Source organism: Oryctolagus cuniculus, chromosome 7, assembly GCF_051225735.1.
Source record: "Oryctolagus cuniculus isolate XC-2025 breed Fujian yellow rabbit chromosome 7, ASM5122573v1, whole genome shotgun sequence".
In the NCBI taxonomy this organism is placed as follows: Eukaryota; Metazoa; Chordata; class Mammalia; order Lagomorpha; family Leporidae; genus Oryctolagus; species Oryctolagus cuniculus.
In genome coordinates, this window is record NC_142873.1 from 71,399,353 (window position 1) to 71,471,441 (window position 72,089).

The window sequence follows — 72,089 nt, forward strand, 5'->3', positions numbered from 1 at the left end:
AGGGGTGACACAGGCAGAAGTGTCTGAGAATGTGTTGGGGAAGAAAGGGCGGGATGTGTAGGGAGGCCGTATTTCCTCCACAGGAAAAGAGACTAGAGAAGAGGTGTAGTTAGTGGACGAGGGAGAACAAAAAGTCAAAACTAAAATGAAAACCAAAGAAAATTATTTTTAGTGGGAGTAAACCTGTCTAATACCATTCTGTTTAAAATGACCACTTTGCCGGACTGCTTCATTAGCCTCCTATTTTACCTTTTTGTCATCCATTTCTCCCTCCTTCAGTTTGTTCTGCAACCTATTTCTGAATCATCTTCCTAAGATATTTTACTGACAATACGGCCTTCATGATCAAAAACTTTCAATGACTCATTTTTGTCCTGAGAGGAAAATCCAAGCACTTCAGTTTTGGGTTTCAAGTCTTTAGAAGCCAAATAACAAAATTTGTTCTGGGAATTATTTTTTCACCTGTATATGACATCAACATACAGGAATTTATAGATTATCTCTGCAGCCCAGTGGAAAATATTTTAAATAATTTGAAAATAGCATTTTGCTATATGAATCAACCATTTATCATATTCTGTCATCATCTACATATCTATCTCTCTCTGTTGGTAATAATAATTAGTACTTTGGGTGGTTATGAATATAGGAAGTGATTTTTTTAGATTATAGTGTTATATCAATTCATTGATATAATTATAGTGTTATATCAATTCATCATCAATTCACACAAATTTGATCGAATCACACTAAACACATAGATTTGACTGAATCATACTAGATACATAAATCTAACATACAAAAAAATCACACTTTCAGTACTTATTAAGCCCAAGATGAATCCTGGCAACATTAAGACATCAGAATATCTTTGAATCCTGTTATGCATTTTTAGGAGTTTTAATGAATAATTGGTCTAATTTAATATCATAATAATGTCATAATCTTCAAGTTTTCTTGAGCAAACTCCTGATAACATCTGCTCAGAGACTGGTTAATTATAAAACAATTAGGTTCTAATGAAGCTTTTGCTTCCTTATGCTGTTTACCAGCACAATTTCAACATCCTTCTATTGATACAAAATGTGTGGAAACATTATTTTTCCTTTTTTAAAAAATCTTGATTCTGGGAGACCTGGTAAAATGTTTAAGGAGATTTCTTCACAGTGAGCAGGGGAAGTCTTTTATTCTCTCTCGGTTTTGATGGTGCGCAAATTAACTCGCTTCCTCTACTGAACTGGGAATTTAGAAAACGGAACCTACTGGAAATATGAACATTCCTGTTCTTCCTGATTCTTAGGTTTCATTAAAAAAACTTTGTCCATTACATAACTTTTACTAAGAAGAGAATGGAGGCAGTGTTTACAGAGGATGTTTGTTAATATAGAACTGAAAAACAGCATAAAATCTCTAACCACTTACATAATGAACAATGAAAACGGTAAAATCTAGGGCTGAGTTCCAACTCTGCCATTTCAAGACAAGTAGCAGTATTTGATGAGCATCTACTATGTGTCTGACATTATGTTAGTCCTTCTCCCATATTTCATTTAGTTTAATTTCCAGTGCAATTATTTGGCTTCACATTTTTTCTCAAATTATTAGAAATTAGGAAATTGAGACTGAGGGAATATTTGTACTAACATTTTATTTTATGATTTTACATTGGTAACTCTTTCTTTTAAGATTTATTTATTTGAAAGGCAGAGTTACAGAGAGGCAGAAGCAGAGAGAGGATGAGAAAGGTCTTCGATCTGCTGGTTCACTCCTCAAATGGCTGCAATGGCTGGAGCTGGGCAGATCCGACACGAGGAGCCAGGAGCTTCCGCCAGGTCTCCCACCCGGGTACAGGGCCCAAGGACCCGGGCATCCTCCCCTGCTTTCCGAGGCCATAGCAGAGAGCTGTATCAGAAGTGGAGCAGCTGGGACTTGAACCGATGCCCATATGGGATGCCGGCATTGCAGGTGATGGCTTCACTTGCTATGCCACAGCGCCAGCCCTGGTAACATTTTATTTTCTAGACTATTAATAAATGATAAAAATGATCAGAAGTGGAGCAGCCAGGACTCAAACAGGCACCCATATGGGATGCCAGCACCGTAGGTGGAGGCTTAGCCTCCTACTCCACAGCACTGGCCCCTCCACTCATTGTTCCTTACAATATATGCTTTGGCAGTTAAATTTATCCTATGGGGTGGGTGTAGTGGCACAGCAGGTTAAGCCACCGCTTGGGACACCTACATCCCATATCAGAGTTCCAACGGTATTGCATCCAATCCAGTTTCTTCTAAAGTGCCTTGGAAGGCAGTCCAAGTGCTTGGTCCCTGCCACCAATGTGGAAGACACATATGGAATTCTGGGCTCATGACTTTGGCCCACCCAACCCTGGCTATTGTGGATGTTTGGGGAGTGAGGCAGCAGATGAAAGACCTGTTCTCCCCACCTTGTCCTCCCCCTTTCTGTCACTTTTTTTTTTTTAAACTTGCCCCACAATATCACAATGTTTCTTGGCTGCCTACTTGATTCTGCTGCTGTCTCTCTCTCTCTCTCTCTCTCTTTTTTTTAACAGGCAGAGTGGACAGTGAGAGAGAGACACACACAGAGAAAGGTCTTCCTTTGCCGTTGGTTCACCCTCTAATGGCCGCTGCAGCCAGGGTGCTGCGGCCGGCATACTGCGTGCTGATCTGAAGGCGGGAGCCAGGTGCTTCTCCTGGTCTCCCATGGGGTGCAGGGCCCAAGCACTTGGGCCATCCTCCACTGCACTCCCTGGCCACAGCAGAGAGCTGGCCTGGAAGAGGGGCAACCGGGACAGAATCCAGCCCCCTGACCAGGACTAGAACCCGGTGTGCCAGCGCCGCAAGGCGGAGGATTAGCCTAGTAAGCTGTGGCGCTGGCTTTCTCTCTCTCTTTTTTAAAACTTTTATTTAATAAATATAAATTTCCAATAACAACTTTTGGATTATAGTGTCTTTTTCCCCCCATAACCTCTCTCCCACCTGCAACCATCCCATCCCCCACTCCCCTTCCCATCCCATTCACATCAAGATTCATTTTCAATTCTCTTTAGATACAGAAGATCAGTTTAGTATATACTAAGTAAAGATTTCAACAGTTTGCACCCACACAGAAACACAAAGTATAAAAGTACTATTTGAGTACTAGTTATACCGTTAATTCACATAATACAACACATTAAGGACAGAGATCCTACATGGGGAATAAGTGCACAGTGACTCCTGTTGTTGACTTAACAAATTGACACTCTTATTTATGGCATCAGTGATCACCTGAGGCTCTTGTCATGAGCTGCCAGGGCTGTGGAAGCCTCTTGGGTTCTCCAACTCTTATCTTATTTAGACAAGGCCATAGTCAAAGTGGAAGTTCTCTCCTCCCTTCAGAGAAAGGTACCTCCTTCTTTGATAGCCCATTCTGATCCAACTCTCTTCTATGGCCTGGGAGGTCAGTGGAAGATGGCCCAAGTGCTTGGGCCCCTGTACCTGTGTGGGAGACCTGGAGGAACCTCCTGACTCCAGGCTTTGGATTGGCTCAGCCCTTGCTGTTGTGGCCACATTGGGAGTAAATCAGTGGATGGAACACTCTGTCTCTGTCTCTCTCTCTGTCTGTAACTCTGCCTCTCAAATAAATAAGTGAAATCTTAAAAAATAAAAGCAAAACAAACCAAGGAGTGGAAGGGAAGTTAGAGGGAGAGGCAAAGTGGAGAGAGATCAAGGAGAGTTTGTAGTTTTGTGTGATATCTCTTGACTTTTGCCAAGAATAGTAGATGATGGTAGTGGTAAAGAGACAAGAGGATGGATTTAATAAATAGCAGAGACAAAACCACTACTTTGACTGGATGCCCGAATGTCAACTTCTTTTAGAGTTCAGATAGATCATATTTCATCCACTGACATTTTTAAATTATGAGAAAAAGAGTAAAGTAGTGGGAAGGTGATTAATTCCATTTTGACAAGTTAACACTGGGGTGTATAGATGCTGGAAGGCAATTGAGTATCTAGTTCTGGAAACCTTGAAAAAGATACAAACTTACTTGCACCTGTATAGAGTGGCTGCTGAAACAACAGGTGAAGTACTTCTCTCCTTCTCTGCCTCTTAAATCAAATAAAAATAAATTTTTAAATAATAAAATTCATGTTTATCACTAAAGTATTGAATTTTAAAATACATTTTTGGTGCTCACTTTGCCAGTGCATATACTAAACTTAGACCCCTGTGCAAGAATCACGTGCAAATTTGTGAAGCACTCTATGTTTTAAAATTTTGTAAGATATTTTTTAACACTTTTGTGCATGTGTGTGTGTTGTGTGTGAGAGAGAGAAAGAGCGGGGGGAAGGAGTGAGAAAGAGTGCTCCCATCCTCCGATTCAGTCCCCAAATGCCTGTACTAGTTGAGGCTGGACCACACCAAAGCCAGTAGCAGAAACTCAAGTCATGTTGCCATGTGGATTGCAGAGACCCATCTACTTGAGCCATTACCTGTTGCCTCTCAGAGTCTGCATTGGCAGGAAGCTGGAATAAGGAGCCAGAGCTGGGAATTGGATCTAGGTACTCTGATATGGGAAAAAGACGTCTAAAGAGGCATCTTAACTGCTAGGCCCCACCTCAAGTTGTGTTTTTATTGTATATTATATTAGAGTTTATGTCTCTCTGTAGACCATCAACTATTTGAAGTGTCATTGTCTTATTCACTTTGATGTTACATATCTTGCACATAATAGTTCTTTAGTAAATAGTTCTTTAGTAAGTGTGTGTACGTGTGTGTGTGTGTGTGCATGTATGTGTGTGTGTGAAGAGGGAAACACTGAGATAGAAGCTGGGAGATCTGACACCAGTCAGAGGGTCTAGGGCCAGCGCTGTAGCATAGCGGGTAAAGCTGCCGCCTACAATGCCAGCACCTCCAATCCAGCTCTCTGCTATGGCCTGGGAAAGCAGTGGAAGATGACCCAAGTCCTTGGGCCCCTGCACCCATGTGGGAGACCCGGAAGAAGCTCCGGGTTCCTGGCTTCGGACCGGCGCAGCTCCAGCTGTTGCGGCCAATTGGGGAGTGAACCATAGGATGGAAGACCTCTCTCTCTCTCTGCCTCTCCTCTCTCTGTGTGGAATTCTGTCTTTCAAATAAAAAATCTTTAAAAAAATATAACTTTGGATGGAAATTATCAGAGATGTCCAGTGATGTTGATATCTTTTGTTGCCATAAATAATAAAAATCCTTCTTTGAATAGGAAAAAAATGCTAAAAATGAGGTCATTTTGAGTCAAGGAATTTTAATAACATGTTCAAGGTCATCGATCTACTAAATTGCAAGGCTTAGTCTTGAAACTAATTTTTGTTTAATGCGACCCCATACACTTTCCATTGTGGCACATTGTCTTCTTTTGAACCTTCTGAGTCCATTTTCCTAGTTTTTGGGATTAGACTGGTAATCTTGATCTGTTTTGCAGGGATGAATGGATTAATGAATTAATTTTTTAAAACTTATTTATTTATTTTTTCTTTATTTATTCCCCCACCCAAAGACTACTTTTATATAAGGAATATAAACTTCATGCATTTCATAAGTACAACTTTAGGAGCATAATAATTCTTCCCACCATACCCGCCCTCCCACTCACTCTCCCACCCATCCTCCTCCTCCCTCTCCCATTCCCAGTCCCATTCTCCACTAAGATCCATTTTCGATTAACTTTATATACAACTCACCGACTCTATACTAAGTAAAGAGTTCTACAATTTGTATGAAAAAAAAAAAAACCTAAACAATCCAAAAAAAAGAAAAAAAACCAAAACCAAACAAACAAACAAAAAACCCTGTTCCTCAACAGTTGAGACAAGGGCTGTTCAAAGTCATTGCATCTTGAAGTTAATTTCACTTTTTTTGGAGGGGGATTTAATTAACTTTAAAAAAGCACCCAAAAGTGATACATTTTTTACATGCACTTAGACATAGTTATAATACAACTCATTGAGAAGAGAGGTCCTGCATGGGGAGTTAGTGCACAGTGACTCCTGTTGTTGATTTAACAATTAAACACTCTTATCTATGACGTCAGTGGTCACTGGAGGTTCTTGACATGAGCTGCCTAGGCTGTGGAAAACTTTTTGAATCCACAAACTCCTTCAGTGTTTAGACCAGTCTATAAGCAAAGTGGAAGTTCTCTCCTCCCTTTAGAGAAAAATACCTCCTTCTTTGATGACCACTTCTTTCCACTGGGATCTCATCCATGAATTATTAATTGCAAAGTATGCTTACTCTTAGACAGAACATGTAATTACGGAAGGAAAAGTCATGACATTTTATAGTTCCCTTCCTAAATTTGTTTTCTTCCGACAAATCAGGGATGAAATATGAAGTTATCCTTGTTCTCTTGTTAATAGCATGAATTAATGAGAGCACATAGCCAATTCAAGCATTTCCTAACACGGTTAACCCATCCTTCGTGGCTGCTATCTTCTCTTGAACTTTTAGATACATGGGGGCATAAAGGCCAGACTGCTTTATTAAGTTCTTCTTTTCAGTAGAATATAGTAGGATGCAAACAAGCGAAATGCTAAAACTCTTTAAGGAGCATCACTGGATTTTATGGTCCTGCTTTGGAAGAGTGTGTCTGTAGGATACCATGTGGAGAAAAAGGAATGTGCATAATCGTGTATATAATGGGGCTGCAATTTTGCTATGTATAATATACAATACCTGTAGATCTTTAGATGAAAGACCTGAACTAAATATGCCCAAATGCCTCTACATAGTCATCTGTCATTGAAGGATGCATAGTGCAATTTCATTTACTTGAGAAAATACCTTTCTGCTGTTTCCTATATTTTTAAAAAAGTATCATCCTTCTATGATCAGAAGAATGTGCTCCATTTCATCCATATTTTTTTTAAAAAGCACATTCTTTTGAAAGCAGCTTTGGTAGGGTGTGAGGGTGAAAATATCCTCAAATGGAAACAATTTTGTTTGCAAGGGAATTCAGCTTTAAAATGGAAGCAAGGCATTTGTCTCTGCTGCCATGACAACCAGAGGGGAAAAAACGCAGAGTCCAACAATGGTATAAAAATGCGCCTCAAGAATGGATAAGAAGGAGGCAACCTTGAATTTCTTTTTTTCTCACTTCCCCTAGAATACAAGGTTGCATTGTGTTTTTCTAGCTGACTTCATCTCTTTCCAGAGAGGCTGCGCTGATGGGAAAGAGCAAACAATAATAATAAGCTTTTCCTCATGAAGTTCTGGGTGTCTCCCAAAACTGCCTGCTCTCTTTGTGAAGGCAAGGCTCAGCTGCCCTCGGTTTATTTTCTCTGCCTTCCACTCCCTTTATCATCTTCAATTCCAGTCATTTCTGTGAATTCTCTCAGTCCTCTATACGTTTAGTTCACCTCCTCTACCTCTGCTCCCACTGGAGGATTCTCCTTGGTTTGCTGGTCGTTTTTTTAGAGTGTAAGGCTGAATTAATTTTTCTCTGTGGTCACTGTTTCCTTCATTGCCACAGAAGGACTCCTGTTCTTTCTTAGACCTTAGTACTTAATATGTTCTTGGTCTCCAATGACTTAGTTTAGCTTGGTTTTTTTAGGTTAATTGAGTTTACCAAGCCATTGAAGGTTTCTAACAGCCCTAAATATTTTTTTAAGATTTACATATTTATTTGAAAGTTAGAATTACAGAAATAGAGGGAGAAAGGGAGGGAATGAGGGAGAGGGAGAGGGAAAAGGAGAGGGAGTGAGCAAGTGCAAGAGAGAGAGAGAGAGAGAGAGAGAGAGAGAGAGAGAGAAAGTCTTCCATCTGCTGGTTCACCCCCAGATGGCTGCAACAGCCAGGGCTGGGCCGGGCCAAAACCAGGAACCAGGAGCTTCATCTGGGTCTCACACATGGGTGGCAGAGGCCCAAACACTTGGGCCATCTTGTACTGCATTCCCAGGCTATCAGCCAGGAGCTGGATCAGAAGTGGAGCAGCAGGGACATGAACTGGTACCCTTATGGAATGCTGGAGTTTCAGGCAGTGGCTTTAACTACTACACCCACCACAATGCTGGCCCCTACTAAGGGTCCTCATTTTGGCAACACAAATTCAAGTATTAGGTGGTAGGGGTTGCCAAAGAACTTTTCCTCCCCACGCAGGTAAGTGACAATGGCACAAAGCTTTCTCCTGTGATCTGAGTCGTATTACCTTCTAACATCGCAGCAGCATCTGCCCAGCAGGCACTGTGAACCTTGATGCTGGAGTTTACATTAAGATTCTGAATATTTGGACTTAGAATCTATAGCCAATTTAGAAGCCATGGACAACCCAAGCAAGTGACCTTCTAGTTTTATACCTCAAAGCCACGTAAATGCTACTTTGTCAAGTGCTACAAAGAAAAGAATTTGTGGAATGGATAACTGAAGGAAGGAAGGCTTGCAGTAGTGTTCTGTAGTTAGTTCTGAGTCAATGTCAGTATCTCCATTCATAGAGACCAGAAAAGAAGTGTGTTTATTATTGTAAAAATTTACATTATAATAATATATTTGTGTTAGTCAATGAATTGAGTATTAAAATAATCAGTCTCTCTCTCTCTCTCTCTCTCTCTCTCCTTGATAGATTTCCTATATAGTGCTTCAAACATGGGGCAATTCTATGACTTAAGTTGGCAGGTTTGAAAGTCATTTTGTTGGAATATTTGAATATAAGCAGACCACTTTGGTCAACTAATTACAGCTGAGGTCATCTCTAGCTCTCCCTATCACTTGGATGTGCTTTTTGCCTACAAAGGTAGCACCTGGCTCTTCTTATGTTTCGGTGGGACACAGAGAATTCTGCTCATTCTTTTTGCTTCTGCGCCCCACATAACTCCATCTTTTCCATTGTGCCTTCACTAAGTTGGTGGCAGAAACGTCAACTCTTGTTATCTGTGCAGGACAGCCCTCCCCACCAGAAGTGTGAGGGTACCCTCCCTCTTCAGTCTCCCAGATGAATCCAGGCTTCTGTAAAATTTCCTTGTCATAGGGGACTCCATTCAAGGAGAGCCGAGGGTGGTTCTATTGCAGAGGACATCTCATCGACTCTGTTCAATTCTTCAACAACAACCAACTCTAACTGTGAACACTTATCTACTCCGGGGTTTGAGGAGAAAAGAAGAGTGTGGAGTTTTGAGTGGGGAAATTGTATTTATGCTGAATTCTTCAAAAACTGCCGTGATGCCTTGAGTTCTCAAGACACTCAGAGTGAAGCTTCAAGGGTGAGAGTGATTCTCACAGCATTACATTGTCAAATGGAGGTAATTCCTAAGCTTTTACTAGGTTTGACTGAGTCAGTGAATGGTGTTTGTTATCAAGCCAAATATTTATTGTGTGCCATCTGCTTGGTATAGGATTAAGTCAGCACTGGGAAAACTAGGAAATAAAAAGAAATAGGACAGAGTTGAACCAAAAAATCAAAGCTTTTCATGATTATGTGTGCATCAATAATTACATAGTGAGCATCTTTTATTTATTCAGACCTCTTCTGGGTACTGACAGTGTGCTAATGAACAATACATGAATACCTAGAGACAACAGAATGTTTTAAGAGCTTGAACTCTGGAGTCAGATGTTTGTTGTGATTATAATCTCTTTGAGACTCAGTTGGTATGCATGGGAAGGAGAAAATAATGATAAAATATCCATTTCATGAATATTATGACAACTAAGTTGATAATATACACAAAATACTAAGCACAGCACTTAGTAATCATTCAATAAATATTGATTATAATAACAGATAGCATGTGCTGGCTGACTCCACATCTCTTCCAATCTCTTTCTAGTGTTCCTGCCTGTAAAGCTTAAAGGACGGTTTCCCAGACTCCCTTGTAGCTGGAGTGCCATATGTAATTTAGAACGCTCTTATATGCATTTGTTTCAGGGTGAACTTTGGGCTGAAGGCACAAGGCAGGTATTTCATAGAAGAAGGTAGTGCAATTTGTACTTTTCAAATTTACCCAACTTGACCTCTGTTTTTCAAAATTCCTTTCCTTGCACACTTCTGGGTTTGACTATATGAACTTACATGAGATTTAGAGGGTGGAAATTAAGCAGTAGACAGTTCTTTTCACCCTTAGTACACTAGGCACTGCTACAATGTGTGCATACTGTCAACTAGCTCCCATGTCTCCTGCTAGATCATTCCTTCAGCTTCTCCAATCCCTGGGACAAGTTTTTGTGCAATTGTGTGACAGTGTTCTAGCTTCTCCTGTAGTAACCTCCACCCTTGAAGTTGGAGGCTTAAAAGTGGAATCTTACCAATAAGTGTTCTAGTTTCCCTGTGGGCGCCAGCTCATCTTTCCAGGTCCTGGTTTGTCCCGGCTCTGCTGTCCTTCATGTCTTTCCTTCCTACCTGCCTGTTCCTCTGACCTCTGGCTCCAACATCAGGCACAGAAGCGACAGTTGTGTATAAATCATTTAACCACTCACAATAAATCCCTACAATAACTCTCACATTCTGTAACATTCCCATGGGTTCTGTTTCTCTGACTCAACCTGGAGTGGGACACAAAGGAAGTGTGGTCCTGTGGTTAGTAGCTTCCTGTATTAGTAGCTTCTGACAGTGACCCAAACAGAGTGGTTATGAAGGTCTTCAAAAGCCTAGAATCAGTAATTTTATAAGCCCCTGGTATCTGCTGCTAAATCCCTTTATTCTTTTCATCAGCTACAATGTTTAGCTTTCTACCAACTGAACTTTACTCAGGCAAAGTCCTATGGCTCATGCAAACTCAGAATTCTTTGGGAAAGAGAATTTCATGAAATGTTCAAGTTGAGCTAAGTTAAAAGAATATAACTTTAACTGAACTTTCCTGATGAAGGTATTATTATAACTGACTTATTCAGGAGCTCTGGCCTCACAGAACTTAGGGCCCAGCAAGGGGAAGACTACCTGTGTGATGTGTTCCTTTTCCTTCCATTGAAAAGATTTCCTTTGATATTTTTCCTGTTCCTACAAGGGATATAGTAGTGTTTTTCCTTTGCTACATCAAAAGGAATCTGGGGCAGGGAGCATCGTGCTAAAATTCACATGTAACTCTGGTGTGAGAGCTGATGTCTCACTGCACGCTAGCTTCAGGATTTGGGGAACTGTTGATTCAGAGTGGTAGCGGCTTTGACACTGGGTTAGGAGAAGGTAATGGAAAATATTTTCTTGCTAAACATGGTAGTTAAAGAAAAAGAAAACACCTATTTTTCAATTTTTCAAAATATGAGAGGAGAAACAAACCAATGAACAAATAGAAAGAGTTTATTAAAAGGCCTTGGTGCTCCACATGTCTACATAGTTTTCATATCATAAAAAATGTGCTTTATATTTTTGGCAAATTTTACCTTTTTAAATATATCTGAATGCTATTGTTACCAAATTTCATGCAGAAAATTATGAATTGAAATACTCAGACTAATTTACAAACCATTGCATTGAATGGTGTTGCCATATATAAAATTTCTTTTTTTTTTAACTTTTATTTAATGAATATAAATTTCCAAAGTACGATTTATGGATTACAATGGCTTCCCCCCCATACCGTCCCTCCCACCCACAACCCTCCCCTTTCCCACTCCCTCTCCTCTTCCATTTACATCAAGATTCATTTTCGATTATCTTAATATACAGAAGATCAGCTTAGTATACATTAAGTAAGGATTTCAACAGTTTGCTCCCACACAGAAACATAAAGTGAAAAATAATAGATGATTTTTTTTAATGATGATGAAATCAGATCAGACCTATTGTCATGTTTAATCCCAGTGAGAGTCAAGTTGGGAGTTGATAATTTCTTTTTTTTTTTTTTTTTTTACAGAGGATCAGTTTAGCATACATTAAGTAAAGATTTCAACAGTTTGCACCCCCATAGAAACACAAAGTGAAATATATTGCTTGAGTACTCGTTACAGCATTAAATCTCAATGTACAGCACATTAAGGACAGAGATCCTACATGAGGAGTAAGTGCACAGTGACTCCTGTTGTTGACTTTATCAATTGACACTCCTGTCTATGGCATCAGTAATCTCCCTATGCTCCAGTCATGAGTTTCCAAGGCTATGGAAGCCCTCTGAGTTCTCCGACTCTTATCTTGTTTAGACAAGGTCATAGTCAAAGTGGAGGTTCTCTCCTCCCTTCAGAGAAAGGTACCTCCTTCTTTGATGACCTGTTCTTTCCACTGGGATCTCACTCACAGAGATCTTTTGCCAGAGTGTCTTGGTTTTCCATGCCTGAAATACTCTCATGGGCTTTTCAGCCAGATCCGAATGCCTTTAGGGCTGATTCTGAGACCAGAGTGCTATTTAGGACATCTGCCATTCTATGAGTCTGCTGAGTATCTCACTTCCCATGTTGGATCACTTTATTTATTTATTCTTTCGGTTAGTGTTAGCAGGTACTAGACTTGTTTATGTGCTCCCTTTGACTCTTAGTCCTTTCATTATGATCAATTGTGAACTGAAATTGATCACTTGGAATAGTGAGATGGCATTGGTACATGCCACCTTGATGGGATTGAATTGGAATCCCCTGGCATGCCTCTAACTCTACCATTTGGGGCAAGTCAGCTTGAGCATGTCCCAAATTATACATCTCTTCCCTCTCTCATTCCCACTCTTATGTTTAACAGGGATCACATTTCAGTTAATTTTCAACACTTAAGAATAACTGTGTATTAATTACAGAATTAAACCAGTCATATTAAGTAGAACAGACAAAAAAACTACTAAGAGGGATAATGTATTAAGTTGTTCATTAACAGTCAGGGCTATGCTGATCAAGTCACCGTTTCCCATAGTGTCCATTTCACTTCAGGAGGTTTCCTTTTTGGTGTTCAGTCAGTTGTCACCGATCAGGGAGAACATATGGTATTTGTCCCTTTGGGATTGGCTTATTTCACTCAGCATGATGTGTTCCAGATTCTTCCATTTTGTTGCAAATGACTGGATTTCGTTGTTTCTTACTGCGGTATAGTATTCTAAAGAGTACATATCCCGTAATTTCTTTATCCAGTCTACCGTTGATGGGCATTTACGTTGGTTCCGGGTCTTAGCTATTGTGAATTGAGCTGCAATAAACATTAGGGTGCAGACCGCTTTTTTGTTTGCCAATTTAAACTCCTTTGGGTAAATTCCAAGGAGTGGGATGGCTGGGTCGAACGGTAGGGTTATCTTCAGGTTTCTGAGGAATCTCCAGACTGACTTCCATAGTGGCTTGACCAGTTTGCATTCCCACCAACAGTGGGTTAGTGTCCCTTTTTCCCCACATCCTTGCCAGCATCTGTTGTTGGTAGATTTCTGCATGTGAGCCATTCTAAGCGGGGTGAGGTGAAACCTCATTGTGGTTTTGATTTGCATTTCCCTGATTGCTAATGACCTTGAACATTTTTTCATGTGCCTGTTGGCCATTTGGATTTCCTCTTTTGAAAAATGTCTATTGAGGTCCTTGGCCCATCTCTTAAGTGGGTTGTTGGTTTTGTTTTTGTGGAGTTTCTTGATCTCTTTGTAGATTCTGGTTATTAACCCTTTATCTGTTGCATAGTTTGCAAATATTTTTTCCCATTCTGTCGGTTGTCTCTTCACTCTCCTGACTGTTTCTTTTGCAGTACAGAAACTTCTCAATTTGATGCAATCCCAATAGTTGATTTTGGCTTTGACTGCCTGTGCCTCCTGGGTCTTTTCCAGAAATTCTTTGCCTGTGCCAATATCTTGAAGGGTTTCTCCAATGTTCTCTAGTAACTTGATGGTGTCAGGTCGTAGATTGAGGTCTTTAATCCATGTTGAGTGGATTTTTGTGTAAGGTGTAAGGTAGGGGTCTTGCTTCATGATTCTGCATGTGGAAATCCAATTTTCCCAGCACCATTTATTGAATAGACTGTCCTTGCTCCAGGAATTAGTTTTAGATCCTTGATCAAATATAAGTTGGCTGTAGATGTTTGGGTTGATTTCTGGTATTTCAATTCTGTTTCATTGGTCTATCCATCTGTTTCTGTACCAGTACCATGCTGTTTTGATTACAATTGCCCTGTAGTATGTCCTGAAGTCTGGTATTGTGATGCCTCCGGCTTTGTTTTTGTTGTACAAGATTGCTTTAGCTATTCGAGGTCTCTTGTGCCTCCATATAAATTTCAGCACCATTTTTTCCAGATCTGAGAAGAAGGTCTTCGGTATCTTGATTGGTATTGCATTGAATTTATAAATTGCTTTTGGGAGAATGGACATTTTGATGATATTGATTCTTCCAATCCATGAGCATGGAAGATTTTTCCATTTCTTGGTATCCTCTTCTATTTCTTTCTTTAAGGTTTTGTAATTTTCATCGTAGAGATCTTTAACGTCCTTGGTTAAGTTTATTCCAAGGAATTTGGTTGTTTTTGTAGCTATTGTGAATGGGATTGATCTTAGAAGTTCTTCCTCAGCCATGGCATTGTCTGTGTATACAAAGGCTGTTGATTTTTGTGCATTGATTTTATACCCTGCTACTTTGAGAAACTCTTCTATGAGTTCCAATAGTCTCTTAGTAGAGTTCTTTGGGTCCCCTAAATAAAGAATCATGTCATCTGCAAAGAGGGATAGTTTGAGTTCTTCCTTCCCAATTTGTATCCCTTTAATTTCTTTTTCTTGCCTAATAGCTCTGGCTAGAACCTCCAGAACTATATTGAATAGCAGTGGTGAGAGTGGACATCCCTGTCTGGTACCAGATCTCAGTGGAAATGCTTCCAACTTTTCCCCATTCAATAGGATGTTGGCCATGGGTTTTTCATAGATTGCTTTGATTGTATTGAGGAATGTTCCTTCCATACCCAGTTTGCTTAGAGTTTTCATCATGAACGGGTGTTGTATTTTATCAAATGCTTTCTCGGCATCTATTGAGATAATCATATGGTTTTTCTTCTGCAGTCTGTTAGTGTGGTGTATCACATTAATTGTCTTGCGCACATTAAACCATCCCTGCATACCAGGGATAAATCCCACTTGGTCTGGGTGGATGATCTTTCTGATGTGTTGTTGCATTCTATTGGCGAGAATTTTATTGAGGATTTTTGCATCTATGTTCATCAGGGATATTGGTCTGTAATTCTCTTTCAATGCTGCATCTTTTTCCGGCTTAGGAATTAAGGTGATGCTGGCTTCATAGAAAGAATTTGGGAGGATTCCCTCTTCTTCGATTGTTCTGAATAGTTTGAGAAGAATTGGAGTTAGTTCTTCTTTAAATGTCTGGTAGACTTCAGCAGTGAATCCATCTGGTCCTGGGCTTTTCTTTGTTGGGAGGGCCTTTATTACTGTTTCAATTTCTGTCTCAGTAATGGGTCTGTTTAGGTTTTCTATGTCTTCCTGGTTCAATTTAGGTAGGTTGCATGTGTCCAGGAATCTATCCATTTCTGATAGGTTTCCCTGTTTGCTGGCATACAAGTCCTTGTAGTAATTTCTGATGATTCTTTTTATTTCTGTGGTGTCTGTTGTTACGTTTCCTTTTTCATCTCTGATTTTATTGATTTGGGTCTTTTCTCTTCTTTTTTTAGTTAGTTGGTCCAATGGGGTGTCAATTTTGTTTATTTTTTCAAAAAACCAGCTCCTCGTTTGGCTGATTTTTTGGAATGTTTTTCTTGATTCAATCCTGTTGATTTCTTCTCTGATTTTAATTATTTCTCTTCTCCTACTAGATTTGGGTCTGGTTTGCTGTAGCTTTTCTAGATCCTTGAGGTGAATTGAAAGCTCATCTATTTGGTGCCTTTCCAATTTCTTGATGTAGGCACCTATTGATATAAACTTTCCTCTTAACACTGCTTTTGCTGCGTCCCATAGGTTTTGGTATGTTGTGCTGTTATCCTCATTTACTTCCAGAAAGTTTTTGATTTCTCTTTTGATTTCTTCTATGACCCATTGTTCATTCAGGAGCATGTTGTTCAATCTCCATGTGTTTGCATATGCTCTAGGGATTCCTGAGTTGCTAATTTCCAACTTCATTCCTTTATGGTCTGAGAAGCTGCATGGTATGATTCTAATTCTTTTGAATTTGCTGAGACTTGCTTTATGGCCTAGTATGTGGTCAATCCTAGAGAAGGTTCCATGTACTGCTGAGAAGAATGTAAAATCTTTAGCTGTAGGATTGAAAGTTCTGTATATGTCTGTTAGATCCATTTGGGCTATAGTGTCGTTTAAATCTACTGTATCCTTGTTGATCTTCTGTCCTATTGATCTGTCTATTCTGAGAGTGGAGTATTAAAGTCCCCCAGTACTATTGTATTGGGGTCTAAGTCACCCTTTAAGTCTGTTAACAAATCTTTTAGATAAACCGGTGCCCTGTAGTTAGGTGCATATACATTGATAATTGTTATATCTTCCTGTTGAATTGATCCCTTAATCATTATGTAGTGTCCCTCTTTGTCTCTCTTAACGGTTTTTGTGGTAAAGTTTATGTTGTCTGATATTAAGATGGCTACGCCCGCTCTTTTTTCATTTCTGTTGGCATGGTATATCTTTTTCCAGCCTTTCACTTTCAGTCTGTATGGATCTTTGTTGGAAAGATGTGTTTCTTGTAAGCAGCAAATAGATGGGTTTTGTTCCTTAACCCAATCAGCCAATCGGTGTCTTTTAACTGGACAGTTCAGGCCATTCACGTTCAATGTGACTAATGATAAGTGGTAACTTTGCCCTGCCATTTGCCAAAGATAAGTTCTAATATATGCTTTGAATTCCCTGTGATCTTTTGCTGTGAGGTTTCCTTCTTTGGTTTCCTTCCTTTACCTTCTTTCATATTGATGACTGTGTTTCTTTGTTTCTGTGTGTAACACATCTTTAAGCATCTTTTGCAGGGCTGGACGAGTGGCAACAAATTCTTTCAATTTCTGTTTGCTATGAAAAGTCTTTATTTCACCTTCATTCACAAATGATAGCTTTGCAGGATATAATATTCTGGGCTGGCAGTTGTTCTCTCTTAGTACCTGAGCTATATCTCGCCATTCCCTCCTAGCTTGTAGAGTTTCTGATGAGAAGTCAGCTGTGAGTCTGATTGGAGATCCTCTGAGAGTAATCTGACGTTTCTCTCTTGCACATTTTAGGATCTTTTCTTTATGTTTCACTGTGGAGAGTTTAATTACAACGTGTCGTGGTGAGGATCTCTTTTGGTCGTGTTTATTAGGGGTTCTGTGAGCTTCCTGTACTAGGATTTCTCTGTCCTTCTCCAAACCTGGGAAATTTTCTGCTAATATCTCACTAAAAAGGCCTTCTAATCCTTTCTCCCTCTCCATACCTTCAGGAACTCCTAGAACCCGAATGTTGGGTTTTTTAATAGTATCCTGAAGATTCCCGACAATATGTTTTAGATTTCTAATTTCCTCTTCTTTTCTTTGGTCTGACTGTATCCTTTCCTGTTCTCTGTCTTCTAAGTCCGATATTCTCTCTTCTGCTTCACCCATTCTGTTTGTAAGGCTCTCTATTGTGTTTTTCATTTGATCTATTGAATTCTTCACTTCAGTCACTATCATAGTTTCCTGTTGTACTAGTTGTTTCGTTTCATTTTGATTCCTCCTTAATATCTAATTTTCATGAGAGAGATTTTCTATCTTGTCCATTAAGGATTTCTGTAGTTCAAGAATTTGTTTTTGAGAACTTCTTAATGTTCTTATCAATTTTTTGAGATCTGCTTCTTGCATTTCTTCTATGTCATCATCTTCATAATCTTGAATTGGGGTGTCTTTTTCATTTGAGGGCGTCATGGTGACTTCCTTGTTTTTATTACCTTGGTTTTTGCGTTTGTTATTTGGCATATTGGAGATATTTGGTTTCTTCACTGTGGTGCTTTTTCTTGTTATACTATGACTCTAGATTAAGTGGACTATCTACTTACATTTTATATTTTTTCCTTTAGGAGTATTTCAGAATTTTATTCCATTTCCTAAATGACGGAGTGATCGGACTTTCCTTAGATCTTCTTTCAGTTATGGAAATTGTTTTTTGCACTGTTGTATATCATCATCCAGTATTATTAAGCACACATGAAAATGGATCATAAAGAAAATAAGCATATGTTTATCTCCTGAATCCCAGGGCTGGACATCTCTGATTCTAGTCTCCATGTCTTCCTAATGCACCTCTGAAATTCCTTGAATATTTAACCCTGGTAAGCATTCTCAGCTAATAATTACCCTTTGTTCCTGAATCCAAGCCACCACTTTACCAGCAGGGAAACAATGTAGTGATTAGGAAGTTGATGTCACCATTATAGGAAATACTGTGGCCGGCTCACAGGATAAGGCACCCCTACAGGGCAGAGTACACTTCAGGTACACTTCAGGATGAGAGATTTAGATACAATAGGAACTGATACTTATTCATCTAACTTGTACAACAATCCCAGGAGATGGTACCTGTCATGGAGGGGAGGGCAGCTGCCAGAGCGAGTCTCTTGTGTTCTTTTCCTGAGCTTAGTAGAAATAAAAAGCTGGGAAACAACTTGCAAAGAGGCAGACACTTTTATTTGATTGGCAAGTGTTAGAGAAAGCGTCTGGTCAGAGAGTAGACCAGACTTTGAGGAAGTGTCCCTGGTTTTTAAGGCATTACTATCTTTTTCATTGCGTCATTCTGTGGGGGCGCCTATTGGACAGGAGTTTCACATACATATGTTGATTGGCTTGGGGCTCAAGGAGATAGCAGAGGGTAGGGTAGGGGGTGTGGGGGGTGTCTCCTTAGGGGCCCAGCCCCCTTCCTTGCTACCTCTGGGTGGCAGATTGCAACTAACTTGAAGCTGTGATTTAAAGCTACAAAGTCACACATGCAGCACAAGAAGCTGTTAGTGGGGGAGATGCCAGTTGGCCCGAGACAGGCTTTCTGAAGGGACCCACAGACTCCCAGCCCTACTGGCTGGCCTCAGGAGACTAGCATTATGATTTTGTTGTTGATACTTTTCCCAGTTCCTGGGAGGGAGGTACTAGTGTTTTTCTCTTGCTACATCAAAAGGAATCTAGCGCAGGAGGCATCTTGCTGAAATTCACTGGTGTGAGAGCTGATGTCCCCTCGTATATTAGCTCCAGGATTCTGGGAATCATTGATTGAGAGTGGCAGCTGCTTGGGCACTTGGTTATCTTTGGTTATGCATGGTTTTCTTTGTTTTACAGAGAAGCAAACTAATGCTTAGAGAGGTTAAGAACTTGCTAGATGTTGTGTATTGAAAAATAGTACATGGGCCCAGCAGTGTGACGTAGTGGGTAAAGCTGCCGCCTGCAGTGCAGGCATCCTATATGGGCACCGGTTCAAGTCCTAGCTGCTCCACTTCCGATCCAGCTCTCTGCTATGTCCTGGGAAAGCAGTAGAAGATGGCCCAAGTCCTTGGACCCCTGCACCCGTGTGGGAAACCTGGAAGAAGCTCCTGGCTCCTGGCTTCGGATCAGCACAGCTCTGGCCGTTGAGGCGAATTGGGAAGTGAACTAGCGATGGAAAACTTCTCTCTCTCTCTCTCTCTCTTTCTCTGCCTCTCCTTCTCTCTCTGTGTAACTGATTTCAAATTAATAAATAAATCTTTAAAAAAGAAGAAAATAGTACAGTCAGGTACACACCCAAGTTGTTCCTATATAGAGCTGCCATCTTTGAGAGAAGATGGAAACATCTTAAATCATCTTTCCCACACCCTTTAGTCCCATTGGTGTTTCTTGACAAGGTGCATGGCCCCCCAAAATCATGCAGATGTTTAAACCCCAACGTCATAAGTTAATGATTCTAAGAGGGTGGAAAAATATAATTATTGTGGTTAAGAGACGGGCCTAAGTGAAAGGTCATTAGGTCACTGAAGGCATGCCCTAAGAAGGTAACTCTCATTAGAGGGTTGGTTTTAAAGGCCCAAGTGGGGCCTAGCATCCCTCTTTTGGTTGTCCATGTGATTCTTCCTCTGCACATGCTCCGTTATTGACAGCTGCCACCCTCTCAGGGACCAAGCCAACGGGGCTGCCTGATCTTGAACTTGAACCCTCAAACTGTGAGCTAAATAAATCTTTTTTCTTTATAAAGTTAGTTGCAGCAGGTTTTTTTTTATAGTAATGAAAATCTGAATAATACATCAGACTCATGCTTTTGTGGATTTTTTAGATGGGGAAAAATAATGAATCTACAATTAAATAATTATTTCTACAATTAATTAATTCCTTGATTTACAACTAAATAAATCCTAATGTTGACTATCAAAGTGGGCACAATAAGCCAATTGATCCTTAAATGAGATTCCAACACCTTTGTTCCATAAAGCTAATACTTAAAAGTAATAATAACCACAACATACACAAAAAAGCCACACACTGAAGTATCAGGACAGATTCCTTTAAAGTTGATCTCCACTTCTTGTTTGAGGAAGTTGAGAAGGCATCAGGGAGAATGGACAGGGAATGTGGAAAGCTTTTTGGAAGGTTTTGTTTTTCTATGTGATAAATAAATCAGAATGCAATTTTTTACCCTTTTCTTCCCTCTAATTACCTCTTCTGAAGACTTTAGCTATCTAAGTAATTGCTAGACATATAGGAGTTTTAGCAAGTGCCTCCTTGGATTAATAAAGTAACCCATAGAATTTCTTTGTCATATTCTTCATATATGCATAAAATGTTCCTTATTTATGAGGTGCTTTTCAAATCATGTTTTTTGAATTTCCTGTGATGGTTCATTTCTAGATGTTGACTTAACTAAATTAAGGAATACCTAGAGAGCAAGTAAAGCATAATATTTGTGGGTGGGGTGGTGTTTCCAGAGGAGATTGGCATGTGAGTGGGTGGACTGACTACATAAGACCCACCCTGGGGGTGGGTGAATACCATCCAGTCAGCTGGGGTCTAGATGCATTAAAAAAGCAGAGGAAAGGCAAATTCTGTGCGTCTCTCTCCTGAAACTGGGACAGACTTCCTCTACTGCCTTTGGAAATCACATTCCTCATCCTCCAAGTGAGTTATATCCTCAGCCTCCCTAGTCTGAGGCCTTTGAACTTGACCTGAGCTATGTTACTAGCTTCCCAGGATTCAGACGGCCTGTCTTTGGACTTCTCAGCCTCCATAATTATATGAGCCAATTTCTCTAATAAACTTTCTCTCAAATATTGACATCTATATCTATATCTATTTATTATCTATCTATCTATCTATCTATCTATCTATTTTATTGGTATTGCCTTTCTGGAAAGATCTAATACATATTCTAAATCTTACTTTTTTTTCTGTTTGGTTGTTTCTGATAATGATGTTTAAATATCTCACTATCTTTTTTCTGGCTTTCATAATTTTATTAGTTTTAGCTTTATAAATTTAGAGCAAATATTTGTACATGTTTATTATTGTAAATGTTGGTGATCATTGTTCATTATTTAGTGACCACTGTTTTATTAATTATTTCCTCTAAAACATTTTCTTGTTTTAAACATATCTTCTTTTGATTAATATTCTCTTGATATATCTTTGCTAAATCTTTATTTTCAAACTTTCTGTATCCTTTTATTTGAATTCCTTTCTTGTAAACTGTATACATTTTTTTTAGTAATTGTTATTTAATGGGTGACTTAATTCATTTGCATTTAGTGTAATTATTGGTACATGTGGACTTGTGTCTAGTATTTTATTTTTTTATTTTTCTTTGGTTATCATCCTTTCCTTCTCCTTCTTCTTTTCCTCTTTCTTCCTTTCTCCCTCTCCTGCTCTCCTCTCCCTTTATTTCCCATCTCCCCTTTCTTTATTTTCTTCTCACTTGTTAAATTGATAGTAACATCTTTTTGTACCTCCTCTGCTTCAGAAGCTAAAATTTTACATATGCGCACATACTACATAGGCATATACACATGCATTTTATACATACATATGAGGGATCTTAAAAATGCCCATGAAAAATGTATATTATGAAAAGCTATGCAAAGATTTCAAAAATGTTTGCATCAAAATATGATTATATTTCAATTTAATTTTCCACAAACATTTTGAGGTGTGCTTATATACTTGATTATGTATAATTAACATGTAAGGATGTATATATATTTATATGAGTGTATGTGTTTATACTTAAGTACTACATACATACACAGACATTTTTTGATGGACACACATGGATATTTTTCTTTACAAATTCTATTGGTATTTTTATTATGCCTAAAATATTTTTTATTTTGCACAGGTTGTTGAAAGATATTTATTAAAAAATTTATAATTTTTTTTGAAACAGAGAGTGGGGGTTGAGGAGAGACATTGAGAGAGAGTGAGAGAGTGAAAGAGAGAAAGAGCGAGCACGAGAGAGAGTGCTCATCTGCTGGTTTACCCCTTCAAATGCTCCAACAGTCAGTTTTGGGCTAGGCTTTAGCCACAAGCTCAGAACTCCATCTGGGTCTCCCACATGTGTGTGTCAGGGACCCAAGTACTTGAGCTATCGCCTGCTGCCTCCCAGAGGGGGCATTAGCAAGAAACTGGAATGAAGAGCAAAGAGCTGGAACTTGAACACAGGTACTCTACCATGGGACTTGGGCATCTCAAATGCATCTTAACTACTGAGCCAAATGCATACCCTTGGACCCTTAACTAATTCTTCAACTGCTTTAACTATTTTATATTTATTTTGCATTATTTCATCATGCTTTCCTGAATTTTGTACTTTTAAATCACTATATTCTAATCTACCAATTTTCTGTGCTGTTTAAACTTTATGGTGTTTGAAGTTTTAAAAACCAAATAATAATATTTTTAGATTTTAACACACTCATTTGTTTTATTTCTCTGATCTTGTTTCAAAATGTCTTCTTTAAAAAATCTCATTTCATCAGTTACCTGTGAGAACTTTAGATATTTCTGTTACGTTTGTTCCATGTGGAACAGGATTTTTCAGCTTGCGCACTATTGACCCTTTGGGCCAGATCACTTTTAGCTGTGGTAGGCTCTTCTGTGCATTGTTAGCTGTCTAGCAGCATCCATTGCTTCTTTCTACCAGATGATAGTAGTACCTCAATCTCCACCAGCTGAGACAACTAAGAACCTTTCTAGCCATTGCCAAATACCCTCCAGTTGAAAAAAATCACCCTCAGTTGAGAACAAGTAATACAGAGTAAATTTATTCTTTTTTTTTTTTAAAGTAACTTTCTTAGTGTTAATTTTCTTAGAATTTGCTGGGCACATTGATTTTTCCATGGTCTCTGCTGTCCAGTAGTTTTGCAATTACTACTACTTGCTCCTTGGCTCAACTCCTAGAAATACACCTCATGCTTGTGGCTGAGGTTGTTATCCTATGGTGACATTAAGGCTATCACATGGGTGGTTACCGGGTTCAGTGGTTAACACACTGCTTGGGATGCTGCATCCGTAATTGGAGCACCTTGGTTCAAGTCTTAGCTTTACTCTCTGCTCGTGAATCTAGCTTCCCTGCTAATGTGCACCCTGGGAGGCAGCCGCTCATGGTTCAAGTACTTGGGTAGCTGTTACCCATGTGAGAGACCTGGACTGAATTCTCAGCTCCCAGCTGCAGCTTGGCTCAGCCCTGCTTGCTGTGGGCATTTGAGGAGTGAGTCAATGTATTGAAGCTCTTTATCTATCTCTGTTTCTCTTATTTTCAAATAAACAAAAATAGGTAAATAAAAATTAGAAAAAATACCACAGATCACAGTCCCAAGGACTATGTTCAGGCCTTACTCACGAGTCATGTGTGCTTCCTTTATGTCCTTAAGGTGTCGTACCTCCTGCATTGTCTCACATGGTAGCCTTTTCCAACATACTTTAACACCTGTTTTATTCAGTGAAACATGTTCCATTCCCTACTTTCTCCACTGTTGTACAAAATTTAACTCCTGGATGCTACTGCCTGCACTTGTCTGAAAGGTTCCTCACTTCATATTGCTGTCTGATTGTGTTTAAAACCATAGTTTTGTGTTCTTGATGTTCTGTTTCCATATTTTATCTGTCAGTATTATGGTTGAAATAAGAATTTTAGAAGGATGAGAGGACCTCAAAGAGTGAATTTAGATGAGACTTATTAAACTTTATTTTAAAATTCATAATTGCTTAAAAAATGTAAGTTAATTTTTGGTGGCTCTAGTCTGGGATTTCTTAACTTCAGAATCATTGACATTTTGCCCAGGTAATTACCTGTGAGTATGTGTGTGTGAGCATGTGTGTGTGTGTGTGTGTGTGTGTGTGAGTGTATATGGCAGGGGGGTGGGGGTTGTCTTGTGCATGGTAGGATGTTTGGCAGCACCCATGGTCTTTATTTCTTGGAAATTAATGCTGTCTCTCATCCCTCCAAACTGTGATGACAAAAAAGCTCTCCAATTATTTGCCTTTGGGGCAAAATCACCCTTGTTTGAGAACTACTGCCCAACTCTGTCTATAGATAGCTTTTACATGTCCGTCTTATCCCTGGTCATATAAAATCAGCACCTGATTCTTTAAATTCATTTTATTTTGACAGACAGAGTGGACAGTGAGAGAGAGACACACACAGAGAAAGGTCTTCTGTTTTGCCATTGGTTCACCCTCCAGTGGCCGCCACGGCCGGCGCATTGCAGCCGGCGCACCACGCTGATCTGAAGGCAGGAGCCAGGTGCTTTTCCTGGTCTCCCATGGGGTGCAGGGCCCAAGCACTTGGGCCATCCTCCACTGCACTCCCGGGCCACAGCAGAGAGCTGGCCTGGAAGAGGGGCAACCGGGACAGAATCTGGAGCCCCAACCGGGACTAGAACCCGCTGTGCTGGTGCCGCAGGTGGAGGATTAGCCTAGTGAGCCACGGCGCCGGCCTTTAAATTCATTTAAAAAATCAAAGCTGATTTCTCACTTAATTTGTCTTTTTAGTGTATTTGTTAGTAGAGCACCGGATTTTCAATGCATTTAATTAACAAAGGTATCAAGATGATTCTGATTTTGATGTCAGTTTAGAACGTATGTGACTTAGAAGAATATTCTGGAAGCCACCAGAAGCACATAAACAGTGATGGGCTTGAGCACTTACGATTTTTCCAAAACCTTTTCTTGTACTAATATCTCTGTTAAGACTGCCTCAAGGGGCCAGTGCCATGGCACACTAGGTTAATCCTCTGCCTGCGGCACCAGCATCCCATATGGGCTCCATGTTCTAGTCCCGGTTGCTCCTCTTCCAGTCCAGCTCTCTGCTGTGGCCCGGGAGTGCAGTGGAGGATGGCCCAAGTCCTTGGGCCCTGCACCCCATGGGAGGCCAGGAGGAAGCACCTGGCTCCTGGCTTCGGATTGGCACAGCTCCGGCCGTTGAGGCCATTTGGGGACTTTACCAAAGGAAGGAAGACCTTTCTCTCTGTCTCTCTCTCTCACTGTCTAACTCTGCCTGTCAAAAATAAATAAATAAAATATTTTTTAAAAAAAGACTTCCTCAAAGATAAATATCTCTTTCACAAATCGCTTCATCTATAAATGCCCCCTTCACCCTGCCCATTGTTGACAAAACAATTCTGTGAAGCTACACTTTTGGGGAAAAAGACACGGAGGCTGAGGTTGCTCTGTAAGACTTTTTACTTCTGACAGCTCTCATGGGGCCAGAAAAATGATAGTACTAGGGGGTTTCTAACCCAACCCCTTCCTGTATATTGATTCTCTGAGTTAATCTGAGTTTTGGTTTTTGACTTGTTGAGAGTCTGTTTTTTCACGAAGAATGACAGTTCTACTACTGTAGAAGGAATGAGACACAAACTCTTGTGGTCTTGGACTGAGGGCTGAGTGAGAGGTAGACGTTTGCTTCATTATTGTAAGAAGGGAAAATGATATGGAACGCTCAGCGCACGTCTAGAAGGTGATGGCTCTGGCTGGTGCTGCTGGCAGAGATCGAAGAGATTCAGGCTGACAACCTGGAGCCAGATCGCAGAGGCCGGAAAACAAAGGTGAGCATGTTCTTCCATGAAGGGAGCCTGGCCTGGAACAGAAGCCGCTCTGTTCCTGCTCCTTCGGGGGAAGCTGTTTCTAACAGACACCCACTGTTGCACTTGTTTTGTTAGGCAAGACATTCTCTCAGGGTCTGGGAGTGTGTTGTTCCACTTGGGTATTAGATAGGCTGTGTGAACTAAGGTGTGGTTTCTGTGACCTTCAGAACTCACTGCTGATGAGTAGCAGTGTTATTGTAGACTAGTCTGTTGCCAAGACATACTTCCTTCCTCATGATTCTATATTTTCCTAGCTTCATGGAGTCTCATGTCCCAGAAGGAACACATTTTTAACAGAGCAGAGAGAAGTACCTCTCCCTTTTAGTGGCCATGATTGAGTTGGAGGTGCAACAATAACTTACTGGTCTTCTCCAGAGAACTGCTGATTGGAAGTCACGGCATCTTACCTCCTGCTTATTTCATTTCCTGACATTGCATTCTTTCTCAAAATAAAGATTCTGATTGTCAAGTCATGGTTTCAGGTGTGGCTATATGTTAATACATACTCATGTATATAAATATGATTATGTGTAAAAAGACCTTAAATAAAACATTTAAATAAAAATGTTGTTAAATTTTCATGATCCTGGTCAAAACTAAAGTCTTCCTTGAACCCAGGAACATATCAGAAGCAATCTGTTTGGTTTGAAACTCTTGCATACCATGTTTAAACTTCTTTCATCACACTTTTAAAAACATCTCCTACCTTTCATTATAGTTATCTACATTTAAAACATCTCCATACCAGATCATATCTTGTTACTCTCTTTTATCTGATTTTGATAGAGTTGGGCACAGGTGGACAAAAGAGGCTCCTAATAAATACCTGTGGATTAATTTATTATTAAATAGAAAAAGAGGAGCCAGGCATGTCAGTTTCCCCACCCCCTCCATCATTGCCCTGTTCTGTGATGCCTTGGTGCCAGCACCCTGGGTTCTAGTCCCAGTTGGGGCTCTGGGTTCTGTCCCTGTTGCTCCTCTTCCAGTCCAGCTCTCTGCTGTGGCCTGGTAGTGCAGTGGAGGATGGTCCAAGTGCTTGGGCTCTGCAACCACATGGGAGACCAGGAGAAGCACCTGGCTCCTGGCTTTGGGTCAGTGCGGTGCGCCGGCTGCAATGTGCCGGCCGTGGTGGCCACTTTGGGGTTGAACCAATGGAAAAGGAAGACCTTTCTCTCTGTCTCTCTCTCTCTCACTGTCTAACTCTGCCTGTCAAAAAAATGTAGGACATCTTCAGGAGGGTAAGGATACATGAGAAACCCAGTATAATCCATACTTCCAATCCACCATGGCTTATTTTCAAGGTTAAGACAAACTACAGATATACTAATACTTGACTTGCACCCATATAAGATGTAGAGACACACACAATTGAACTAAAAGCCCTTTTTGTTCCCTGGTGTACACATTATCTTAGCAAGCAGGAAATGTATTTGGTGACGTTAATGATCTAGATGTTCCCATACATTTCTCATAGGGAGTTTTAGTAGGTCAGAGAAGTGGAGGTATTATTAGTGTTATAAAATCAAGAGTTTATTACAGGAATTAGATCTTAAAAAACTGGAAAAAGTTTGAGGAGTGAATATCAAAAATGAAGTTGGAAGATGAGAAAAGACTCACTAATGGTTCATCTTAAAATACAGGTGGAGAAGTCAGAGTTTGTAGGAAAAAATCTATGAAGCTAAGAATGTCTTGGGAATGAGAATAGGAAATTGTGTAAATGTCTGTAGAAAGCTGCTGCATTTGGATAACTGTTAAATCTGTGAGTCTTCAGCCAAGTACAAGTCCAGTGTACTGGAGAAGAGAGCAAAGATAAATTGGAACTTTCTGGTCAACTCTGATGCTGTCTCACTATAGCTTCCTATAGTGAATTCCAGAGTCTAAACCCAGAACCACATAGGAAAGAGGATTCTGGAAACCTTGGCTTCCAGCTTAATGATGTTGATAATATAACAATCCACAACAACAAAAGCATCCTATAGCATGTGAAAAGGTCATAGGTATGTGGTCTTCTACCAACAATGCACAACATGCTTAGAATTATAAGAGAGTGCAAAAATATCTAGGGAGTGTACATATTGGATCATCTGGTAGTCCATTCATGCAGTTATAGGTGGTAGGACAGATTGCATTATTTTTTTTTTTAATTTTTTAAAAATTTTTTTGACAGGCAGAGTGGACAGTGAGAGAGAGAGAGACAGAGAAAGGTCTTCCTTTGCCGTTGGTTCACCCTCCAATGGCCGCCGTGGCCGGCGCGCTGCAACCAGCGCACTGCGCCGATCCGATGGCAGGAGCCAGGTACTTCTCCTGGTCTCCCATGGGGTGCAGGGCCCAAGCACTTGGACCATCCTCCACTGCACTCCCGGGCCACAGCAGAGAGCTGACCTGGAAGAGGGGCAACCGGGACAGAATCCGGCGCCCTGACCGGGACTAGAACCAACAGATTGCATTCTTAAAGTAGGTGTACAAATATGTTTCTATAACTCCACATATGGTTCTTACAGTGTGACTTATACTTCACCCACCAAGAAGGATGATTCCTTTGTTCTCATCCTGTGATCTGAGTTCTGATCAAGTATAATGGAAGTGATGCTTTTTGAATTCTTCAGCTAGGTCATAAAAAGGATACAGCTTTTGCTTGTTATCTGTCTCTGTGTCTGTCTGTCTCTTTCAAGATGCTTAGTTCTGGAAACAATCCACCATACTGTGAGGAAGCCCTGACATATAGAGAAGTCACATGAGGTGTTCTGGCTTCCAGCATTTGAGTCTTGCCGATGAGACTGAGATACCTTGAGCGGAGACAAGCCATCCCTGCTGTACTCTATGGATTCCTTATCCACAGAAACTTTTGAGAGGTAATCGGTGACTGTTGTCTTAAGTCACTAAATATTTGGGGGTTGTTTTTAAATGTGTTGATTGGTAATGAATCTAGGTGGTCCCTGGAAATCTCCCCCTCTATCTGTCTCCCCACCCCAGATCTCCACTTTCCTATTGTACCTCTTTGCCATCCTACCTGCTCCGTCTTGCTCCTACCAAGTTATATCTAAGGTCAGTGAGATCTATTTTTAGTTCTTTCCTAGAAAAACTAAGAAATAACCTTACAGTCATTAGACTGCAACTGTTGCATGCCAACAATCCTCTCTTAGCAATACTGAGCACCTCACATAGCAGAACTTTAATATATTAACTCAGGTAACATATCCTACTCCCTACTGAGGAGGCAGATAGGGATGGACAAAAGGAGAAAAAGAAAAAAGAAAAAAGAATCCTTTCCTTATACAACTTGTGTGGTAGAATAGCAATTGAGTACACATAGTGGACACTCAATAAATACTTGCTGAGTGAAAAAATAAGTGACTATCATTTGGGCATAAGGAGAAGACTCATGTAGATTTACAGTGGGCTTTGCTAAGATTCATGGTAAGGTTGCATAGGTGGTAGGTGATCCAGAGATTCTGTCACACAGTAGAGCAGTTTCAGAGGTCTCAAACTAGCCTGGGCCTACTCACTGTAGCCCGAAGTATTTATGTATGTCTTAAGGCAAGCCAGGGAATCTGTAAGTTCTTGGTGATGAATTTTATTCCTATACAACTCAAGGAATTATCTTGATTATTAAATACATAAAACTAGTAAATTCTGACTCTACATTGGAGTTTAGTCTGCAGCAGTATAACCCTATGGGCCTCAGCATCTGGATTCTTCTGTAGGAAGGCACTGTAGTCTATTTATTAAGGACATCTCATGACCAAGTGAGTCTGGTGCTCGCTTCTGGTGGACTTTGTCATCATAGCTCTCTAAACTAATATTCAAGGATTGAGGTTTTAGGTACCTTAGCAATATGGGTTCTGACTGGAAACCTTTTGACCAAATAGTATTCAAGTATTGTCCTTCTGTGGGTTATATTAACACAGCATGTAGGAATGGTGAAGCTGTCTTAGTTCTTCAGTCCAATAGGCATATGTCTGAATCTTACTTAGCACTGCTGCTTACCATGATACTGAGAAACTAATTAGCTACTTTAAACTTGAATTTCATTGTCTTTTAAATGAGACCAATAATTGTATCTGTGTTTACTATGCAAATTAAATTAAATTTACCATGTAAATTAAATGTAAGTTATACATTGTCATAGGTGACATTGTACTACATATATGACATAGAGTAAGCACTCATTAAGTGGAAGTTGTTATTATTACCCTGATAAATATATTGTGAGGCAAAAAGAAACTTCCTGTTGAATTGTCCCTTGAAAATATCAAAACTTTTCATTGTGATACACTTAATTTTTCTACTTCTTATATTTTTTACAAACCAAAGTATTGTAAATCCATCTTTAAGTTCAGTATCCTTCATAGAATATTAGTTAACACTTCCATATCACTCATATCTTTTCTGAAAATTGTATCAGTCATATCCCTAAGATTTTTGCCATCATATTTAATTTATCACCATCTATTATTTCACAAGGCTCTCAGTGGGGCTTGTCTCCTTAACAGAAATTCAAGTACTTTAAGAAGAGGAATCATGCCTCATATTGCATCTGTGCAATCTTGAGTATGCTCAAGATTGTTCTGGTCAAAGAACTGGTGCTCAAACATTAATTGTTGGCCGGTGCCATGGCTCACTAGGCTAATCCTCTGCCTGTGGTGCCGGCACCCCAGGTTCTAGTCCCGGTTGGGGCACCGGTTTTGTCCCGGTTGCTCCTCTTCCATTCCATCTCTCTGCTGTGGCCCAGGAAGGCAGTGGAGGATGGCCCAAGTACTTGTGTCCTGCAACTGCATGGGAGGCCAGGAGGAAGCACCTGGCTCCTGGCTTCGGATTGGCGTAGTGCGCTGGCTGCAGCGGCCATTTGGGGGGTGAATCAATGGAAGGAAGACCTTTCTCTCTCTCTCTCTCTCTCTCTCTCTCTCTCTCTCTCACTGTCTAACTCTGCCTGTCAAAAATAAAAACATTAATTGTTAATTTCAATTTTTACTTGAAGGTGATTAAAATGATACTTGCCCATTGGAAAAGATCAAAAGGACAGTTCATAGGATGTCACTGATAGCTGTAGGCTGGGTCATAGGAGAAATGATCCCTGGGCTTTCTGAGGGCCAAAGGGATTCTGGCCACATTTCATACGTGCGTGGGATACCTAAGGTGCCCACTACACATTCACTAAAAGAACCTAGTTTAAACAAACCAAATTATCACACCTTCTGCTCCGGCCCTGCCTATTGACAGTCCAGAGCCAGTGGGATGTGGTTGGGAGGTAGGGAAGGCTCAGATACGTGGCTGTGTGGCATGCACCATGAGACAGGACCTGATCTTTTTCAACTGTCCCCAGATTTCTCAGTAGGCCAAGGGCAGGGCCTGGTCTAGAATAGAAGGCTGACAGACAGTAGAACACTGGGCTTAAGCAGGGCTGAGAGAATGGAAAAACTGATCCACAGGAGGTCCACCCTGCCAATTCAGCAGCAGTTGGAGGAAGTGCTTTCAAAACATAACATGTAGAGACTGGCAGACCAGCACAGGGAGGCATGCCAAAGCCTGCAATCTCCCTATCTGGGATAGGGTGGATTCTACCTGGCTAAATCATAGCTTTCAGAAGCCATGGTACCTCCCGACTATCTTCTGTATTACTCCCAATCTTTTGATGTGATCTGGACTGACACAGTTTGGGCAGAGACTAAAGAGGGAAATTTATTCAGGTGTACAGAGAGTAGCAGACTAGCTTATAGCTTATACTTCAAAACAATGTATTGTAAGATATCCTATTTTATGCTAACACTCCTATCCTTGATGGACTCTAGTTCACTAATGGTGAACTCCATGAATGCAACTGGGACATAGAGGCTAAGGACCCAAGTTTCACACCTTCATACCTGCTGGTGTTATTGATCGTGTGAATAGAATACCGTGCTGTTTGTAGTGCCTTCTGGTTCAGTTTCACAGGTCAGAAGGTGCTGGCTTGGTTTTTCTTGATTGGGGAGAAATAAACCTGCTTAACCAGATGACTTCATTCTTATTCTAGTGACTGGGAAAAAAATAAAACAAAAGACAAATAAATGTAAGAGTGACGGCTGCACCCTGGGGGAATTTTTGGAGAAGTGGGAAGAATGGTGGTATTGGAGGAACAGGTTATATCCTGCTTGGAAGAAATGAAGCAAAATCATGATTAACACTCACAGGAGAATTTAATCCTATTCTGAAAGTATCTAGCGCAAAAAAAAATTTCATTGATGTGAAAAGATCGAGATAATTGGTTTTTAGTTCAGAGAGAAAAGTGGAGTCATTGTGGTTTTGAAATAACAAGTACTTTAAGTTTATTCTACCTGGTTCGTGGAAATCTACTTTTCATGGTACTTCATTAAAGTATGTGTTTTCAAAATGCCTCACTGAAAAAAAAAATAGAAAGGGGCTTATACCTCATTTTGTAAGAATGAGACTATGCCTTCTCTCACCGCAGTACTGGCAAACACACATGAAGACTGTAGACTCACTGCCATTACAGAGGGGTGGGAAACTTGAAGCAAGATCTGAGTAACAAGCAGAGACCAATTTTTGATAGTACAGTAGGACAGATCTTTTTTCTGTTGTTTTTGTAACTATTGGCTTCAGGTTTCCCTGTATTTCTGATGTCAGGTTTGTGTTCAGAGACACCTGAAAAATCTTTTTAAAGAGAAAGTGCTTGGGCCCCTGCTGTTGTGGCCATGTGGGGAATGAACTAGTGGATGGAAGATCTCCCTCCTTCTCTCTCTCTTTCCCTGTCCCTGTGACTCCGCTTTTTGAATAATTGAAATCTTCAATTAAATCTTAAAACAAACAACCTTAAAAAAAGAGAGCAAACCTTACACATTGACTTGTCTATGTATAGAGCAAGAAGGAAAGCAGCATGGATGAAAATCCAGTCCTTTTTGCTGAGCAAGCAACTTGACGTAGATTCCTGAAAATGTCACTCAACTCACTTCTTAAGTAAACAAAACTACTTAGCCCATTTTCTGCCAGTGAAGTTGAAGAATGGGTTACAGCTTAGTGGAACTTGGGTGGTTTTGAAATGACTTTCTCAGACCTTCAGAAATTTGTGTAAATTTCCTAAAATATCACCTCATGAATAATTTGTGTCAACAATACTTTTTGAATCAAAAATGTCCATGTTGGCAGGATAGATAAGAGTGGAGCTTTCTGTAAACCAATTAGGATGCTAATTAGTAATCCTACTAACATTGTTGGCAAATGACACTTAGGAAACACATGGAACCACAAAAGGAAAATATTTCTACCAAGCGAGAATAAAATAAAAGGCTCAGCCGTTTACATCAAGTTAAATTCTAGATAGACAGCAATTTTAATGGAGAAGAAATAAGATATAATGATAGTAGAAGAATATTTAAGCAAGATTTTCATAATCTAGAAATAAAGAAGGACTTTCTAAACAAGCCATCCAAAGCCAAAATCCAAAGGAAAACTCATAAACTGCTTACATGAAAATGAAAAAAAGGATCTGCACTGGAAAACACAATGAGCAAAGTTGAAAGACAAAAATGACACGGCTGTGCAATAGAAAGGGTGTTATAAAAGGGTTGTGCTAAAGAAGCAAGGAAATAGTAAACACTTTAGGAGAAAAACAGAAGAAAAAAATACAAACGTGAAATAAAGTTGAACTCACCAATGATGAAATAAATGGAATTTAAAAGAATGCTTACTGTCAGTGGAAGATTTTTTTTTTTAGTAAATAATGTTTAGTAAAATGAAGGAAATGGTCCCCCTCCTTCACTGTGGAAAGGAAGATACAATGGTACAAGTTGTAGGATGGGAAATCCTACAGCCCTTGTCTTGAAAAGTAAAATATTATTATTTTTAATTTATTTTATTATTTTTATTTGTACTTTCAAGGAAATATTCACGTTTTATTTGTACTTTTGAGGAACTATTCACACATAAATCAAAATGTAGATGTATGATACTCATTGCTGCTTTAATTAACATGACACCAATGAAAACAATCTAAATATCTACATGTGAGGATAAGCTAGACAACATAAAAGCAAAACCATAAAAGGATGATTATTACAAATAACAATGTAGGCAAAAATTTACTGATTTTGAGAGGTATCCATGAGATGTTTGATGAAAAAGTCACAAAACAGCACTTAAATTATAATTATCTGACAGATGCTCAGATCAAACAAGTAAGAAATTTGCATGAATAATTTACTCAACATTTTATTATAAAAATTATTACTCATACAGACAAGGCGAAGGCAAAATGAACACCACCATGTATTCTCCACCGAGATTCAATCATTGCTAACATTGGCCGTACTTACTTTATTTCTTGTGCACACATGCCCCCCCCCCCCCCATTTGATCTCACTGCACTGCCTGATTAATGAATCTTCTCTAGTCATTTAATAAGGCCTAGACGCTTAAACAGGTTGGGTGGTGAAGACCACAGTCTTACTTTGGGCAGTCTCTCCTGATTTTGGTCATGCACTGTCACAAAGATCTTTCCTCCACTGTATTAAAATCTACATTTTCGGGGTCAGCGCTGTGGTGCAGTGGGTTAACACCCTGGCCTGAAGCGCCAGCATCCCATATGGGCGCCGGTTTGAGACCCGGCTGCTCTACTTCTGGTCCAGCTCTCTGCTATGGTCCAGGAAAGCAGTAGAAGATGGCCCAACTCCTTGGGCCCCTGCACCCATGTGGGAGACCCAGAAGAAACTCCTGGCTCCTGGTTTGGATCGGCACAGCTGCGGCCGTTGTGGCAAATTGGGGAGTGAACCATCGGATGGAAGACCTCTCTCTCTCTCTCTCTCTCTCTCTCTCTGCCTCTCCTCTCTCTGTGTAACTCTGACTTTCAAATAAATAAATACATCTAAAAAAATAAAATCTACATTTTCTTGGCTATTGTTAACCATAGTTTAGCAACCATATTTTTCTTTAGATAGGAGGATAATAAAATTTACTAAAGGTTAAATTGGGGGATATGTTAATTCTATCTTTTATATTATAAAAGAGTAGTAGTAATAAATCTTATAGATTTGTCTAAAGAAAATGATTATGTCTGTCTCAGACTTCAGAAATAGCAATCCTATGGTGTAGGGCTTAGCACCCCTCAGACACGTTGTCGTCACATGTAGAAGAGCTTTGCTTTTTACAGTTCTGGTGAGCAACCCCTAAGCAGAAGCCCCACACTCTGGGAGAATTCCGAGCTGCCAGGGAGGCAGATGCTAGATAAGAAGATGCTGACAGCCACATTGGTGCTGCTCCAAGCTCTCCTTCAATTCAACTCCTTTTTTCCTGAACTCCTCAACTCCTCAGGCCTCCCTGCCCTATTAGGCAGGGCAAGGATTGTTCTCTTGCCTATCTCTTTTGCTTAATCAAACATCTCTGTGAGAATTATTGTAATTAATCAGCTTCCTTTTGTGATTTAACCTTTTTACAACATAGTGTGTGTGTGTGTGCACATATGCACACACTTGTGAGATTAAGAGTTGGAGTGGGAGAAGGCATTCACAAAATGGTGATACAGGATTACCAGCCCTCCTACAACCCACAGAATTCTGGGATTTGGCCTTGTCTTCCTCCCTTTTCCTGTTCTCTACTTCTTTACTCCTAACCTCTTACTTCCTGCTTCCTTTCCACGCTCCACTCCTCTCCACACAGGGACTCTGGTGAGATGTCTTTGCTGAAGCTGCCACTTGCTTCAGATCTCTTAGGGTTTGATGGTAAAATTGTAAAACCGGATTTCACCCTCTTCAGAGTTTCCAGCAGTTTCTCTCAAGCAATAAAGTTCTTTGCAGTTCTGGCTCACCTCAAAATATTCCAGTGGGGCTGAACTTTCATAAATCTCTCTCAGCAATGGTACTTGGGCTCAAGGTTAATGATTATTAGAGATTTTGGCTGGGGTTGGGGCTTCTGATTAAATGGTGGATTTCCTGTTCATTATCATGAACCTAAAATGTTGGTTTTAGTACTGGCCTCCCAAGATTAGCCTTTGAGTTAACATAGGGGTAAAATTCCAAAAGCTTGAGTTGACTTTCTTTGGGTTTATGATGGACACAGGTAGGGAAAAGCTTTCAACTTGTATTTAGAATTTATTATCCTAGGTTGTTAAAGATTCTGTTCAAAGAATTAAAGTGTTATTTTAATCAATTAATTTATCATTTTGGGAGTACTAATCTGATATCTGTATACCTATACCTATATCTATATGTATACCTATATCTATAATCTGTATCTATATATCTTCTGCCTCCTAAGAGAAGTCAGTGTTCATGGTAGGCTCAGGGATTCTTGTTAATTTCATCATCTCACATATTTGTTTTATGGGTTAATTCATGAACCAAATACATACTTTCAGTTGAATTTCTATTTTAAAATGTCAAGATGAAAAAAAATATAAAACACATTGGATCATGGAAAAGAAAATAGAATGATAAAATTAGGAAACATTTGTTAGATTTGCCAAAGCAGCAAATGAACTAATACTTATAAAATTTGAAGCTTAAAAAATTATATTGTAGCATTATTTGGTAACAATAGAGTAATAAATATGTTTGAAACATTTCAACTGAATAATATATCAGAATTATTAATGTATAACATATATAATAACTGAAGAATATAAAATATGTTTATATATGATGCAAAATACAAAATATATATTTATGTATGATTCATATGTAATACATCAAATTATACAAAATATAAAAATATACAAGTAATTTTTGACATTATAGTATTTATACTATATTTTGGAACAAATGATTAAAAGATCATTTAATGCTGAAGCAAATTATGAGTCCATAATCTCCCAAGCCTTATTCTGTAATTTCAATTCACTTTTTAAAAAATTATTTATTTGAAAGAGTTACAGAGAGAGAGGAGAGGGAGAAACAGAGAGAGATATCTTTCATCTGCTGGTTCACCCTCCAGATGGCTACAATGGTCGGAGTTGGGCCAGGCTGTAGCCAGGAGCCAAGAACTTCTTCCAGGTCTCCAATGCGGGTAGCAGGGACCCAGGCACTTGGATCATCTTCTGCTGCTTTCCCCTGGCACGTTAGTAAGAAGCTGGATCAGAAGTGGAACAGCTGGAACTGGAACCAACTGAAATGGGATGCTGGCATCACAGGGGGCAGCTTTACCCATTATGTGCAGTGCCAGCCTCTGGAATTTCAATTCTATAGTTCTTGCATTATTATCTTTAGATTTTATGTAGTTTTATTAGTGATTGCTTCATAACAAGACTATCTCTACATGGACTAAAAAAAAAGTGATAGGATTGTACTTTCTACATAAGTGGAATATTTTAGCTAACATACTTACTGTTTATTTAAGAAGATATTCCTGGTTAATATTCAAGAGGCCGGTGCTATGTAAATCAACAGCTCTGCACTGAACACCTACTACATGTTTGGCAGTACATTGCTTGCTGAGAAGGCTCTTGTATTTAATGGATAGTCAGCTTCTGTTTCTAGGACTGTATCCTATTTTTTTTGTACAAATGCATACATGTAAGATGCAAGCAATGAGCTGAGAAAGGTAAATAATAATACGAGATAATTCATAATGAGTTGCAAATGCAGAATACTGCTAATGAATGTAGTACCAGGAACAGGACATGGTGTTTTGTATTGTGAAAGTGACAGATCAGAATAGGAACTTTGAGAAAACTGGGCAGTATTTTTATTGAGAATTAGTAGCTTTTGTATCACTGATATACTTGAAACACAAGGAAAAGAGAAAATATTTTAAAAATGAAAGGAAAAAACCCAATTTTATTTGCTTACAGAACTCAGTTGCTGAAATGAGGATCAACTCAGAGCAGTCAAATCAACTTTGCCAACATCATGACCTTTGATCACTTTGCTCTTTGTATGCAAGATGCTGTTGTAGACTTTTGTAACTTTAAACATGTTACAAATTCCTTTAGGAATTAGAAATTGTCTAGTTGCATTTGTATGTGGCTGCTGTGCTTTGTCTAGGCTGCACTGACCCAGTGATTTATATCTTTGTATATACATTTCATTTTTTTCATAGATACTAAACCAAGTTGGCCTCAGTGGTTGCATTTCTTTGTAGTGTTCTTTAGCAAAGTTATTCACACAAATAAGAATTCAGGAGAGTTTATAGAGGAAAGGTGAGTTTCCAGAATTTCAGGAATGTTATATATGAAAATTTGAATCTATATAACCTTCACCAAGTGTATCTTATTATTCATTACCTATCACTTTAATATTAATCTATCACTTCATTTCAGCTTATCAAATTGTTATAGTGCTTTAAGCTTCTGTTTTCCAAAAAAAAAGTGCCAAAATTATCTTATATCAGAAAGTTCTCCAACTAATTGAGGGAAAACAGTTAACGCTACTGTTTAGAAGCATATTTAAATCTTCAGCCTGATTTCATATCTTAATAATAGCTGTATTTTCCTAAATATACCCCCATAATTCTATTTGGATGAATAACCTCTAGTTTATTGGCTAGGACTTTGTAATAAAATATGGATTCATTATAGAATTGTGCGTCTCTGATATACAAAAAATGCACAAATAGGGCAAAATAATGGAGAATTAATTCATAGACAAACATGAGGCAAGAATGCTGTTCTAACATGGTGAATACAAGAACATCCATCTAACGTGTGCTGTGAAATGGATTTATGAATGTACTTTAAAGCAGACCCGTGCTTCACATTGTGAGAACTACCTGTGAAGCTCTCTGACTCATGGAAGACTTTGGTATATGGAAAGAGAATGGGATCTGGAGTCTAAGCTCTGGCTTTGTGCCACCAGGACTGGATGACCTTGAGCATGCTACTGTCTCTCTTGGTGCCCCTGACTCTCATGTGTAAACTGAAGGCAGTCTCCATCCTTAAGAACCCAGCATAATGCTCTGTAAATGTCAGTGTCCCTGCTTCTCCCTTCCCTACCCAGAGCAAATGCTCTAACAACTAGATGATCAAACATTGTCTGCACACTTTGAAAAAAAGAATCCTTCTAAAAATAGAATAAGCAACAGTCTTAGATGGCTTTAAAAATAAACCTAGAAGAAAGATTTTTGCGAATCTTCACAAAAGTCAAAGCAGTCAGATGGGAAATGATTTTTATTTCCAAAAGAAAGTTTGGATAGAAATGAAAGAAACTAGAGGTAATACTGGAGAACATTGAGTTGCTTGTTGGAGTAATTAGTGGTAAAACTTAAATGTCACACTGGTTTTGGACCCTGAGGTTGCCACAACAAATCTATGTGAAGGCTTTCTCTGTGGGTGGCAGGCAGCCAATTCCTGTGGGCAGATGTTTGAGTGTTTTAGGGTAGGAGCCAGTCCTCTCAGTCTGTCCAATAGGTTCATATGCTGAGAATGTTCTAATGTGTGACTTAAGAAAGGTCTGGATTTTTTAAAAAAATATTTCTTTATTTATTACAAAGGCAGAGTTACAGAGAGTGTGAGGCGGAGAGAGAGAGAGAGAGAGAGAGAGAGTTTTCCATTTGCTATTTCACTCCTCAAATATCCACAATGGCCAGAGATGGGCAGATCTGAAGCCAGGGGCCAAGAGCTTCTTCCAAGTCTCCCATGTGAGTGTAGGGGCCCCAGGACTTGGGCCATCTTCCACTGCTTTCCCAGGTACATTAACAGGGAGCTGGATCAGAAGTGGATGCCGGCATAGCAGGAGGTGGTTTTATTCACTATGCCACAGTGCTGGTGCCAGGTTCGGATTTTTTTGAGGAGGCTGCTTCCATCATCCTATTCATAGTGTAGTTTGATAAGAAAAATATCTAAAACTGTATCAGCAGCTAATGTCTGAAAATTTGCTGTTAAGCATTTGATTTTTTTGGTTAAGTTATTATCATATTTGGATGTTTCCTAAAATGAAAAAAATTCACAGGATTAGAAATCTTTTATATATTTATATTGTATATAATTTGCATTTTTAAATACAAACAATTTTTATTCTGGGCCTTAGTGATGTCTTTACATATAGTGGGATATCAGGTTGAACTTGGGATATGTCCCCTTGCAGGTCTCATATATGCTTTAAAGATCTGATGAGATGGTGGGCAGCTGGCAGAACTGTTTGTGTGGCTGAACATGTCTGGGTGCAGGATTCATCCAAGAACAAAGAGAGCCAGACCTTGTACTTGGCTGAGCCATAAAGCCTTAGACATTAAAGAGAAAAATTAATTCTGAACATGCAAGTGTGGTATCTGTCCTTTGAGAAAAAAGAGTGTAAGTTAAAATAGGAAAATGCATTTCACTAAAAGTATAAAATGTGAAGTTTGGAAAACCCCTCTGGAGACTTCCAGCCTTTAGAGATGAACTCAACTAGAAGAAAACCCCTGTCTGTTGCTGTGGATTCATTCTGAGAGGAGGAGCATGGTGGGGGCAAGAGGCATGGAGTCACCACACAGATCCCAGGAGTTGGGTGAAAGCGGGCCAGAGGGGAGCAGCTGGTAGACTCGTTTATTTCAGTTGGTACAGCAGCTTATATAGCTGAGGCAGCCAATCTAGTCAAGGGATGGTTTATGCCCTAACCAATCACAGCCTGTTGTCAGGCAGGCTCCGTTGCCAGGTGGGTTTCAAAGCCATTCCTGAGTAACTGACGCTCTCTTGCCAGTGGCCACCTTGGCATGGCCTTCTTATTCCACCATATCTGTCCACACTGCTCCTTGGATGACCTGAGAGACCCTGTGAGCTATATGAATCAGAGGTCTCAAGTGGATGGGAGTTGGGGTCTTAGGATTTGCCTGGAGCTGGAAGTTCTCTGTTAGGAGGGACAATGTGGAGCCTGTGTCATTTGCTCATTTGGAAAATGTGTTTGTATGACCAGACTTGGTGTTATATGTATATGGGATTGGAAAGCAGATGCATAGATTTTTAAATCAGATTATATTTCTGTTTCCTATATGGTGAAAGGTGAGGTTTCAGTAAAATAGGTCAACATGAAACAGTGATTAAGAGTTAAGACCATCCAGGAAAGTGTATCTTACTCCTGGGTAAATTTTGGTCAAAGAGTGAGCTATTAATGAAAAAAGAATGCCTCACAAAAGATGAGGGAAAATTTCTGATAGAAAAATCTGTCTATGGCTGGTGCCGCAGCTCACTCGGCTAATCCTCCGCCTGCAGCACCGGCACACCAGGTTCTAGTCCCAGTTGGGGCGCCAGATTCTGTCCTGGTTGCTCCTCTTCCAGTCCAGCTCTCTGCTGTGGCCCGGGAGTGCAGTGGAGGATGGCCCAAGTCCTTGGGCCCTGCACCTGCATGGGAGACCAGGAGGAAGCACCTAGGTCCTGGCTTCGGATTGGTGCAGTGCTGGCTGTAGCAGCCATTTGGGGAATGAACCAAAGGATGGAAGACCTTTCTCTCTATCTCTCTCTCACTGTCTAACTCTGCCTGTTAAAAAAAAAAAAAAAAAGCTTGGGGAACGACCCCTCGGCTTAAAAAAAAATCTGTCTATCAAAAATCTATCAAAATCTTGTCAGAAAATTTCACCACACAGAAAGTTAAATAAATTAAAGTATTTAGCAGGTCCTTGTGTATTGATAGCGGTATCTTTGCCTCAAGGATCATTTGATTCAATCATGTAAAATAGATGCATTCCTTTTATAATAGATGTTTTGAGATTTGAAAACTAAGTCAGGTTACCCAAAATTGGTCTGCATGCTCCATTAGCCTCTCTTCTTGTCATTGGCACTGTGTCTGGTGGCATAATTTGAAGGATGAGGTGAAATTCCTGGCTGGGCTTTACAAAGTCAAGCCAGGAATTTTGTCAAAATGCTGAAGGGCTCAAATAATATGGCTAGAGAAAATCTGAGTTATGTTAGTCATCAGGTATTCACGTCATTTACTATACCTGAGAATAGGACCTAAGAACTGGAAGTGCAGCTGGGAAGGAGATAATTAGCCAAAGAGATAGAAAGAACACAATGGGAATGTAGACTTGGATGCCTGTGTCTGAAGGCTTTGGACAGAACAGGGCCACAGGGACTGAGAGGAGGGCTACGGCAGGGCAGGGCATAAGAGCTAGAGTGATGGGAATGGTGGCACCTCCTTGACCACCCAGCTTAGTCCAATCCCATTAGAGATATGCTCAGGATTTCCTAGGAAATTCTTGTAGCAGCTTTTAATAATATCTTACAGGTAAGTGTCCTACTTGTGAGAAATGCAGACTTTACCAAACATGGCACATGGCACACAATTATGATTATATTCTGAAGAAAGTAGAGCAATTTTTAGTAGTTATGAAAACTAGTGGCTTTAGCATGTCTTTTTCTCCTCCACAATCCAGTTCATTAGACACTAATCAAGACCAACATGTGCCATGCTCTGTGCTGACCCCTGGGAATAAAAGGGAAATGATGAATTATTTAGAAGGATAGATATAAGGTGTGGTTTGGGTAGTGTTATGAGTCAGTTTTCCATCATTATAATGAAGTACCTGAAGCTGGGTAACATTATTAAGAAAAATAGGTTTATTTAGCTCACATTTTTTTTATTTGAAAGAGTTACACAGAGAGAGGAGAGGCAGAGAGAGAGAGAGAGAGAGAGAGAGGTCTTCCATCCAATGGTTCACTCCCCAAATGACCTCAACGGCCAGAGCTGCGCCCATCTGAACCAGGAGCCAGGAGCTTCCTCCTGGTCTCCCATGTGAGTGCAGAGGCCCAAGGACTTGGGCTATCTTCTACTGCTTTCCTGGGCCACAGCAGAGAGCTGGATTGGAAGAGGAGCAGCCGGGACTAGAACCGGCATATTGGATGCCGGTGCTGCAGGCGGAGGATTAACCTACTGTGCCACGGCGCCAGCCCCTAGTTCACAATTTTGAACATTCAAGGGCATGGCACCAACATCAACTTTGCTGTGCTGAAGGCTTCAGTTCAGATGGTATCATAATGTTTGGTGTCCATGCCAGAAGGACTGATCACAGGAGACAGAAGGCCAGGGAGAGGGTGGGCCTTCACAATCCCTTCTGAGGTCGTAACTTCTCATACTCCAAGGACATGCCACTGGGCCCCATCTTTTAAATGTCTCACCATGTCAACCTGCTACACTAAGTACCAAGCCCTCAACCCATTACTCCTTGGGGGGACAAACTACATCTAAACTATAACAGGTCGAGAAACAGAAGATGGTATGGAGGTTTTATTAAGGACAAAATATTGCTAGATGAGGACGAGAGGAATAATATTTCAGAAACAGCCATGATTTCTTCAAGAAAAAGTAACTTGGAATGTAGGATGTGGAAAAGAATCTAGTGAGAAAGATAATATATATAATTATAGTGACTATTGAGCAATTTCTTTGCACATAAAACTAGGTTAAACTCAGATGGTAAGGTAAGGCCTTAAGTTTATGCCTTAAAAGACATTTATACTTTATATTTTATTATGAGATCAAGTAGAGAATGATTTTTTTATGATAGAATTATGCAGAACTTAAAAAAGAATGCAGTAATCTAATCATGGCTACAATTATTGAGTATGTGCTTTGTGTCAGGCACTGGGTTAAGTGTTAACCATTATCTTATTTATTGGGTAAGAATTTTTTATACTAATATCATGAGAAATGATAAAGGCCTCCATTATATTTGTTGTGATAGCATCAGGGAAGAGTCAATTAGACAGCTGTGAGGGAAACATTTCAGAATCTTACATATCATTACTTGTTTACTTATTCATCCACTCAACAAACACTGAAACACTCACTCTTTGCCAGGCTCTGGGCTAGATGCTGGGAGTCACATATTCCTGGTGTGAGTTTACTATGTCAGAAACTCTTCTAAGAGTTCTTTTTTCAGATGGATGTATCTTATTATTGACATTTTTACAGATGAGGAAGAAAGACAAATAGAAATTGAATTACTTGTTCAAGGCCAAACAGCAAGCACACAGGATGTGAGTAAGCCACACAGCCTGGCTCCAGACTGTAACATTCTCTTCTGTGTTTCACAGGTTGGTAACGCTGCTGACTTCAAACCTATCACTTTCTGGTTGGGAGAAGGACATGGAAACAAAAACCGAAAGGCTCAGTGTGTACAGTTTTATTATACAAAATGCCATGGTTTTCACTATTAGGAATAAAATCATTTTCAATAACTTCTTTTTTTGTGTGTAAACATAAAGTAATCTTCATTTCTATGGTACAAATGTCTAAAAATGCAACTGCTATCTGATAGTATGGTAGTTATGTATGTTTAGTGTTTGAAGATACTGGCAAAGCGTTTTTTAGAATGGGAGTACCATTTTACAATCCCAGTGGCGAAGTGTGAATGATCCAATTTCATGGCACACTTGCCAATGTTTACTATTGTCACAATTTTTTATTTTAGTCAACCTGATGTGCAATGATATGTCTTTGTGTCTTTAATTTGCATTTCTCTAATGGCTAATGATGTTAAATATCTTTTCATGTGCTTATTTGCCAACTGTATATCCTGCTCATTGAAATGTATTTGGTAGATATCAAATTGAGGACTTTTTTCATTTTTACAAAGATTTATTTGCTTTTGAAAGGCAGAGTTACAGAAGGAGATGAAGACACATACACACACATACACACACGCTGAAAGAGAGGGAGAGGGGAGAGAGAGAGAAAGAGGGGGAGAAAGAGAGAAAGAGAGAGGGAGGGAGAGAGGAGAGAGAGAGAGACAGGTTATCATTCATCTGCTGGTTCACTCCCCAAATAGTTACAACCAGCAGGGCTGGTCTAAGTCAAAGCTAGGAGACCAGGACTCCATGTGGATCTTCCACATGGTTAGCAGGGACCCAAGCACTTGGGCCATCTTCTGCGGCTTTCCCAGGCTCATTAGAAGGGAGCCGGCTGGAAAGTGGAGCACCTGGGATGTGAATCAGCACTATCATAGGGGATGCCTGCATCAAAAGTGGCAGCTCAATATGCTATGCCACAATGCTGGCCCCTAAAAGTTTATGAACTTCATTGAACTAAAAAACAGCTCTTCGTTACATTGATTTTTCTCTATTGTCTTTGTTTTTACTTTTATTGGTGCATTTCATGTTATTTCTTTGCTTTAGTTTGCTTTGGATTCAGTTTGCTCTTGTTTTTCTAGGTCCTTGAACTGTTGTATTTCCATTTTTTTTTTCAATTAAATGTATTTTTAAAAAAACTTCCCTTAAGACTTCCTCTTTCATCCATGTATTATTGTGTTGTTTGTTTTCCAAGTCTGGATACTTTCATGTCATTTTTCTCTTATTGATTAATAATTTTATTTATATGTAGTTAAAGAAGTGGTTGAAAATTTTCAAGTCTCTTGAATTTTTTGATATTTCTTTTATTGTCCAGAATGTGGTCCATATTCTCGTGGTCAATTGAGTATAATGTATCTTTTGCTGCTATTGCTAAAGTTTATTTCAAAAATGGATTAGCTCAGTCAGTCGTCACCGATCAGGGAGAACATATGGTATTTGTCCCTTTGGGACTGGCTTATTTCACTCAGCATGATGTGTTCCAGATTCCTCCATTTTGTTGCAAATGACTGGATTTCGTTGTTTCTTACTGCGGTATAGTATTCTAAAGAGTACATATCCCATAACACCAAGAGGGAAACCTGTTGGAGTGAGGTGGACACTATGGGAAACGGTGGCTTGATCAGCATAGCCCTGACTGTTAATGAACAACTTAATACATTATCCCTCTTAGTAGTTTTTTTATCTGTTCTACTTAATATGACTGGTTTAGATCTGTAATTGATGCACAGTTATTCTTAAGTGTTGAAAATTAACTGAAATGTGATCCCTGTTGAACATGGTGGTGGGAATGGGAGAGGGAAGAGATGTATAATTTGGGACATGCTCAGGCTGACTTGCCCCAAGTGGTGGAGTTGGAAGCATACCAGGGGATTCCAATTCAATCCCATCGAGGTGGCATGTACCAATGCCATCTCACTGTTCCAGGTGATCAATTTCAGTTCACAGTTGGTCATGGTGGAGGGACTGGGAGTCAAAGGGAGCACATAGACAAGTCTAGTACCTGCTAACGCTAACTGATGGAGTAAATAAAGGGGAGAGTGATCCAACATGGGAAGTGAGATACTCAGCAGACTCATAGAATGGCAGATGTCCTAAATAGCACTCTGGCCTCAGAATCAGCCCTAAAGGCATTCGGAGCTGGCTGAAAAGCCCATGAGAGTATTTCAGGCATGGAAAGCCAAGACACTCTGGCAAAAGATCTCTGCGAGTGAGATCCCAGTGGAAAGAACAGGTCTTCAAAGAAGGAGGTACCTTTCTCTGAAGGGAGGAGAGAACCTCCACTTTGACTATGACCTTGTCTAAACAAGATAAGAGACGGAGAACTCAGAGGGCTTCCATAGCCTTGGAAACTCATGACTGGAGCATAGGGAGATTACTGATGCCATAGACAGGAGTGTCAATTGGTAAAGTCAACAACAGGAGTCACTGTGCACTTACTCCTCATGTAGGATCTCTATCCTTAATGTGCTGTACATTGAGATTTAATGCTATAATGAGTACTCAAACAATATATTTCACTTTGTGTTTCTATGGGGGTGCAAACTGTTGAAATCCTTACTTAATGCATACTAAACTGATCCTCTGTAAAAAAAAAAAAAAAAAAGAAATTATCAATTCCCAACTTGACTCTCACTGGGATTAAACATGACAATAGGTCTGCTCTGATTTCATCATCATTTAAAAAATCATCTATTATTTTTCACTTTATGTTTCTGTGTGGGAGCAAACTGTTGAAATCCATACTTAATGTATACTAAGCTGATCTTCTGTATATTAAGATAATCGAAAATGAATCTTGATGTGAATGGAAGGGGAGAGGGAGTGGGAAAGGGGAGGGTTGTGGGTGGGAGGGACGGTATGGGGGGGAAGCCATTGTAATGCATAAGTCGTACTTTGGAAATTTATATGCATTAAATAAAAGTTTAAAAAAAAAAGAAAAAAAATGGATTAGCTCATGTTGGTTCTGTGTCCTTGCTGATTTTCTGTATAGTTGTTCTATCAGTTGTGGAGGACAGTGTGGAAGACAATGACTGAATTTGATTTGCTCTGTTGGTTGTTTTTTTTCAGTGTACTTTGCAAATCTGTTAATTGCACACTTTTGTATCAGTATGTCTCTTAGGTGGATAGACTTTTATCATCATTATTATTATTATGTCATGACTCTATTTGTCAAACAAATATGAATATCAGGCAAGACAGACATCATAAAAAAGAGAATTTCCAGAGACAAATAGTTTTGTCTCTTTAGAGAACTTCCACCAGCTATTCTTATACAAATTGTCTTAGTTGTCTCTCATGTGAGTATCTATTTCCCCTTTACTTCTGAAAGATATTTCTGTGAATATGGGATTCTGGGCTGACAATTCTTTACTCTCAACACTTATAAAGTGTGCCATTTTCTTCTAGCCTCAGTGATTCTGATGAGAAATCTACCGTAATTCAAATTGTTTTTCCCTTATGAGTGACCTGTCATTTCTCTCTCTGCTTTCATTTGTGTGTGTGTGTGTATTTTCCACAAGTTTGACTATGATATGTCCTCATGTTGATTTCTCTGGGTTTATCCTGTTTGATGTTTTCTTCTCTTCTTGATTCTGTAGATTCTGCATGATTTTCATCTTTTGCCAAATTTGTAAAAATCTCAGCCATTGGAGCCAGCACTGTGGTGTAGACAGTAAAGCTGCTGCCTGAAGTGCCAGCATCCCACACAGGTGCCAGTTCAATCCTGGCTGCTCCACTTCCCATACAACTCTCTGCTATGGCCTGAGAAAGCAACTGAAGATGGTCCAAGTCCTTGGTCTCCTGCATCTGTGTGGGAGACTCGGAAGAAGCTCCTGGTTCCTGGCTTCAGATTGGCCCAGCTATGGCAATTGGGGCCATTTGGAGAGTGAAACAGCAGGTGGAAGACCTTTCTTTCTGTCTATCCCTCTCTGTATGTAACTCTGCCTCTCAAATAAATAAATAAATAAAATTAAAAAAAAAATTTCAGCCATTATTTCGTCAAGTACTTTTTCAGCCTTTCCTGGTTTCTCCTCTCATTCCAGAACACCAAGGACATGAATTTTAGATTTTTTTTATGGTCCAATGTTCCCTAAGACTCCTATTTATTTATTTTAAGATTTATTTGTTTGTTTTGAAAGAGTTATAGAGAGAGAGGGAGAGAAATCTCCCATCTGTCTGTTAGTTCACTAACCAGATGGCTGCAACAGCCAGGGCTGGGTCAGGCTGAAGCAAGGAGTTAGGAGCTTCTTACACGTCTTCTATATGGTTGGCAAGAGCCCAAACACTTGGACCATCCTCTGCCACTTTTCCCAGGCTAGTAGCAGGGAGCTGGATTGGAAGTAGAGCAGCCAGGACACAAAGTAGCACCCTTATGAGATGCTGGTACTGTAGGTGGAGGCTTTATCCAATATGCCACAACACTAGCCTTGACTACTTTTTTTTAAATTACATTAGGGGCTGGCACTGTGGCATAGTGGGTAAAGGCTCTAGCTGCTGTGCCAGTATCTCATATGGGCACCGATTCAAGTCCTGGCTGCTCCAGTTCCAATCCAGCTCTATACTGTAGCCTAGGAAAGCAGTAGAAGATGGCTCAAGTGCTTGGGCCCCTGCACCCACATGGGAAACCTGGAAGAATCTCCTGACTCCTGGCTTCAGATCAGCGTGGTGCATTGGCTGCAGTGCGCTGGCCGCGGGGACCATTGGAGGGTGAACCAACGGCAAAGGAAGACCTTTCTCTCTGTCTCTCTCTCTCACTGTCCACTCTGCCTGTCAAAAAAGAAAAAAAAATTATCTGTTTCCAGGTAAAATAATTTCTGTTCTGTCTTTTCAATTCACTAATTCTTCCCTCTTGTCCTCCATTGTGCTGTTGATCCACATATTGAGTTTTTTTTGGGGGGTTAGGATTATTGCATTTTTCTGCTAAAAATCTATTTCCTTGCGAAGTTTTTTTTTTAATGTTGACTTCAACTATGTTTGTAATTGTTCATTTATAGAAAGAGTGTGAGTGATAGACATGAAATAAGGAGCAAATGAAAATAACAGATTTGGATTAATTGTTGTAATTTTTTTTTTTTTTTGACAGGCAGAGTGGACAGTGAGAGAGACAGGGAGAAAGGTCTTCCTTTGCCGTTGGTTTACCCTCCAATGGCCGTCGCGGCCGGTGCGCTGTGGCCGGCGCACCGCGCTGATCCGATGGCAGGAGCCAGGTGCTTCTCCTGGTCTCCCATGGGGTGCAGGGCCCAAGTACTCGGAATATCCTCCACTGCACTCCCGGGCCACAGCAGAGAGCTGGCCTGGGAGAGGGGCAACCAGGACAGAATCCGGTGCCCGGACCGGGACTAGAACCCGGTGTGCCAGCGCCGCAAGGCGGAGGATTAGCCTAGTGAGCTGTGGTGCCGGCCTGTAATATTTTTAAAAGGGACAAAATAAAAGAAAGTTGTGGGCTGGCATATTGCAGGCTGGACCCCCAGGGCACTGTGCACTGCCAGGATGGTGGGGTGACGGCGTTCTTCCGCAAGAAGCTCTGGAGACAAGTTTCTGAAAGCTTGTCTGCTTTATTAATGACCTCGCACACTTTTTAAAGGGCAGGCAGAAGGGGGTAACTAATTCAGGGCAACACTAATTCTATAGGATAGAACCGATATTGGCGCTGCTATGCTTCTCCAATCAGCTTGAAGGTCACATAGCTTGGATAGCTTTCCAGGTGGTCCTAATGGGCCTGGGCCACACTAGGGAGCTGTTTACCTGACTGGCAATTACAAGGCTCTTTGACAGGGGCCGGGGGTGGGGAAAAGTGCCTGGGGCTCCAGACGCCTGCCAGCAGTCAGGTTGTGGGGTCCTTCCAGGGAGGCGTGGTGTGCCAAGCCCTCCCAACCTCCTGCATGGGCCAGGTGGGCAGACTCCCCCCCAGGTACAGTACCACACACAGCCTATTTGTGTTTGATAATCATATTGTTTTGCAAAAATATAGAGTATTTTTTGTTTTGTGATTCCTAATACTGACCTTATCCCATCTTAAATTTCTTACTTTAAAAGAGTTAAGTAAAGGATTCAGGTCCACACAGCTAGTGAGTGGTGAAATTTAATTAAAATTCAGATATGTCCATCTCCAAAGTCTATGCTATTTCCCTTGGAAGGTCAAAGGATCGTGAAGTTAGATAACTGACCCAGTGGTAACTGTGACAGAAGAAATGCGTTTTATGATTTTTAAAATAAATTTAGTGAACATATTTTTGGTGGTCTTTATTTTATTTTTTTTTAACTTTTATTTAATGAATATAAATTTCCAAAGTACGACTTATGCATTACAATGGCTTCCCCCCCATACTGTCCCTCCCACCCACAACCCTCCCCTTTCCCACTCCCTCTCCCCTTCCATTCACATCAAGATTCATTTTCGATTATCTTAATATACAGAAGATCAGCTTAGTATACATTAAGTATGGATTTCAACAGTTTGCTCCCACACAGAAACATAAGGTGAAAAATAATAGATGATTTTTTTTAAATGATGATGAAATCAGAGCAGACCTATTGTCATGTTTAATCCCAGTGAGAGTCAAGTTGGGAATTGATAATTTCTTTTCTTTTTTTTTTTTTTTACAGAAGATCAGTTTAGTATGCATTGAGTAAGGATTTCAACAGTTTGCACCCCCATAGAAACACAAAGTGAAATATATTGTTTGAGTACTCGTTATAGCATTAAATCTCAATGCACTGCACATTAAGGATAGAGATCCTACATGAGGAGTAAGTGCACAGTGACTCCTGTTGTTGACTTTACTAATTGACACTCCTATTTATGGCATCAGTAATCTCCCTATGCTCCAGACATGAGTTTCCAAGGCTATGGAAGCCCTCTGAGTTCTCCAACTCTTATCTTGTTTAGACAAGGTCATAGTCAAAGTGGAGGTTCTCTCCTCCCTTCAGAGAAAGGTACCTCCTTCTTTGAAGACCTGTTCTTTCCACTGGGATCTCACTCGCAGAGATCTTTTGCCAGAGTGTCTTGGCTTTCCATGCCTGAAATACTCTCATGGGCTTTTCAGCCAGCTCCGAATGCCTTTAGGGCTGATTCTGAGGCCAGAGTGCTATTTAGGACATCCGCCATTCTATGAGTCTGCTGAGTATCTCACTTCCCATGTTGGATTACTCTCTCCTTTATTTATTCTATCGGTTAGTGTTAGCAGGTACTAGACTTGTTTATGTGCTCCCTTTGACTCTTAGAATTTTCATTATGATCAATTGTGAACTGAAATTGATCACTTGGAATAGTGAGATGGCATTGGTACAGGTGGTCATTTTTTTTAAGGCAGTCATTTTTCATACGGTGGCTGTATTTTCCAACCCACCCCAAACTAAACACTAAGTTTGATTTTCAGCTCCTCTGTTGGATGTAAGTGCGCCTCTTCTTGGACATAGGGAAATATTGGGGGGAATCTATTCTGTGATTCCTTCATGGTTCAAAAGTCCATTGCTGGGGAAGAAATTCTATCATAATACTCATGCTTTATAATAAGCTGGGCATTTTTTGTTTTTATGAATGCTTACCCATACTTGTCAAAGGTTTGTGATAGTTTTGAAGAATCATAGTGGGGAAGCTGTACTTCAGATTATAAATGGTATAGGTATATGCCCGAAGCCTCATTGGCAGCAAGTTTTATTGATGAAACTGACAGTTCTGGAAGTGACTGATACTGAATACTGGTTATTTTTATTAGATAATTTCTCACAGACTTAAATTGTCAACCTGCTAGTGTCTATTAGTTAAACTTTGTACAAATATATATATATATATTCTTGTTTTTTCTTTGTATGCAAATTAAAAGAAAAAGATGTACCATTTTTCTGTTGTATGTTGGATTATGTAGGAAATGTTTGTGAACTATTCAAAAATGAAAAAAATTCCTGTGGATGTTTTGTGTTAGTATCTTCACATTTGTATTGATAGTTAAAATTTGCTTGCAAATAAACTCCCCATTAGATTTGTGTTCCAAAAAAAAAAAAAAAAAAAAAAAAAGAAATGCATGTAGATTTGAGCACTCCGGATGATAGGAAGAACAAAAGATATCTCCCTCACTCCCCCCTTTTTGGCTAACTTTTATAGCAGTTTGCAAATTTTTCTGTGTTGAATTTTCTGTCATTATAATGATAATACTTGCATTACAGGATTTTTATGAAGATAATGTGGAGTAATATCTACAAAGCATTTAGGTTAGTGTACAACACCCGTGTATTTAATACCATTTAGTGCCTTTGGACATGACTGTTCCGATTTTTCTGTTTAACAAAGGGAAGCCCAATTAGAATCATGGCAAAAAAGCATTTTATAATAAATGAAACTTTAAAAAATGTTTGTACTTACTTTTATGCTTACTTGGAAAATATATTTGTACTTATTTTTGTATGCAGGAAACCTTTGGAAGAACAAAATTGAACTTTACATTGATGATTCTTGCAGGGCAGGATGCAGTGTTGCTGGTGATGTGGCTGTGCAATTGGACATATGAGTGGTAGGTGGCCTTTTACTAGTATCATTTTATAATTTTGAAAGTCTGATCCCTGTGAATGTATTACTTACCTTAAGTCTTTTTAAAAGGGAAAAAAAGTAGACTTGGTAGTGATAAGAATTTTCCTATACTGTTCTCTGAAAGTCTTCAGGTAGAGTGTGGATGTCTGTTAATTAAGGATGTTTTAAAGAGACATTCCATGAATCAGGGGTAGAATTTGACAGCGTCTATTGTAACCAAGTACATGCTGTAGTGAGGCTGTTTAATTAGTCAAATCCAACAAACACTGCCTTTAATTGTATGATTGGATGCTTTCTCTGCTTTTATGCCTACTAGATCACTTTTGTAAACTAAATAGATTTTGCAGTCAAGGCAAGGTTTGACTAGCCCTAAAACCACCTAACATTGAAAATATTGTCCTGACAGAGCCTAAGTGGCAGGTGCTAGATACAGCCCCTTGATTGATGAGAACAGAGTAACCTATTGACCCACATTGGCATTATCCAAAGGCCAAGGCTGGTGGTCAGTTCTCCTTACACAAGGCACCAGATTGCTTAAATCCTCAGTCACATAGTGGTTCCATGCTTGTGTGTGGAAGGACTCTGAACTGTCCGCTTATCTTTCTCAGTTTGACTTTCGTTCTGCTTTGTGCACTCTGTTTCAGATTCTAGTGCTAGTGTTGTTGACCTCTTCTCTGCTGGTCCTCATGTCAACTCTGCTCTGTGGCTGGGTTTATATCTGCTTTTTTCTCTGTATAAAGTTCCATTTTCTTTTGTCTTTGGTCTTTTACAAGCATTCAAAAAATATTTCAACTCTCCAAAGAGAAGAAATTTTTGCATGATTGTTAACATGAAATGAGATGCTTTCATAATCATCACAGCATTAAGTTTTGTTCTATGTACAGCAATGGCATCCTGTGACCTTGATAAAGTACAGAAACTTAATTTGTATTTTATTTTATTGAGCATAATTCATTCATTTTGACAAAACATGATTATCTGGTGTCAAATTTTCCCTCCTGTGAGTTAGTCTCGGAGATTACTAAGTAATAGTTATATTGACAATAGACTAGCCAGCCAGTAGGAAATGACTCACCAAGAGATAAATGGCACCAAATAGCATGACAGGGACAATCACTGTTACATGAATTAAATAATTCATGGCCGGATTTTCCTCAACTTAAAAAACACATGCTGCTAGATACTAGTCTGATTAGACATTTTTAAAATAACAAATAGAATCTAAATACATACTAGATTAATAGGCTTCCAGGTGAAACATCTTTCTACAATGCGTGGAGATTGCAGAATTTTATCAGCAGTTTTGAGGAAAAACTTTTGAAATTCGAATATATTTTAATAGGAAAGGTTCACGTTTGCAACCAAAAATTTCTCCAGGTACTGACTTTACTTCTAATTGATTACTCAATGTCAACCCTCCAGGCAAAAATTCCCCAGAGTTCAGCCACCTCTTGGACACATTTATTTTGATAAGAATATTTAACCAAGAAGTCTAACAAATATTTGCTGTGTTGCTTGATATTTTTAAGCTATATTTGAAAGTTTACCTCATGCAAACATGGGTATTAAATGTTAATAAACAAAATGTTTACAAGCCCTAAAGCAAAAATACACATTATGTGAAGAGTTATTTAAAATCCACAAGAGTGTATTGATGTGATGAAACCATTTTTATTACTGAGAAAGTAAAATATTGTGATATAATTGCTATGCTTGTATTTCAACACTCATTTCTTCTAGTTAAAATAGTTTACTAAGGAGAATAGCTCTCATAGATTGTTTATGAGTTTAGGCAAATGGTAATTAAGCTAGTTGAAAATTCTTGAGCCTTGATTGAGAATTGTATCGTTTAATGTTCTTGTTATTTTGATTGTTACAGAAACTATATGCTAAGGATAGCTAATTTATTTCCTTGGAAACAGGCACGATTGGTAACTTTGGAATTCTTTCTTTCTATTTCATTCCCTTTCTTTTCTGTTACTGGGATTTCAATGTATGCCTCCTCCATCTCTTCCTCTCTCTTCTGTATTTTCTGTACTTTTACTTGTATACCTCCATGTTTCATTTTGAATATTTATTCAAATTATGCTTCTAGTTCACTAATTCCTTCCTCAGCTATGAATTCTCTAATTTTAGACTAATTCATTGAATTTCCAAGAGCAATTAGTCTGTGTTTTTCATGTTGAGAAAGTCTATTTGGTTTTATTTTAAAGTTTCTTGGTTAAGATTATTTTTTGTGTGTTTTTCAATACATTAATAAAGGATTAAAGTCTGTAAAATTTAATAGCTCTAAATCTTTTGTCTATTATTTTTCTTGACCTTTAATTATAATGACTGATTACTTTTTATTGTGCTAAACAATGTACATTAGAACCTTTAAATCATTTTGAATCATAGGATGTCATTCTAGGTCTTATTGATTATAAGTTTTCTTTTTTTCTAAGTACAGCAATTAATATGATACAAAGCTGTGCTTCAATTGAAAAAAAAAAGGGAATATTTTTGGTTTGTCCTTATGCTTATGGCTCATTGCTTTGGGGTCCTAATCCAAAATATGGGGCATTTTGCAAAGTAAGTTTCTTTCTGTAGCTTGTAAGGCTTTCAAACCTCCACTCAGCATCTCAGCTCCTTTCCTAGAAGAGACAGAAGTCTTCAGAAAAGGGATCTTGAATGCAAGAGTCCATCCCAGAGTTCATTTCTTCTCCATGATCAGTTTGGATTTAGACAATATGAGCTAAAAATCTTATAGGTCTGTGATAAAGTCATGCCACTTTCCCTTGCCCTTCCTCAACAGCTTACTTTTTTTTTCCTGAAAACATTTTATTTTTATTTTAAGAAGTTATTCTGTGCTGTCAGCTTGTAGGAAATAGAAATGTCTACATGATATTCCATTATTTTTTCAAAATATTGTCCTTAATGAAAATACAGGCATATATGTATTTTTTAATTTTCAGGACAAAGAAGGGCAAAAATATTTTTGGTGTCTTAGTTTAATTACTATTTCCAAATCCAGCAAAACTTTAATTTGTTGACCCTGACAGTGTGGAGTGGTTTTTAAAAACAATTACATTCACAGTAAATTTTCTGTGAAATTACATGACATGATAGATCCTTGTATGTAAGAACTCCTGAAGACAAATACCATTGGTACCAAATAAAACAAGAAATGCTTCTTGGTATGTAAAAGAGCAGTACCCACTAAGATGTTGAATTATGTTCTGAAAATTTCTATTTTAAGCAATTATTTTATAATTTTAAAATTTATTCATAATTGTCAAAAATTAAGCAAAATAAAGATGCTGTCATTTACTGTAAATTCTCTGGGGTCTCACCATTATTCATTCCATTTTTTAAACTTTTAAGAACATGTTTCTGAAATTTAAAAAAAATCCATTTTGGGTGTAGATCATAGTTTGAACACACAATTATATTGCCTTGAAATGTCTTCTTTCTTTTTTAAAAACTTTATTTATTTATAGGGCAGAGTTATAGAATGAGAATGAGAGATAGAGAAAGAGAGATCTTCCATTTACTGGTTCACTTTCCCAGTGGCCACAATGGCCAGGGCTGGTCCAACCCAAAGCAAGGAACCCAGAACTTGGATCATCTGCTGCTGCTTTTTCCAAGTGCATTAGCAGGGAGCTGGATTGGCAGTGGAGCAGCTGGGACTCAAACCAGCACTTATATGGGATGCCTGCCTCAGCTTAACCCTCTGAGCCACAACACCTGGAGGGGAGCATCTTATAACAAGACATTGCTCAAGCGTATTTTTTCTTCCATAAGCCTTTCACTTAAGGTATATAAACTTGATGCATTTCATAAATACAACTTTAGGAACTTAGTGACTCTTCCCATATTACCTGCCCTCTCACCCATATTCCCATCCTTCTTCCTTCTCCATCTCCTATTCCCATTCTTATTTTTACTAAGATCTATTTTCAGTTAACTTTATATACATAAGATTAACTCTATACTAACTATATTAAGTAAAGAGTTCAACATAGATTATGAAAAAAATCTGCTCCTCAACAGTTGAGACAAGGGCTGTTCAAAGTCAATGCATCTTAAAAAAAAAAAAAGTCCTAAATGAAAGATCTCTCCGAGGGAGATCCCAGCGGAAAGAATGGGCCATCAAAGAAGGAGGTACCTTTCTCTGAAGGGAGCAGAGAATGTCCACTCTGACTATGACCTTGTCTAAATAAGATTGGAGTCGGCGAACTCAAAAGGCTTCCATAGCCTTGGCAACTCATGACAAGAGTCTAGGGTGATTACTGACCTCATAAACAAGAATGTCAATTGTTAAAGCAGCAACAGCAATCACTGAGCACTTACTCCTTATGTAGGATCTCTGTCCTTAATGTGTTGTACAATGTGAATTAATGCTATAACTAGTACTCAAAGAGTACTTTACACTTTGTGTTTCTGTGTGGGTGCAAACTGTTGTAATCTTTACTTAGTTTATATGCTAAACTGATCTTCTGTATATAAAGAGAATTGAAAATGAATCTTGATGTGAATGGAATGGGAGAGGGAGCGGGAGAAGGGAGGGATACGGGTGGGAGGGAAGTTATGGGGGGGGAAAGCCATTGTAATCCATAAAAAGTAAATGTAAATCCATAAAAAGTGTCAATTTCACTTCTATAGATTGCCCTGTAATTAGATATATATACGTTTATTATAGTCATATCTTCTGGTTGCATCGATCCCTTCATCATAACATAATGCCCTTCTTTATCTCATTTAACAGTTTTTGTACTAAAGTATATTTTGTCTGATATTAAGATGGCTACACCAGCTCTTTTTTGTTAGCATGTAATATATTTTTCCAACCTTTCACTTTTAGTCTGCATGCATCTTTGTTGGTGAGGCGTCTTTCTTGTAGACAGCAAATAAATGGTTTTTGTTTTTTAGTCTATTCATCTAGTCTGTATCTTTTAACTGGAGAGTTGAGATCATTAACATAATAAGTGACTATTAATAAGTAATGACTTGGCCCTGCTATTTTCCCAAAAATATTCCCATTGCTTACTTTGGATTTCCTTTATACTTTTACTGGGAGATTTTCTGCCTTCACCTTCTTTCACAGTGATGATCATGTTTCTGTGTTTTTTTTGCGTAGCATATCCTTAAGCATCTTTTGTATGGCTGAACGACTGGTGACAAATTCTTTTAATTTTTGTTTGTTATGGAAGGTCTTTATTTCACCTTCATTCATAAATGAGAACTTTGCAGGGTACAGTATTCTGGATTGACAGTTTTTTTTTTTTTCTCTTAAGACTTGGAATATATCTTGCCATTCTTTCCTGGCCTGTAGGGTTTCTGATAAGTCAGCTATGAGTCTAATTGGAGACCCTCTGAAAATAACCTGGTGCTTTTCTTGTGTCCTTTTTAGAATCTTTTATTTATGTTTTACTGTGCAGAGTTTGACTACAATGTGTTGTGGGGAAGATCTTTTCTGGTCATGTATATTAGGAGTTCTATGTGCTTCCTATACTTGGATGTCCTTCTGTTTCTCCAAATTAAGGAAATTTTCTACAATTATTTCACTAAAAAGGCCTTCTAATCCATTCTCTCTTTCCATGGCTTTAGGAACTCCTAACCTCTATGTTGGGTTGTTTGATAGTATCCCATAAATCTCTGACACTGTTTTCAGTTTTCTAATTTCTTGGCTAGTTGCTGGGCATGCAGACACAAGGTGGTGCAGCTGTTAGGTGTGTTCAAAATGGTGCCTACTCTCTCTTGGAAAGTTACAGGATGCCAGTGCGGTGTGGTTTGGAGAGAGAAATATGCCCCCCCTTCTCCTCCTAGGTTGGCATTTATACTGTCCCCCACAGCGTTCTAAGCTGGATTCACGCCAGGCTCTTCCCCATAGCTTTATCGCTAGTGGCATTCTGGTCTCACCTCACTCTCCAAAGCTGGTGCTGAGGCTGTAGGCTGCTGGGGTCCTGAGTTATGCACATCCACACCCTTCACATAGGTCCACTGTTCCCCTAATTTGCATGGAGTTTCCTCTGCAGTTTTCTCCCTAACTCTTCCCTGAGACTGCCGTCTCTCCATGTTTTTTTTTTTTTTTTAACTTTTATTTAATGAATATAAATTTCCAAAGTACAGCTTATGGATTACATTGGCTTCCCCCCCATAACGTCCCTCCCACCCGCAATCCTCCCCTTTCCCACTCCCTCTCCCCTTCCATTCACATCAAGATTCATTTTCGATTCTCTTTATATACAGAAGATCAGTTTAGCATACATTAAGTAAAGATTTCAACAGTTTGCTCCCACACAGAAACATAAAGTGAAAAATACTGTTTGAGTACTAGTTATAGCATTAAATCTCAATGTACAGCACACTAAGAACAAAGATCCTACATGAGGAAGTAAGTGCACAGTGATTCCTGTTGTTGACTTAACCAATTGACACTCTTGTTTATGGCCTCAGTAATCAATCACCCTAGGCTCTTGTCATGAGCTGCCAAGGCTATGGAAGCGCCCTGAGTTCACCGACTCTGATCATATTTAGACAAGGCCATGGTCAAAGTGGAAGTTCTCTCCTCCCTTCAGAGAAAGGTACCTCCTTCTTTGATGACCCGTTCTTTCCACTGGGATTTTACTTGCGGAGATCTTTCATTTAGGTTTTTTTTTTTTTTTTTCCCAGAGTGTCTTGGCTTTCCATGCCTGAAATACTCTCATGGGCTCTTCAGCCGGATCCACATGCCTTAAGGGCTGATTCTGAGGCCAGAGTGCTGTTTAGAACATCTGCCATTCTATGGGTCTGCTGTGTATCTCACTTCCCATGTTGGATCGTTCTCTCCCTTTTTTATTCTATCAGCTAGTATTTGCAGACACTATTCTTGTTTATGTGATCCCTTTGGTACTTAGTCCTATCATTATGATCAATTGTGAACAGAAATTGATCACTGGGACTAGTGAGATGGCATTGGTACATGCCACCTTGATGGGATTGAATTGGAATCCCCTGATATATTTCTAACTCTACCGTTTGAGGTAAGTCAGCTTGAGCATGTCCCGAATTGCACATCTCTTCCCTCTCTTATTCCCTCTCTTATATTTAACAGTGATCACTTTTCAGTTAAGTTTCTTCACTTAAGATGAATTGTGTATTGATTACAGTATTCAACCAAAAGTATTAAGTAGAACAAACAAAAAAGATTACTAAGAGGGATAACATATTAAGTTGCTCATCAACTGTCAGGGTGAGGGCTGATCAAGTCACCGTTTCTCCTAGTGTTCATTTCACTTTAACAGGTTTCCTGTTTGGTGCTCAGTTAGTTGTCACCTATCAGGGAGAACAAATGGTATTTGTCCCTTTGGGATTGGCTTATTTCACTCAGCATAATGTTTTCCAAATTCCTAACAGGGATCACTTTTTAGTTAAAGTTTAAACACCTAAGAATAATTGTGTGTTAATTACAGTTTTTTAAAACTATCTTCCTCCAGACAAGAGCAGTAAGCTCCTTCCCTATTCTGCCATTGTGGAATCTCTCATTAGATTTTTGAAAGCTAAATATTCTTTACAGAGCATGATCTTGTTAATATTAATTCCAAGAAATACTGAAGAAAGCTTCTGTGTAGGGATTTAGGAGGATTTCACAAGATTTATAGGAGAAGAAAGTTTATTGTTATTGATTCAAGCTACATAATTGGTAGAATTGTTAGTTTAATAATAGATCTACCCCAGTTTGTATAAACTAATAAATTCACAAAGTGTAAATATATTTGGTAAACCTCTAACTTTTGGCATGAGAAAAATTACTAAAAAAGGCTAGATGTAGATTCTAGGGCCTTGGGTTAAAGTCGTTGCTTGAATACTCACTATTTCTGTGGCTTTAGGAATTTCATCTCATCTCTTTAGACCTTAGTTTCCTCATTTTTAAAACAGTGGGATTGAATTGAAATCAATAACTTTTTTTTAGCAGCGAAATTTTTTCTTCAAAGGAAATCATATAGAAGCCGGAATTTAAAGTTTAAAACAAATAAAATCATTTCTACATTGGCTGTGTGCATGTTGGTGTGTGTGGTGGGTTAGGGCAGGTGTCTACTAGATTTGCTTCTCTTTTGGTCTTGGGGGCTCCCTGATCTCCTCTGTGGAATCTCCATGGCTTTGTGGGCTAAATTGTGAAAGCACCTCTTCTGATTCTGTTGAGCATCTTTCAGTACCAATATAAGAAAACTTCAAAAGATTTATGGAAAAATGGCATTAGAAGTTTGTTTTGGTGCAAAGATGATTATGAAAGCCATGCATAGTTTTTGTTATTTGCATGAGTTTCAAACATTTTTGCACCAAAATAAATTTATCTTTTGATTTCATTTATCTATGAACATTTCAAAATTCCAGTGTATGTGCCTCTTAAGATAGAGGAGCATCAACTGAAGGACACGCCTTTAGAGCATTCCTCAGTAGGAAATATTTCCAAGTATGCTCCTCCTACTCTTTTTGTGAACTTGCTTTTACTTCCAGCAACAACAGCTTTGAGGTTTAGAATTTTTGCCACAGACTTTGAAAAGAGCGAAAAAGCACATTCTGAATAGGGAACTAATGGAGGAAAGATAGAGTGATTGAAGAGGTCAGGACATAAGGCAGGATAGTTTCTGGGATGCTTATTCAGGGAGTAATTGAAAATGTACTTTTCTTTCTAATTCAGGACCAACCAACCCCACAATGGTGTGAGACTGGTGATGCATGTCTGAAAGACACAGCAGAAGTCATTGCAGAGCCATCCAAATAAGCAGCACAGATGGATTGGCCTCCTTGACCATGACCATCCCAATGCCAGGAATTACCCTGCTTATCATGAAGTGGCATCTGAGTATCTAAAAGGAAAATATTCTATGAACATTTAAGGAGTTCATGGGAGAAAAACAAAAGGTTGAAAAAATATGAGTTGCAGTAAGGAATTGGAGAGTAACTGCATTTTTTTAATGCAGGTAATTGTGACTTAAGTCTAAATATGTGGTAGACTGTGCTTGATAAGTGGGTGGGCAAAACAAATAGTAAATTTTGTGATTTCAGCTATAGAAGGTATTACTAAGCGTGTCTAGAACTTGTTGACAGAGACAGGTTCCTTTGATCTGGATGGATTTCCATAGATCAAAACATAGTATGCTTGGTTTCTCCCATGAAAGCATTATCTGGAATATAAGAAAGAGTTAGATGGAATGTGGCTGGAAATTTAATAATCTGTGGTGAGAGGTGGGGAGAGTCCAGAAGAAAATATAAGACTAAAATAATATATGATTTCAAGATACTCGGTCAGAGCTAGATAGCAGTGAAAAAAGTATGTGTGTACACACACACACACACACACACACATTCTTATACTATGTAAATTGAGGATATATGAGCCTTGGATGCAGCTAGAACTCTGTGAACCAACACAGTATTTTGTAGCTTTGTCGCAGGTTAGGAGGTATTCTCTCTGTATTTGTCTCTGTCTGTCTGTCTGTGTCTTTACTTCCCTACAAGGCTCTTGGTTCTAGAGGCAGGAAGAAGCATTGGGTTGCATTATTCCAATCTCCTGATAAGGTGATTGCTGGTGTCACTGCTGTAGAGTGTCTCCTTTATAGTAGACAGCGATCTCATGTTGGCCCCACACTCATTAATTAATTTCCAACACCTTGGTCATCACTTTCAAAGTCTTCTAGGAAAGAAAAGTGAGGGTATAAAGCTGGCTCCACATTAAGCATACATATTTTTTAAGGACAGTAATTTCCCTGGTTAACTTAAGAGACAAATTAGCGTAATTCTGTTTCTGCAACACATTGTAACTATGGGGTCCCTGGTAGTGGAATTTTAGATCTACTGGTATGAGAACAGTCACTTACCTCCATGACTTGGATAGGACTTAGAAGAAAAGGCATGTGGAAGGGATTTTGACAAATTTAAAATGAATTTTATCTGTTAAAGAATTTCAAATGCAAGCCATTATGCCTCATTAGTAGAAAACAATTGCTCAAAATTTTTCCCAAGTGTATTTTTCACAAAGATTTAGTTTAACTTTGAAAAAAGGGCTAGCGTTCAGTGGATTTTTTTTGAGGGTCATGGAGTATTGAAGTGGTCCCATCTTCCCATTTTATAAGCCATGAAGCTCATCAGTGGTTTGAGGAAGGACAAAATTGTGCCATGCCAAAAAAGTAGTCAGGTCTGAAATGATCTTAGTAGTGAACCCCAAATTCAAAGTTAGCTACAAGTTTTGCTGAATCCATTGGCTGATCTAGTAGTACCCATTGCATAGTAGTTCTGAGGACAACGTGTGCAGGAACATGTTGAAGATTAGCTCTGACCCTGTTGGATTTTATTTGATTTTTGCTTTTAGTTTTTTTTTTATGTTTTTGTTATCCAGTGATTCTCTAAAGGAAAATAACATAAATGAACCATGTTTTATGCATTTGGAAAGGTGCTAGACACAAAATATATGAAATACTGTTTAAAATGCACTTTGGGGACCAGCACAGTGGCATAGCAGGTAAAGATGCCGTCTACAGTGCTGGCATGCCATATGGGTGCTGGTTCAAGTCCTGGTTGCTCTACTTCTTATCCAGCTCTCTGCTGTGGCATCACTCATGATTAAACATTTATAAGTTTTCAAATGTTTTTCTGTTGTAAATGAAAGGGAATGTTTGATAAAATAAGGTTGAAGTGGTAGCTAATAGGGGAAGAAAGCAAAATAATATTTGGAGGCAGAGTTTTTGTTGTAGGCCTTTGGAAAAAAGAAAGTATACAGCGCACAAAGCAACTGATGAAGATAAACCATCTTTAAGGAATGACATAGAAAGGGAGCAAACAATACTCTTTCCATCTGTGACAGCGAGATCAAGAATTACGTCTCGCTGGTGAATCAGGCTTATTAGTCACTATTCGTGTAGGTGTAAACAAAGTAAGTTTACTTATAATGAACAATCAACATCACGGTCTCTGTACCACAGTCATTGCTGATGGTAACTCATGGGAGCAGTATTGATTTTTAGAGTTCAACATATTTCATGGATATTTTCCCTATTTCTTTAGATCCCTTATCCTCCCAGAGAAGCACACACTACATCTGGGCTGACTCAGCCCACAATGAGAATTCAACCAGAGTTGTTATCCTAGCAGACCCAATATATGAAGCTGTCCTGGTCCTGCCTAATGCTGTATTTATGGTTGGCCAGAGATGCTTTGGGGCGTTCTGTCATGAGCTTCCTGATCATCTCTCCATAGCTTCTCTGAATTGACTCCTGTCATCTGCCAAGGTCTCTGTTAAACCACACTGTTGGAATGCTGACATCAGCTCTACTTCCTTTTAAGATCAGTTACCACGTAAAACATCGCCTTCCCTCATTTTCTACCTTTCCAGTCTCAGCACTTTCATGAAAGACAGTCACAGAAGGGAATCTAAAGGCCCAGAGTGTGGCATCTCCTGGTGTTTCAGTACACGTAAAAGAATAAAGATTTCTCCTGTCCTCACTGTCCTAAGTGCCAGTTCACTCTATTGCTTTATAGATGACTAAACAGCAGAAAGCATCTTTTGAGGAGGTTGAGAAAGTATGTAATATTGCAAGGAATGAAGAGTTTGGGCTCAGAAATCTGAGAGTTGAATTGTAACTCATTGCTTACTAGTTGTTTGGCCTTGTTTAATTTCCCAATCTATAAATTAGGAATAATAAAGCCTGGCTCATGGAGGTATTGCAAAAGTGATGAATAGTGGAGAAGCTCTGTAGATCACAAAGATTCATAAAAATATTACCCATAAATTGGGTGTTTAATTTTGTGCATGTATGTTCTCATAAAAATCTATAAAATTTAGCATTTTTGAATTTTGTAGTAACATTGTATGGCTGAAAAATTGAGTACTTTTTAACTTTTAGAGAAGAGAAGATCAAAAGAAAAATGGAAAAAAGTTTCTGTTTCACCCTACTGTGTCTTCTGGGTGATTGCAATTGGCACTATCTAAAACTTAGAGCATAAAACACTACTACTCTCAGTTTAACTAGCAGCTCTTGTTTATTCTGTTGCATTTTATTCTTGCCCAGATCCATGAGGAAGTTAAAAGCAGTGATAATATGAAAGGTCAGATGAATTGCTATAATGTTGATGCCAAAATTTCTGACAGAGTTTTTTCCAAAAGTGTATAAAGAATCATTCTTACAGGGCCCGTCTCAATGAATTGTTCTCTATTTGCCATACAGAACTCTGTAAATATTTAACTTTGTTCAGGGTTTGGAATGCACATGTGTGATTTATTATTTCTAATGACTGGAAAGGAGTTGGTGTCTACAAATGAAAGGTATGAATTTAAAGAGAATGAATAGCACAATACATTTCTTTGTAAGATATATTCAGAACAGCATTTAAAGAAAAAAAGAGGCATTTCTTGGAATTGCTTGTTCTTTAGCAATACCTATAGATAGTATTTAAAGTAATAATAGGTTTTTTTTTTTTTTTTTTTTTTTTTTTTTTTTTTTTTTTTTTGACAGGCAGAGTGGACAGTGAGAGAGAGAGACAGAGAGAAAGGTCTTCCTTTGCCGCTGGTTCACCCTCCAATGGCCGCCGCTGCAGCCGGCGCACCGCGCTGATCCTGGCAGGAGCCAGGAGCCAGGTGCTTTTCCTGGTCTCCCATGGGGTGCAGGGCCCAAGCACCTGGGCCATCCTCCACTGCACTCCCTGGCCATAGCAGAGAGCTGGCCTGGAAGAGGGGCAACCGGGACAGAATCCGGCGCCCCAACCGGGACTAGAACCCGGTGTGCCGGCGCCGCAAGGTGGAGGATTAGCCTATTGAGCCACGGCGCCGGCTAGTAATAATAGGTTTTATTCATTGAGCATTTACTTTGTGTTACCCTCTGTTTGGGGTAAATGCTTTATGTGTGAACTCTATACTTTGCTGTAGAACACTGGCTAATAGGAGATGCAAATTTAATTGTGTTGAAATTGTTCATTTTCCTATATTGGTATGTTGCAAGATCAATTTTTTCAAGTTTTTCAAATTCTCCTAAAGATTAATCCAAAGATCTTTGAGAGGGAGGGAGGGAGGAAGGAAAGGAGGAAGAGAGAGAGAGAGAGAGAGAGAATGAGAAAGAGAGGTGAGATTCCGACCTTTGTGGAGAAACATGACTTATGATATGTAATATATACACAGATTTAATACTGTCTCCCTCATCTCTATTTCAGACATTTAATGAAAATCATTTACCTCTTGCTGATGAGTCAGAAACCTGAATAGGTTTCCTAACTTTCTTCTCACACTTAACTATTAGAATAGCCTACCTTCTCTAAGAAGCAGACCTAGTTCCAATGAATAAATCAGAGTTGCCAAGTTTCTGCTAATACAAATAGTTTGACTCAATGTAAAATGTTTTACCTTTACCAACTCAGGTCTTCTTCAAGCTGATAGACATATGGAAGTGACATGGTTGGCTTTTGTATTTCCAGGCTTTTATTTTCATCCTCCTCAACAGTCCTATCGTAACTGGATTTTGAGCTTGTTTCTGATTCTTTTGAGGTTTGGAAGAGCAGGAATAAGGGGCTAGGAAGGCTTATAAATGGTTTCACTGGGATGAGTCCATTCCTCAGGTAACTCTTTCTACCAGTCAATTTTGTGGGTTTATCAGGGATTCTCAGCCCTAGAGTTCTCCCATTTGGTCAAATCCATTTCTGTATTGCTTGGCCACTTGTGACTCCCTTCCACTGCCCCCAGAAATTGAGTGACTTCTAGCTTTTTGCTCCTGGGATTTCCTGTGTTCTACCAGGGATTCTACTTTAGAGGACCCAATTTGATGCTATGCCTGCTCTTTTGACCAAGAGATCCATATCTGATCCACTGGAAACAGTCTTTTTCCCTACCAAACTTTAGAAGGATATGTCAACACCAGTAGCTTTACCCAATTGAGAAGGCTGCCACAGGTCACTTTGACTACTCCAGGATTCAGTATTTGTGCACATTAGCGGCAATGAAAATCCTACTTCTTCAAATGGTGCTTTAAAATTCTATTGACTATGCAGGAGAGAATGAAGAAATTCTGTTCCAGGAACCCTTCTGTCTTGGGTAAATTGGAGGAAACTTAAAGCATGGCTCTCTCTACAGAAATCTATTTCAAATTCTTTTCTAATTTTATTTTCTCAATCCATTTCCCCTTGTTATATTTTCTTTTTATTAAGGGCTGGAGGGGGAGGAAGATACAGAGAGGTTGATCCCATCTGTAGGTTCGATTCCCAAATACCTGCAATGGCTCTGGGCTGAGGCCAAAGCATGAGCCAAGAACTCAACCCTGAATTCTCACATGGATGGCAGAGACCCAATTATTGAGCTATTCCCTCTGCATCCCAGGTCTATCTTAGCATGAAGTTGTAGTCAAGAGTTGGAGCTGGGCATCAAACTCAAGAATGCTGATGTGGAATGAAGGCATCTTAACCAGCATTTTATTGCTAGGTTAAACACCCCATTCTTTTTTATGTTTTCAAAGCAAATGAGGTGACATAGGAAATGACCTCTCTAACTTTTTTTTTGGGGGGGGGGACAAATTCTGTGGAAGGTAATCTATTTGACACTCAATTTAGCGTCTTAGGTAAATTGCACTGCTGTTTCAACAGAAATTAAGGCAGAAGAAATTCCCCTTTGCTTAGTTTCTTCTTGTATTTATTTTTTGACTAATATGTGGCACTTATACATTTTTATGGAGTACAGTGCAATCTTTACTACAAGTAGAGTGTGTAAACTGATCAAATCAGATAGTTAGCATTTCCATTTCCTTATCTTCATATTTGAAACCTAAAAATTCATCTATTTCAGTTCTTCATAAAGCATGGAATTCATTTTTTTTTGACAGGCAGAGTTAGACAGTGAGAGAGAGAGAGAGAGAAGAAAGGTCTTCCTTCTGTTGGTTCACCCCCCAAATGGCCGCTACGGCCGGCTCACTGCACCGATCCGATGCCAGGAGCCAGGTGGTTCCTCCTGGCCTCCCATGTGGGTGCAGAGCCCAAGCACGTGGGCCATCCTCCGCTGCCTTCCTGGGCCACAGCAGAGAGCTGGACTGGAAGAGGAGCAACCGGGACAGAATCCGGTACCCCAACCGGGACTAGAACCCGGGGTGCCGGCACCACAGGCGGAGGATTAGCCTAGTGAGCTGTGGCACCGGCCTGGAATTCATTATTGTGAATGACAGTGGTCCCACTGCACTGTGGAACACCAAAGCTTTTCATCTCTATCTAACAATGAATTGGTACCCACTACCGAGCCTCCCTCTACCTCTCTTCAGCTGAACCCTTTTCACAGCCTCCAGTAATCACTTACAAAGTTCAGATCAACTGAATGTAGAAATCAATATAAAAAGTACCTAGCAAATGCTTGGTTATAGTAGTAAGGGAAAAGAATGGAAGGCAGCTCACCTGTTCAAATCTGGCACACGCACACATTTTCCAATACTGTGCTTTTCTTCCTTTAGTTTCAGCCTCGACCTTTATTTTGGTTGTTTCTCTAATAAGCACGTTTATTTTGCTTGCATTGGCTATTTCTTCTTCGGTTAACTGAACATTTGCTCTTATCTCTGATTTTATATTTGCTACAAAACCAGGTTTTTATGTAGACTTATACTCTTTTGATAATGTGGCTTGCCTACCATATTTCTCCAATTCATCAGATAATTTTTGAGAACCTGCCTTAAGTCCAGCATAAACTAGGCACTGGGAACCTGAAGCTTATAAAGATAGTCTTCATGTACTAACACAAATCACTGATGGCAGACACTGAATAGTATATGGAGATTATCCTAGCTGATCCTTAAAAATGTCACTGAAAACAGATGTTGTGATTATCATTTCCACTTTATATATGAGGAAATTAAGCAAAGAAGGCTAAATAAATAGTTCAGCTCCCACAGGGGTAAAATGGATTTGGCAGTCTAAAACCTAATCAACATGCTATACAACTTCATATACTTGGTTCTGCCTCATATATTGAATAATTTCTGTTTGTTTCTAGGGTAGTACTAGTAGATTCACAGTGGGACTGAAACAAGCTGGTGATTGGAGTGAAGTGCTCATAAAAAACTTGAAGATGAAGTACAATGTTATCATGGAGTGTTGGTTCAAATCGTTCAAATCGTGGCTTTGATATTTACTAGCTGTATGCATGTGTGCATTCCACAACTCTATCAAGGCATAATTAACTTAGAAAAATCAAATATATTTACAGTATATAATGTAATATTTTTATATATGTATAAATTGTGGAATAGTTAAATAAATCTAATTAACATGTTTGTTACTCACATATTTACCTTTTTATGGTGAGAACATTTAGGATCTAGTCCTTGGCAATTTTTAAGTATACATTACTATTAAGTATAATCACCTTGGTATACAGTATACCTTCAGAAATTGTTCATATTGTCTGAGACTTTGTGCCCTTTGACTAACAATTCTCCATTACTCTGCCTCTCCCAACATAGTGTGCATCCTCCTTATGCCTTAATTTTTGTAACTTGTAAATAATGATAATAATTATATCTACTGATAGGGTTGTAAAGACAATGAAATAGTACATGTAAAAAACTTTTTTTAATATTTTGTAACTTGTTTTGAAAAAAATTTAAGGCACATAAAATTTTATTTATTTGAAAGGCAGAGAGACAGAGAAAGAGAAAGAGAGCAAGAACGAGAGGGAAAATGGAGAGAGGGAGAAACAGATCTCTCATATTCTGGTTCACATTGCAGATACCCGAAATGGCCAGGCCTGGGTCTGGAGTCAAAGCCAGGAACTGGGAAGTCAATTCAAGTCTCCCACATGGGTGGTAGAAACTCAATTACATGAGTCGTTACCTGCTGTCTCCCAGGGTGCACATTAGTAGGAAACTGGAGTCAGGAGCTAGATCTGGGTTTTGAATCTAGGCTCTCTGAAATGGGAGGTGAACATCTTAACTGCTAGGCCAAACATCAACCACTGGAATGCTTTTTAAGGTGTGGTATATTTAAAATATTCCAGGAGCTTGATTTTCTTCCTGAAATAGTCTGGGGCTTTGCTCTTAGGCAATTTAGAAATGAGAAACTGTTGTTATTTCTGTTTTAGAGAAGAGGAAAAAGATGTACAGAGCTGCCACAGACTTCATTTTGCCTAGTAATTTGGTCTCTACAGGCAAAAAAGAAAAAAACAAAACACTTAAAAAAGGCTTTGTTACCCATAATCTCATAGCATCAGACGACTTGTGAAATCCATGTACTTTCAGTTTAATTAATGGATGTCAAATATCAGGCTGCTGCACAGTGAGGCATGCCCTCATATGAGGACCTCAGGACTACTGATGAAGGGCGTTGCTGTGATGGATCTTAGGATCTCGGATGATGGCAAGGTCATGGGTAGCGTGGTCCTTTCCTAGCTTTGAATAGAAGTTTGCTTTGGGTACTGCATAGTTTATTTGGAACTGTGCTTGGCTGTCTATAATCCTCTCATGGTTTACATTTTTTGTTTGGATCATCATTGGCTAATTAGAAGATTATATCATCACGATGAATAGAATTCTTTTCTGTGACATTGGAGGAAATATAAAATATGTACTAGGATTTTTGCAAAAAGAAAGAAAAACCAAATAATATCTGCTTGGGATTATATTAATTCCAAAAAGGAAAGCCATAGATTTGAATTTAAAATTATTTTCTCTACATTCAAATCATTTGTTTTAACTTTAGAAAGAGAAACATCATTCTACCAAATGTGAGGCAAAGCTTAATTTCTAAGTTTCTACTATTCTATTTAGCCAGTCCATTATGCAAAATCCAGAGGGAAAAAATCTTCGGACCTGAAAACTACTTCTTGCTTCAGGTCACTGGCTTCCTGCTATGATTTTCCTAGGCAAAATGTGACAGTCATGATTTTCTTGCTAATGTGCAGTAGAGAGTTGTCATGGGAGGGAGAGGGGAGAACTTTTCTTCCATTCATCCATACGTTAGAAGATAGTAAAGGTGAACGGAGAGAGGGAGGGAGAGGAAAGCGAGGAAGAGAGGAAGAGAGGAAGGGAGAGAGAGAGAGGCAATCTCAGAAATGGAAATAAAAGTGGCCTATAGAGCGAGTCACTTACCTGCTTGTCTATGTCCCAAATATGACCCTAAATACAGATTCATTCTCAAGGAAATGATGACAATTTTCCACGCTTGCTCATAGAAAAGATCTGGACTCGTCCTCCAGACTGAATCACAGGTTCCAGGAAGGAAGAAACTGTCTGCTTTAACTATTGTTCAGTAGCACCTGGCTTGCAGCATGGCTTGTGAATGATGAATAACAATATTCATTAAATGCATGAATCAAATTGTTCCCTTTTCATATTACTTTCCACATAAGATGATAAGGAATTTTTTTACCACTTCTATTTTCTCAGATTAAGGCAGACTCTGAAATCTATAAATTTAATAATTGCTGGGACTTACAGATCACTTTAACAATAATATTCCATATAAAGGGTCTTTAAATAATATCAATCCTTATTGTAACCAGTCTTTATGTTGAATACAGATCATTTCAGCCTAACGTGTACAAAAACACTTTAGAAAGTTCATAGAAAATGGAATTGAAAGATACTTATTTTGGTACAAAAATATGAAATCTGTGCATGAGAGAGATTTTCAATAAACTCATGAACAATGCATATTATACAAAAACTGCATGAATTTCAATTTTTTGTACCAAAATAAATTTATGTTTTAATTCTATTTTTATGAACTTTTAAAAATACCTCATATGTGAAAGAATGTAGGCCTAATTAGATCCAAATGTTTCTTTTGGGGATCCATGGCTGGAGGGTGGTTATGTAGGGTCACTTGAAGCAGGATCCTGAAGGAGGGTTTGCATGAGTATCCTAGACTGTCATAACGAAATGCAGGAGACTGGGGGCCTTAAACTATAGACACTTATTTCTCACGGTTATGGAGACTGCAAGCCTGAGATAACTGTGACAGCCTACTTGGGTTCTGGTGAGGACTGTCTTCCTGAATGGTGGTAGTACTTTTATTTTGTGTCCTCTCTGGCAGAAAGGGAGCAAGCTGTCTGGTATCTCCTCTGATAAGATGTTGCTGGTAGCGGAGGGGAGGACAGCTGCTGAAGTGAGTTTCTTGGGTTGTTTCCATAGTATAGAAATAAAAAACTGGGAAACAATTTGCAAAGAAGTGGAAACTTTTATTTGATTGGCAAGTGACAGAAAAGCATCTGGTCTGAGAGGAGACCAAGCAGAGTGCCTGAACTGAACGGGACACTGGCTTTCAGGAAATGTCCAGGGGTTTTAAGGCATTTTTGTGTTTTCATTGGGTCTTTTTATGGGAGTGCCCCATAAAATGGATGGGGTTTTTACATATTGGTTTCATTGGACGGGGGTTTTACATATTGTATGTTGATTGTCTTGGGACTCATGTTTATAGCAGGGGTGTTTGGAGACGGCCAGATTCTTGGGGGCTTAGCCCCCTCCTCTGCTACTCTGGGTGGAAGATTGCAACTAACTATAAAACCACAAAGTCACACATGCAGCACAAGGAGCTATAGTAGAAGAAATGCCAGCAGGTCTAGATACAAGGTTTCCAATCACAGTTTTCAGCCTGCTTATGAAGGACATTCTACCTACATCTGAGGGGCCCACAAATCCACAGCCCCACTGGACAGGCTCAGTAAGGACACTAATCCTACTCTCAGGCCCTCATTTAAGGTTAGTTACTATTCAAAGATCTGATTTACAAATATCACCACGTTGAGGGCTATG